A 72,089-nucleotide genomic window follows, 5' to 3' on the forward strand; every position below is an offset into this window, starting at 1 on the left:
GTGCCGTTGACTATTTTATTCCTAGGCATTTAGGTGTTCCCCTTCCACCTATTCTATAAAGAACATTGAAATACGTTACTTTCCGTCATTGGTCATAGTAAGTCGTATATGCCTGCCCTCATCGGATCGCAGCCGCCAAGCAGCTTAAGGCCTAGCAAGAACCAGCGTGGGAGACTGACTGGGAATCCCAGGTGCTGTTGACTATCTTGTTCCTGGGCATGTAGGCGTTCTCCTTTCACCTGTTCTATAAAAAGCATTGAAATGCATTATTTTCTGTCAGTGGTCATCCCAAGCTGAATATGCCTGTCCTCGTTAGAGCGCAACTAGAGATGAGCGAACAGTGAAATGTTCGAATTTCGATATTCAATTTGAGTAGCCCCTCAAAACTCGACTGTTCGAACGAATATCCTCGTTTAGGAGGAAACCAATATTTGACTCAGGACCGCATCTAACACGCCAAAGTCCCTGTATTACCTCTAACCAGCAAACAACAAACCAGCCGTTTGTTAAAATCAGGGTGGATTGAGCCTCTAACCAGCAGAGTTGGGGGAAATCAGGGTGGATTGAGTCTCTAACCAGCAGAGTTTGGGGAAATCAGGGTGCATTCAGCCTCTAACCAGCAGAGTTTGGGGAAATCAGGGTGGATTGAGCCTCTAACCAGCAGAGCTTGGGGAAATCAGGGTGGATTCAGACTCTAACCAGCAGAGTTTGGGGAAATTAGAGTTGATTCAGACTCTAACCAGCAGAATTTGGGAAAATCACGGTGGATTCATCCTCTAACCAGCAGAATTTGGGGAAATCAGGGTGGATTAAGCCTCTAACCAGCAGAGTTTGGGAAAATCAGGGTGGATTTTTATTTTTTATTTTTGGCGCCGCCCCCCTGAGGGGCTTGGCTGCCTTGATGCAGTGCTCCAAGCTGGGAGCAAACTTTTCTTTCCTTTTTCACTTTTTTCTCTGTATCTTCAAGAATCCGGTAACTAAGCAATCTAGCACTATGAATTAGCAACTATAAATCGAATGGAAGACCCTGTGGAGTATTTTGTTCCTTTTGTTTTCCATTGAAAAGCATGGACAATGACAAGACCTGGTTCAGCTGGTTTCCACATGTGCCTGTTACCATCCCCCCAGCTAGGACAGCATGGCTCACCATGCGGCATGGAGGAAAACCTACATGGAAGTGTGGACTTCTTCTTCAAGGAGATGATTTTTGGCGTCAATTGCTGATGTGTGAGGATGCCTACAGCTGACTGGTATTTCTTTCTTTTTATTACTGTGGACACATGGGACTCTGCTACAGCCTGGGAACCTACCATCACCCACCTACCCCAGGAGTTATGGAAGCTTGGCAAGAGAGCAGCACCATGTATACCTGGATGGTCTCTGACTTCCTTGGGGCAGTAGAACACTGTGGTAAGAAGGAAGGAGGAGGAGGAGGGCTTGTGATGAAGGACATTTGGGGCATTTTTTTTTGTGGTTAAAAGGACAATAGTGCTGATACAAGATACCGAACTATCAGCTGTGAGCAGGAGATCTCACTACCTACCAAGAACTACCACATGTTATCATAATAGCTGACTATGTCCCCCACCTCTGCAAAATTTTCTGCTTGTTATATCTACATGCTGTGACCCCCTCCTCGTGTCCTACAACCAAGTCGGCTGTATTATTATTATTATTATTATTATTATTATTATTAACATCAATCCGCACAGAGAACTAAATGATCCTGCAATGTGTCTGTGTTTCTTTCTTTTTTTAGTTGCTCTGATTCCTAGGATTTCTCTATCTGCCATGAGGTTGTATGTGTTTCTCTCCCGTTATATACTACTGTACCATCTATGAAACTGTATCACTGAAATTTCCCCATTGTGGGACTATTAAAGGAATATCTTATCTTATCTCATTCAGCCTCTAACCAGCAGAGTTTTGGGAAATCAGGGTAGATTCAGCCTCTAACCAGCAGAGTTTGGGGAAATCAGGTGGATTCAGCCTCTAACCAGCAAAGTTTTGGGAAATCACGGTAGATTCAGCCTCTAACCAGCAGAGTTTGGGGAAATCAGGGTTGATTCACCCTCTAACCAGCAGAGTTTGGGGAAATCAGGGTGGATTCAGCCTCTAACCAGCAGAGTTTCGGGAAATCACGGTAGATTCAGCCTCTAACCAGAAGAGTTTGGGAAAATCAGGGTTGATTCACCCTCTAACCAGCAGAGTTTGGGAAAATCATGGTGGATTCATCCTCTAACCAGCAGAATTTGGGGAAATCAGGGTGAATTCAGCCTCTAACCAGCAGAGTTTCGGGAAATCACGGTAGATTCAGCCTCTAACCAGCAGACTTTGGGGAAATCAGGGTGGATTGAGCCTCTAACCAGCAGAGTTTGGGGGAATCAGGGTGGATTCAGCCTCTAACCAGCAGATTTTGGGGAAATCAGGTGGATTCAGCCTCTAACCAGCAGAGTTTGGGGGATTCAGGGTGGATTGAGCCTCTAACCAGCAGAATTTGGGGAAATCAGGTAGATTCAGCCTCTAACCAGCAGAGTTTGGGAAAATCATGGTGGATTCATCCTCTAACCAGCAGAATTTGAGGAAATCAGGGAGGATTCAGCCTCTAACCAGCAAAGTTTGGGAAAATCACAGTGGATTCATCCTCTAACCAGCAGAGTTTGGGAAATCACGGTAGATTCAGCCTCTAACCAGCAGAGTTTGGGGAAATCAGGGTGGATTCAGCCTCTAACCAGCAGAGTTTGGGGAAATCAGGGTGGATTGAGCCTCTAACCAGCAGAGTTTGGGGAAATCAGGGTGGATTGAGCCTCTAACCAGCATAGTTTGGGGAAATCAGGTGGATTCAGCTTCTAACCAGCAGAGTTTGGGGAAATCAGGGTGGATTCAGCCTCTAACCAGCAGAATTTGAGGAAATCACGGAGGATTCAGCCTCTAACCAGCAAAGTTTGGGGAAATCAGAGTGGATTGAGCCTCTAACCAGCAGAGTTTGGGGAAATCAGAGTGGATTCAGCCTCTAACCAGCAGAGTTTAGGAAAATCAGGGTGGATTCATCCTCTAACCAGCAGAGTTTGGCAAATCAGAGTGGATTGATCCTCTAACCAGCAGAGTTTGGGAAAATCACGGTGGATTCAGCCTCTAACCAGCAGAATTTGAGGAAATCAGAGTGGATTGAGCCTCTGACCAGCGGAGTTTGGGGGAATCAGGGTGGATTCAGCCTCTAACCAGCAGAGTTTCGGGAAATCACGGTAGATTCAGCCTCTAACCAGCAGAGTTTGGGGAAATCAGGGTGGATTCAGCCTCTAACCAGCAGAGTTTCGGGAAATCACGGTAGATTCAGCCTCTAACCAGCAGAGTTTGGGGAAATCAGGGTGGATTGAGCCTCTAACCAGCAGAGTTTGGGGAAATCAGGTGAATTGAGCCTCTAACCAGCAGAGTTTGGGGAAATCAGGGTGGATTCAGCTTCTAAACAGCAGAGTTTGGGGAAATCAGAGTGGATTGAGCCTCTAACCAGCAGATTTTGGGGAAATCAGGTGGATTCAGCCTCTATCCAGCAGAGTTTGGGAAAATCAGAGTGCATTGAGCCTCTAACCAGCAGAGTTTGGGGGAATCAGGTGGATTCAGCCTCTAACCAGCAGAGTTTGGGAAAATCAGGTGGATTCAGCATCTAACCAGCAGAGTTTGGGAAAATCACGGTGGATTCAGCCTTTAACCAGCAGAGTTTGAGAAAATCACGGTGGATTGAGCCTCTAACCAGCAGAGTTTGGGGGAATCAGGGTGGATTCAGCTTCTAACCAGCAGAGTTTGGGAAAATCACGGTGGATTCAGCCTCTAACCAGCAGAGTTTCGGGAATCAGGGTGGATTAAGCCTCTAACCAGCAGAGTTGCGGGAAATCAGAGTGGATTGAGCCTCTAACCAGCAGAATTTAGGAAAATCACGGTGGATTCATCCTCTAACCATCAGAATTTGGGGAAATCAGGGTGGATTTAGCCTCTAACCGGCAGAGTTTGGGGAAATCAGGTAGATTCAGCCTCTAACCAGCAGAGTTTGGGGAAATCAGGTGGATTCAACTTCTAACCAGCAGAGTTTGGAAAAATCACGGTGGATTCAGCCTCTAACCAGCAGAATTTGAGGAAATCAGGGAGGATTCAGCCTCTAACCAGCAGAGTTTGGGGAAATCAGGTGAGTTGAGCCTCTAACCAGCACAGTTTGGGGAAATCAGGGTGGATTCAGCCTCTAAACAGCAGAGTTTGGGGAAATCAGAGTGGATTGAGCCTCTAACCAGCAGATTTTGGGGAAATCAGGTGGATTCAGCCTCTAACCAGCAGAGTTTGGGAAAATCACAGTGGATTCATCCTCTAACCAGCAGATTTGGGGAAATCAGGGTGGATTAAGCCTCTAACCAGCACAGTTTCGGGAAATCACGGTAGATTCAGCCTCTAACCAGCAGAGTTTGGGGAAATCAGGGTGGATTCAGCCTCTTACCAGCAGATTTTGGGGAAATCAGGTGGATTCAGCCTCTAACCAGCAGAGTTTGGGGGAATAAGGGTGGATTGAGCCTCTAACCAGCAGAGTTTGGGGAAATCAGGGTGGATTGAGCCTCTTACCAGCAGATTTTGGGGAAATCAGGTGGATTCAGCCTCTAACCAGCAGAGTTTGGGAAAATCAGAGTGGATTCAGCCTCTAACCAGCAGAGTTTGGGAAAATCAGGGTGGATTGAGCCTCTAACCAGCAGAGTTTGGGGGAATAAGGGTGGATTGAGCCTCTAACCAGCAGAGTTTGGGGAAATCAGGGTGGATTGAGCCTCTAACCAGCAGAGTTTGGGGAAATCAGGTGGATTCAGCCTCTAACCAGCAGAGTTTGGGGAAATCAGGTGGATTCAGCCTCTAACCAGTAGAGTTTCGGGAAATCAGGGTGGATTGAGCCTCTATCCAGCATAGTTTGGGAAAATCATGGTGGATTGAGCCTCTAACCAGCAGAATTTGGGGAAATAAGGGAGGATTCAGCCTCTAACCAGCAGAGTTTGGGGGAATCATGGTGGATTGAGCCTTTAACCAGCAGAGTTTTGAAAAATCAGGGTGGATTGAGCCTCTAACCAGCAGAATTTGGGGAAATAAGGGAGGATTCAGCCTCTAACCAGCAGAGTTTGGGGGAATCATGGTGGATTGAGCCTCTAACCAGCAGAGTTTGGGGAAATCAGGTGGATTCAGCTTCTAACCAGCAGAGTTTGGGAAAATCACGGTGGATTCAGCCTCTAACCAGCAGAGTTTGGGGGAATCAGGGTGAATTGAGCCTAGAAGAATGAGAATTGTGCAACGCAGATGGTGGAGGAGTATGAGTTGGAATTGTAGAGGTTGAGCGCAGACATGACAATTCATGTTGGGGTGCTTGACACTGGTGGGCACGAAAATGATGGGTCTATCCAGTGGCAGTTTATTTTGATGAACGTCAGCCGGTCGGCACTCTCAGCTGACAGCCGGCTGCGCTTATCCGTGATGATGCCACCGGCTGCGCTGAAGATCCTTTCAGATAGCACGTTGGCGGCAGGACAGGACAGCACCTCCAAGGCGTTTAGGGCAAGTTCAAGCCACAGGTCCAACTTCGACACCCAATACGTGTAGGGCGCAGAAGGATCGGAGAGGACAGGGCTGTGGTCGGACAGGTATTCCCGCAACATGCACCTATACTTTTCCCGCCTGGTGACACTAGGCCCCTTAGTGGCGGGAGTTTGGCGAGGGGGTGCCATTAACGTGTCCCAGAGCTTAGACAGTGTGCCCCTTGTGGGTGTGGACCGGGCGGCACTTGTTCGCCTCATGGAGGAACTGTCCTCTCTGCCGCCAACGACACTTGATGGAAACATCTCCATCATGTTCTGCACCAATTGCTTGTGGCAATCATTAATGCGATTGGCCCTCCCCTCTACCGGAATAAAAGACGCAATGTTATTTTTATACCGGGGGTAAAGGATTGCAAATATCCAGTATTGGTTGCTCTCCGTTATTTTGACTACGCGCTTGTCACTTGAAAAGCACCCCAACATGAAGTCAGCCAAAACGCCGTGAAACGGACAGGTGTGTGGACCTACTCTCGTGCTGTGACGGTTCTGCTGCTATCCCTGACTCCTTAGTGTGATCTGCGTTATCCCTGATGGCAATGGGGGATTCTCGCATCACACACAAGAGCGGGATTGTTACGCTCACTAGTGCGTCGTCACAGCTGACCCTCTTGGTGGACTCCTCAAACACCCGTAGGATTTCACATAGGTCTCCCATCCATGGCCACTCATGGTTGAGAAACTGAGGGAGCTGACTTTGTGGCACCCTAGGGTTTTGGAGATGGTACTCCATCAAAGGTCTCTGCTTCTCAACCACTCTGCTCAACATATGATATGTTGAGTTCCAGCGTGTGGGGACTTCGCACAACAGCCGTTGTTCGGGCAGATGTAGGCGTTGCTGGAGTGTTTTGAGGCTAGCAGCGTCTACTGTAGACTTGCGAAAGTGGGCGCACAAGCGGGCACCACTAGGTTAAAGATGTGGGCCAGGCATGGAACATGTTGGAGGCTGGCAAGCTCCAGAGCTGCTACCAGGTTCCTGCCGTTATCAAACACGACCATGCCTGGGCCCAGGTACAGCGGCTCAAACCATATTGCCGTCTCATCGAGGAGGGCATCCCTCACCTCGGAGGCAGTGTGCTGTCTGTCCCCCAAGCTGATGAGCTTCAGCACAGCCTGCTGACGTCTATCCACGCCACTGCTGCAACATTTCCAGCTCGTAGCTGGGGTCAATTTAACGGCGGCGGAGGAGGAGGGTGTTGTTTCAGAGTCCCTGCCAGGAATGATTGGCGGGGAGACGAGGTACACCGGCCCAGTTTGTGACCCAGTCCCAGCCTCAACTACATTCACGCAGTGTGCAGTCAGTGAAATGTAGCATCCCTGTCCGCATGCACTTGTCCACGTGTCGGTGGTCAAGTGGACCTTTGCGCAAAGCACGGAACTTAGGGCCCGCCTGATGTTGCGTGACGCGTTCTGATGCAAGGTGGGGACGGCACAACGGGAGAAGTAGTGACAGCTAGGGACGCACTTGCCATCAGGTCACGGAAGGCCAGAGTTTCCACAAGCCGGAACGGCAACATCTCCTGGGCCAGGAGTTTGGAGATGTGCGCGTTTAAAGCTTGTGCATGTGGGTGGGTAGCGCTGTACTTTTATCTGCAATCAAATGTCTGAGAGATGGTGGGTTGCTGGGAGGAGGCGCATGATGGTGCAGGAGAAGGAGCTGAGACAGGAACAGGGGAGGATGAGGGAGAAGTCCCCAAAGTGGTGGAGCCAGATGTTGTGGTGTCCTGGCTGGTGCTCTGGACTGCAGCGCCAGCACTGGCAACAGTGGGAGAGGCAGTGGCGGCAACGCCGGACGACGATTGTCCTGCGTTTGCTCTCTCCCATTGAGTTCAGTGCTTGCATTCCAAATGACGGCGCATGGAAGTGGTCGAAAGGTTGCTCTTTTCAGAGCCCCTACTCAGCTTCGAGTGGCAAATTGTGCAAATCGCATTATATTTGTCCTCCGCGCATTCCTTGAAAAATCTCCACACCATCGAGGAACGTGCCCTCGATGGGGGAGTTTTTTCTGGGCTGGCTATGATAGGGAACATCTTGGGCCATTCTGGGTGTGGCCTGGCTTCGGCGAAGCAGCTAACCTCTGCCGCTGGACATGCCTCTGCCTCTAGCTACCCTCTTTGGTGCTGCACCTCCCTCCACATCGACACTGCTTTCTCCTTGCTTGACATCCCCCCTGTCCAGGTCGGGTCAGTGTCCTCGTCGTCCATCACCTCCTCTTCCAATTTTTCTCTCGCCGCCTCCTCCTGCACACCGCACATGGCAACAGGCTGCTCTGATGGCAACTGTGTCTTGTCATTGTCACTGAGGGTGGGTTGCTGGTCAACCGCCACAAAATCAAAAGGAGATGGAGGAAGCTCCAGTGTTTGGGCATCTGGTGCACAAATCAAGAAAAAAGATTTTAGAGCTCACCCAATTTATCTATGTCTAGGCAGCGGTCTTGTTCATTCTTCAGGATGCACGGCACATCACGGACAAAGGATGTCTTGAATGCAGAAATGGAAAAAAAAAAAAAAAAAAAAGCCGGCAACTCATCCGAAGGGAAAGTACAATAAAATTTAACTTTTAATAACAAATCATAAAATTAACAAAAGAGGGAACAAAAAATAAACAAAAACAGAAAAAATCCCCCTAAGAAAACGCCTACACGTTTCAGAACATGACGTTCTTTTTTCAAGGCATGTGTAACAATCATTGACTTCACCCTTTATATAGTGTGGCTTCCCCAAGCCTAAGGTACCAGTTCCGGTTAATCAATACTAAATGAATACAGGTGAGGTTTCCCACTTTCGAATAACACCCTTTGTCCTACAGCACATTTGTTAATAAACTTTTCTTCATATATTCACATACAAGAATATGATCCAATTTGTATTGAAAAGCTACATAAAACATGTATTTGATGACATAGAAATATAATGTTAAATGTTATCACACATATATTCAACAAGATGACGCATGGTCAACGGTACAACAACAACCTCCAAGCTGCTCCATTCAAAATGGGACAGCATAGATGATATTAAAGAGTGATATATAACTCACTATATGTTACCATGTCAGATCGTTATAGATGAAGATTTATACATTTCTAGTTGAAAAAATAATAAGCGCTCTAATTTGCATGACTCGTTCTACCCAATCAGGGAATGACAAAACAAGTCATTCATGAAGTCCAGTAGTGGACCCCCATGTGACCTACATTCGACAAACCAGCACCTAACACTCAAACAGGAAAGGAATGGTGTCCCGGACATCCAAAAAATGGGTGCGATATGACCTCTATGTTGGCCACTTCATACTCTGTAATATGTCTTCCAATTTTATCTAGATGTTCCACATATTATTAGATAAAAAATAAAATATAATAAATAACAATTTGGAACACAGATAGGGCTTCATTAGTATATTATGACAGGTCACATGACTGGTTCTACCCAATCAAAAAGTCATGACTTAAGTTGTTCATAGAGTTCAACAGTAGAACTTCATTCAATTTGCTGTGGATTGCTGCTATTTTTCAGGACCCCCCCAAAATTCAAGGCTTTTTTCAGCTCTATATGAACTAGTCACTGCTGTGGATTCCGGCTATTCTGTGTGCGGACAGCCAAAAATGAAAGCTGTTTCTCCGCTATATATGAAGTTGTAACTGTTCTGTATCCCTGTTTTCCACCATCCGGGGAAAGCTGGACTGATGTCCCTACAGTGTATAGCTCTGAGAAGAGCTGTTGCTTTTCTTCTTTAGTTCTTACCTGCCTATCTGAAGCTAATCGCTATCTAGCCCTCAGCAGATGTCTATCTCTCCCTGTCTCTCACCGGCAAATGACGAATATTGGGCTGGACTATTCTTATAAATGGGAGGTCACCTGATTTCGGCAGCCAATGGGTTTTTTCAATTTTTTTTTCACTGCCTCCGTTGTCGTAGTTCCTGTCCCACCTCCCCTGCACAGTTATTGGTGCTAAAAACGCACCAGGGAAAGTGATACGAATTTTAATGCGTATGCAGCCTGGTATTCGATTGTGAACGAATACATCGAACGCCATGATATTCGATCGAATACCTATTCGATCGAACGGTGTTCGCTCATCTCTAGAGATGAGCGAACACTAAAATGTTCGGGGTTCGAAATCCGATTCGAACAGCCGCACACTGTTCGAACGGGTTTCGAACCCCATTATAATCTATGGGGGGAAATGCTCGTTTCAGGGGTACGCAACATTCGATCAAATTCTACTTACCAAGTCCATGAGTGAGGGTCGTGTAACACTCAGGAGGGCCAGGGCTGGCATCACGGGTAATATATCAGATGTGGCCGGCTTTTAGGGGGTCCCTGGGTCCCAAATGTGCACAAAATCTCCTTTTTGATGTCCCCGACTACCCACCCCCACTCTGATATCTGACAATGACAACAGACAACCAGGTCTCGGGGCTAGCCGTTGCTCTTTTACTAGCAGGACAAAGTAATACAAATGTACATATGGAGTAATCCTTCACATACAATACAGCGATCTTTGTAGGTAGTGCCCAATTGAGCAGGTGATGGAGCTTGGAGCAGGAATGCTTTGGATAGTTTAACTAGTAGTTGCTTGGGTAGTTAAACTTGTATATACTTGTAAAGATGGCCTGTATCCAGGGGGTTAGTCCTCAACAAACTGGGTACACGTATGTAGAAGAGGAACTAGAATGTGCCAGCAGCGGGAGACCCTCAATTTTTGCCAGACTAGCTATGGGCTTCTTAAATATAGATTTGTCCCAAAGACTTACTTGAATAGAGAGATACGTGTGAGGTCCCAGATGTATGGATAGGCAGGTCCGTAAGCTTTAATGCTTGTAAGCTTGGAGCTTCAGAGGAAAACACTCTCTGAGGAGAATCTTGAGTACAGAGGAAGAGACATCTCTGCTTGCAGTGCTCTGAGGGTTGGCTGCCATTTTCAGCTTTCCATGTGTCTGTGTCTACATGTCTTGTCTACCGCTAGCTCCACACAAAGAACTCAGACAAAAGGTCCCCAACCCCCCTAGAGGTGGCTGTAACTCCTCCTCCTCCAGGTCAGTCAAGGGAGCTTGATTGGTCCTGAAGGTCACCTGATTATACTGGACACCCCTTTACACTGGCAACTCAAATTACAATGGCAAAGTATAGGCAGGAGTAGTTCACAAAAACATCCACAAGATGGCGCATTAATAGACTCCCTGTGTGCTGGCTCTGGTAATATATAGAAGGAATGAAGGGGGAGGAAACGCTTTACCTTATATGCAAATGTCCATACTACAAGCGTGCAGGCGCAGGCGATGGCGGCAGGGAAGGCCATGTGGTATCCAGTCCCCCATCCAGGAGGGGAGGGGAGCACTGATGATGGCTGCCCTGTGTCCACGATGACCGGAGGCCTCCGGGGAGGAACGCAGGCTGGCCGGGTCCTTAGCAGGGGAGCCGGGAGATGAGCCGCGTGGAGGAGAAGCGGTGGCGGGCGCCATCTTGGATCCTGTGTGGATGCAGGCTGCTTCGAAACGCGGTCCCCGGAGAAACCGCTCGATGGAGAGGTCGTAGGATGCCCCAGGAGGGGTTGAAGAGGATCGCTGTGTCCCCCTGCGAGATTTGCCCATGTCGGAAGGGCTGTAGAGAAGCCGGTCGGTCGGAACAGCAGGCTATATCGGAGGCCGGGGAAGGAGCTCAGGCGACGTGCGTCTCTACTTCTCCATAGCCAGGCCACGCCCCCCGGAGAGGCACTTTTAGACCTAATTTTAATAAATGAACCTGACACACTGTCAAAAGTGGAGGTTGGTGGACATCTGGGTAATAGTAAGCATAACATAATAAGTTTTCTTGTACACATTAAGAAGATGTTCATTAGAGGGGGTACAAAAACACTAAACTTCAGGAAGGCCAATTTTAACCAGCTGAGAGAGGAGCTTAGCAGCATAAACTGGGACAATGTCCTCAACGTGACGGGAACACAAACTAAATGGGACATCTTCAAAAATATACTAAACTAGCAGGAGGACCCGGGTTCGCACGGGTATATTTCATTTTTTGTTTGTGTAGTGGCCCCATAAGAATTGTCCAGTTTTGCACTGGTGTATTTTGTATATCGAAAACCAAAAACTAGAACCCAGCAGAATAGAACAAACTGGCCTCAAAACAAATACAGAATATAATTCAAACTACTTGAGACACAAAACATAAAAAATATATAATTTTATTAATAAATATCACATAAGACAATACAATACATAAACAAACAGGGGAGACACATGGGAAAAAAGGGTAAATTTCCCCATTAAATCGCAGAGGAGTACCATAACCCTCCCACCGGCAATCACACAGAGTATACCCCCAACTATAGAAGATAATAGAAGGATACTAAGAAAAAAGTCATAAAAATCACAAAAAGGGAATATATTCCCTAATATAGACTAAATACCTAATATTACACACCAAACCTAGGTAAGAGGACTAGATATCACATGTCCACTAACCATATAGTACAATCAATAAAAATAGAAGGTGGTGAGTAGGTAAAAAAGTGTACCCCAATAAGGTCACCCTTAATACATACCCGTAGGTACCGACATGTTTCCTATGATCCAAAGTAACAAATGAAGGTAGCAATAGGGGGAGCTCGGTCTGAGGCCGGTGGGACTGTAAGAAACGCCTGACGCGCGTTTCGCCCGCACTCGGCTTCGTCAGGAGGCTACTAGCTATAACTCAAATAGCGGTATATATAACCAAAATCTTTGTAATAATGAATTTCACCTGTACATCAATAGTTCCATTGCGTCCCTCTCATGATCCGGCAGACTGTCCACTGCGCATGACCGCGAGTCACGCATGACGTCATCACGCACGCGTAACGTGACGGCGTCATTGTGCTCATAAAATGTATCAATAAAGTTTGGCCGGTCGCGCACGCGTACACGCGCCGGCCCCATATAACATAGTATAGGCGGCCACAGGGACGGACTGCCATATAGATGAACGAATAAGGTACAAATAGACACCAAAAAAAAAAAAACAAAAAAAAAACAAAAAAAAAAAAAACAAACAAGACTGAATATGGAGCTCATAAATTATTATAACCCTACTTAATACATAATAATAATGGCTAATGAAAATACATAATATATAAAGACAAAAATAAAAAACAACAGACGAAAATAAATACATAATACATAAGTATTTAATAAAGTGAAAATTTAATAAAGTGAACTGGTGTGAACGAATAAATGTCATAATTTCATAAAATATATATAAAGTGATAAATATACGATAGATCTATAAAGTACAATTATGATAGTGAATAAATAAGTGAAAAAAAAAAAAAAAAAAAAAAGTGAAAAAAGGTGAAATAAAGTACTCAAAAAGTACATAAAAAAGTGTGCAAAATACTGTGTAAAATAATTTATATAGTGAAAAAGACTAGATAGTGACTAATAGTAATAATAAATCAATAAATATATAGAGTCTATAAAAGACAAAAAATAGTGCAAAAAGTGCAATAAACATAAATATTAAATAAAAATAAAAAATAATCTATATAAAAAGTATATATATATAAATAGCAAATAAATAAATAATAAAGAAACAATAAATATAAAACATATAAATCAAATAAATATATATATATTAATCCATACATAAATATATACATATACACATATATATATATATATATATATATATATATATATATATATACACACATACATACACATATACATAAACACATATAAAAAACATACACAATTCATTTATACACAATGTAGAGCCCAATACAAGCGACGCCACCAGAATCCAAATCACCTGTGACAATAAAATTTATGTCGCCAGCCCTCAGACTAGAACAAGACGTAATAAGTAAAGTCTTTGATGTGCTTAAATAAGACAACTTTAATTTGTTCATTCTCAATACAGGGCCCAACTGGAACAGCGCCATCAACGTCCAAACCGCAGCACAACGAGAACAGCAGCGACAACCACCGGACCAGAACAGAAGGTAATCAATGGAACCCTTCATATACGTAAATCTGCAAAGACAATTACAATCAAAATACAATAGATAAACAGAACATACATACAGTGAAACATAGAAAATAAAAAATAAAAAATAAAACAACCGCAATAGAAATTACAAAAAGGACTTAAAACTAACCATTTCATTAAGGCCTGCTGGAGTGGATGTATTTAATTCAACTATCCAGCGTGTTTCCTTGCGCAAAAGCGCCTTCCGTAAATCCCCACCTCTACTCCCCAGATGAACTCTATCGATCCCTCGAACCTTAAATCCTCGAGGATCACTCTGATGGAAATCCCGAAAGTGTCTAGGTACGGGCTGCAATTTTTCAAATTCCCTTGCACGTGCTGAAGCCACAATTTTGCCAACATGTTCAAGTATCCTGATCTTAAGTGCTCTAGTTGTCATTCCAATATAAATAAGTCCACAAGGACATGTTGCATAATAAATAACTCCCTCAGTATTGCAAGAGACATGTTGTACAATTTTAAATTCCCTATCTCCCCTGGAATTCAGAAAGGTAGTAGTACGCAGCATGTACTTGCATGCGGCACAATCTCCGCAACAAAAAGAGCCCCATGAAGGACCCCGACTCCCAAAAATATACTTTGTTGTATTAGGGACATAGTGACTATTAGTCAAAATGTCCCTTAAATTTCTGGAGCGTTTCCACGTAATACAGGGGTAGGATGGCAAGATTTGTGATAATTGCTGGTCTGTATGTAGGATGTTCCAATATTTACCAACAATATCACGTACCACTTTCCACTGGCAATTAAACTTCGTAACCAAACGTACATCCTGGGAAAAAGCCCCAATGGTTTTTTTCGGTTTGCTTACCAATAATGAGTCTCTGGGAGTATTCTTTGCTCTCTGATATCCATCAACTACAGACTTATAATGGTATCCCCGATTGAGAAATCTCTTAGATAGGTCTTCAGCTTGATGTTCAAATGTTGCATCATCGGAACAGACACGTTTCATTCTCAAGAATTGGCCAATGGGTATAGCCTTTTTTACTTTGGGATAATGAGAAGAGGTGGCATGAAGTAAGGCATTGGTAGATGTACCTTTTCTAAAAACATCTGTAGCAATAGATCCATCCCCTTTACGTTTAATGGATATATCCAAAAAATCAACCTGATCATAACTAATAGTGGAAGTGAGATGAATATTGCGGTCATTACGGTTGAGTGCAGACAAAAAAGAATCTAGTTGCGACGTGGAGCCCTGCCAGATGAATAACACATCATCAATATATCTCGACCACAGCAGGACCCTCTCATACCCTTCAGTATGTTGAACCACCTCCCTCTCCCACAGCCCCAGGAACAAGTTGGCATATGAGGGGGCACAAACCGCCCCCATGGCTGTTCCCTGGAGCTGTAGGAAGAGGCGGTCCTTAAAAATGAAAAAATTATGTTTCAAAACAAAATCCAAAAGTTCCATAATAAATACTGTTAAATCAGGATCAAAATTCAAAGAACGTAAAAAATAATCGGATGCTCGAAGGCCCTGACTGTGGTCGATGGATGTATACAGGGACTCCACGTCGCATGTTACCAGACACATGTCACTGTCCAACTGCAATCCATTCAATCGACTGAGTATATCAGTCGAATCTCTTGTGAAAGATGGCAATAATTCCACACATTGTTGTAAATAGTAGTCCACAAATCTCCCAAGATTCTCACAGAGGCCCCCAATCCCCGAGACTATAGGACGTCCCGGAGGATTGGAGGCACTCTTGTGGACCTTAGGCAAAAGATAAAAGGTAGGTATCACAGGTGAATCAACCATAAGTCCCTCCTTAATTTTAGTAGTAATGATGTTATTTTCCACTGCCCGAGTTACAATAGTATCCAACTGTCTTTTAAATAAAGGCATTGGGTTATCCATCAATCTCCGATAGCAATTAGAATTATTCAACTGTCGGAAGGCTTCCCGCTCATACATTTCCGCCGGCCAAACCACAACATTCCCCCCCTTATCCGCCGGCTTTATAACCACATCCCTCAAAGTTCTCAATTCACGCAAAGCTACTCTTTGTTTAAAGGTTAAATTAGAGTTCTCAACTTTAGTAGAGAGAGATGCAAAATCTCTACTAACTAATCTGAAAAAAATATCAACAGGTGGACACAATGAAAAAGGGGGGAAATGTTGTGATCGGCGGCACAAGTGATGAGGTAAACCAGAAAATTCTGGCCGTTCCTGCTCCTCTAATAAATCCATTAGATCCTGTAGAGCTTGTTTCTCACTAGAATCACCCATAAAAGGATTCAAATCACCCTTAGAGAAATGTTTTTTAAACATCACCCTACGTAAAAAAAGGGCAAGATCTTTAACTGCCTCAAAATAATCAAACTTAGCTGTGGGAGAGAAAGACAGCCCTCTACTAAGAACCTCAATCTGATCACAAGTTAATTCATGTGAAGACAGATTAATTACCTTCAAATCCTTCTGGGACGTTTCTCTCTCAAAGCCATTCCCCTGGTCTTTCTTTTTGTTGATATAGGGGTGAATGGGGGATCTCTTCTTCCTGAGGCCCCAGGTCTGTCTAAAAAACCGGAACATGATTCGTCCAGAGATGTGGAAGATGCAAAAGAAGATGACCTAGAACGGGAATTACCCTTCTCCTGTTTATGATGCCACCGATAAACTCTTCCTGATTGAAAATCCTTGTGATCTCTTTGAAATTTCCGTGATTTTAAATCCTGAATATTTTTCTCCCACTTAGATAAGTCCTCATCCAATGCCTTATCAAACACCACCACCTCCTCTGATGACAGAACCGAATGTATTTTCTCCTTTACAGTATCAATCTCCTTTTCAAGAGTTTCAAGTTGTTTACGGTCTGCTCCAATGAGCAACTCAATTAATGTACGAGAGCACTTAGTAAGTGTATCCTCCCACTTACTAGAAAATGTCAAATCCTCTGTATCAAAGGTGGGAAAGATTTGTACACGCAAACCCCTAGGAATAATGTTTTTAGACAAATAATTCTCTAGGGCCGCCTTATTCCACCAGATCTTAATCCGTTTTCTCAGCAGGTCCCTAATTTTCAATTTAAGCTCCTTAATGTTACTGGGTTCGGTAACAACCCCTGCAGTTTCCCCAAAAACAGTACCAATACGGGTAATCCAATCCTTATCCCGTTTTCTATAATCCATGAATGTTGAGGGTAATTCTGAAAATACAGATACAACAAATATATAATGAAAACCAAAAACTAGAACCCAGCAGAATAGAACAAACTGGCCTCAAAACAAATACAGAATATAATTCAAACTACTTGAGACACAAAACATAAAAAATATATAATTTTATTAATAAATATCACATAAGACAATACAATACATAAACAAACAGGGGAGACACATGGGAAAAAAGGGTAAATTTCCCCATTAAATCGCAGAGGAGTACCATAACCCTCCCACCGGCACACAGTATTTTGCACACTTTTTTATGTACTTTTTGAGTACTTTATTTCACCTTTTTTCACTTTTTTTTTTTTTTTTTTTTTCACTTATTTATTCACTATCATAATTGTACTTTATAGATCTATCGTATATTTATCACTTTATATATATTTTATGAAATTATGACATTTATTCGTTCACACCAGTTCACTTTATTAAATTTTCACTTTATTAAATACTTATGTATTATGTATTTATTTTCGTCTGTTGTTTTTTATTTTTGTCTTTATATATTATGTATTTTCATTAGCCATTATTATTATGTATTGAGTAGGGTTATAATAATTTATGAGCTCCATATTCAGTCTTGTTTGGTTTTTTTTTTTTTTTTTTTTTTTTTTTTTTGGTGTCTATTTGTACCTTATTCGTTCATCTATATGGCAGTCCGTCCCTGTGGCCGCCTATACTATGTTATATGGGGCCGGCGCGTGTACGCGTGCGCGACCGGCCAAACTTTATTGATACATTTTATGAGCACAATGACGCCGTCACGTTACGCGTGCGTGATGACGTCATGCGTGACTCGCGGTCATGCGCAGTGGACAGTCTGCCGGATCATGAGAGGGACGCAATGGAACTATTGATGTACAGGTGAAATTCATTATTACAAAGATTTTGGTTATATATACCGCTATTTGAGTTATAGCTAGTAGCCTCCTGACGAAGCCGAGTGCGGGCGAAACGCGCGTCAGGCGTTTCTTACAGTCCCACCGGCCTCAGACCGAGCTCCCCCTATTGCTACCTTCATTTGTTACTTTGGATCATAGGAAACATGTCGGTACCTACGGGTATGTATTAAGGGTGACCTTATTGGGGTACACTTTTTTACCTACTCACCACCTTCTATTTTTATTGATTGTACTATATGGTTAGTGGACATGTGATATCTAGTCCTCTTACCTAGGTTTGGTGTGTAATATTAGGTATTTAGTCTATATTAGGGAATATATTCCCTTTTTGTGATTTTTATGACTTTTTTCTTAGTATCCTTCTATTATCTTCTATAGTTGGGGGTATACTCTGTGTGATTGCCGGTGGGAGGGTTATGGTACTCCTCTGCGATTTAATGGGGAAATTTACCCTTTTTTCCCATGTGTCTCCCCTGTTTGTTTATGTATTGTATTGTCTTATGTGATATTTATTAATAAAATTATATATTTTTTATGTTTTGTGTCTCAAGTAGTTTGAATTGTATTTTGTATATCGTTTGTGTGTGTCCATAAGCATCATGTGATCATGTGTATCTCATTTCGAATATCAGTGAAAAACCTGTGATCAGTTGTTATGGAGACCTTGAGTAAATATGTGTGTATATGACCTTGTGTAACAGTGTCATCCACAGCGCCCTGCCCCTTTAAGGCTGACATAACGTAGTGAAGGAAAATGGCTGGGTTGCTATGGAAACCTGGAGTAAAACTGTGGTACTCTGTGCAGAGCCGTGTATCTAATCCTCCGTACTGTATGCTGACGCATGTATCTATTCCACTGGCATGTGGTATTGTGTGCAGATGCACGTATGTAATCCTCCGCTGTGTGGTATTGTGTAAAGAGGCGCATATCTTATCCTACAGCGTGTGGAACTGTGTGTAAACGCGTGTATCTCAGTTTGGATATCTGTGTAGGATTGTGCATGTGGAGTGACCATGTGTATTGCAGTTGGAATATGAGTGAAAAACTTGCAGGTTTGTATTGGCTAAGGCAGGGAGGGGAGGGAGGGAGCATTGTGTTGGGAATGCTGTATCTCAGCAATGGTACTTCCGAGCGAGTTGGAGTCTCGTCTTAAACCTTCCCGGATACCTGAAGTATCTCTGTACCGAATTTGGTGAAGATCGGTCCATTCGTTTGGTCGCGCATAAAGAACAGACAGACAAGAATTCATTTTTATAAGATAGAGAGAAGAGATGAGTATAACGCACTATATAAACTGGCCCTATCTGACCCTGAGGTAATTGTACGGTACCGGATTTATACAGTCTCTTAGCTCTCTGTGGTGCTCCCTCGGTGCAGGCCTGGGTCCAGGAACTCAGCAAACTCTGTCTTGGGTGAAGGTCTGACCACAGTGATGGCAGTCTAATGATGGCACCTCCAGAAAACAGTCTATGAATATTTGGTTGAGCTTCAGCCATCCATAGCAAGTCTCTCAACCGGCCTTTAGTCTCTACTAAGACTCTCAACAACACTGCTGCTTTTTCCTGTAAGCCTCTGCAGTGCTTCGGGCCTTGCACTATGCTCTTAGAGGCTATGGCTGACTAACAGGTCCTCACAGCACAGAATCTGGGCCCAAACTGGCTGCTCTCAGCTTCCTGCTCCACGTCACTTCCTTTGGACTGCACCATTAAGCAGGCAGAACCAGGGAGATTATTGTCTCTTACATTAGTACAGTCCTAGGCAATAAAAGGTAATGTCACAGAAAAGTTTGAAAGGGGCAACTAACTCCTACAATTCTCAGGTGCCTTTGACTATTTTATTCGTGGGCATTCTCCTTTCACCTGTTCTATAAAAAAGCAGCAAAATAAACCCGTTACAGTCAGCCTAGTTTTTATTCACACACTTCATTTCTATGGGTCCATAAACAAGGCTGTAGATTTTGTGTCCATGCCCTATACCAGGAACAGAAATTATGAAGCATATCCTACTGTAGGAGATCCAACAAGTCTTTATACAGATCCAGAGCTGCGGATAACACACGAAAATGTGTTTATTTTTGTTAAGGATTAGTATTCACGGACAGTAAAAACTACTACACTCGTGTGCAGTAGGCCTTAGCCAAAGCTTACACTTAGGCTAAGGCCACACGTACCATAATGCAGCGCAGTCGATTCATCTTTTTTCATTATTGTTTTGCAGAATTTACCTCGGTGGCCTTTCTTCGCTTATTATACTTATATTGGAAACATCAGCATTTCCCCAGGTATAATGGACATGTTCAGACTTTCCAAAATTTGTCACACACTCAGTCACTATAAAAGATACTGTAAAACTAAAGCGTTTCTATAACAAGGAGCTTCCGCCCTCTAGAAAAAAAAAAAAAAATTCAGCGTACTGTCTGCTTTCTCGATCTGTGCTGGTCCCGTAGCTCTTCACCGCCAGAAGGCGGAATTCTAGCGGTATACAAAACCGCATGAGCCCCAGGCGGTGAAAGGTCCTCTGTAAAGGGAAATGTATCACAAAGCTCTCGAGGGGGGAGTGAAAGCCGAACACCTGCTCCAGACCGCAAATGGTGCCTTTTAGGTCCGGTTCACATCTGTGGCAGACGGAGCCCATTGAAAATGGCAGAGGAAAGAAAAAAAAAAAAAAAAATCGCAGCGCGGACAATTATATCTACGGAAACGCTGGCGAATTCCCTGTAGATATAATTTCTGTTACAGAAAGTAGTTAGCGGAGGAAAACTCCATGAACTTTCTGTTCAAAGAGCTGCAGGAAGAACAGCGATGCGTTCACGCCACAGTTGTTCCCGCAGCGCTTTAGCGCTGTGCTTCCGGCCCGTGCTTAAAAGTCGTAGCAAATGCGAGATGGATTGGGAACCGCAGACGCTTAAAATTGAAAGGCATGTCGCTTGGTAGCAACACCTGACACTGAAGAGATGAATGACCTGGCTTTGAATAGTAAATACAGAGCAGCCCTCCCACAGTATTAGGGTCCGTTCACACGGAGGAAAATGACGCTGTATTTGGCACTGAATTTTCAGAGCTGGGGAAAAAAAAAAAAAAAAAAGCACCTCCCATTGATTTCAATGGGCTCTGCTAGCTTTTTATTTATTTTTTCTCACTCACGTAATTTTCCGCTAGCTGAAAATACAGCGCCATTTTCCTCTGTGTGAATGGACCCATACTATGACCTGAACTGACATCTCGGTAATGAAAACCGCCTCACCGGCAGACTGGTGAAGTTGCCGATAGCAGCCAGAGCTCAGCTTTCACTTTACCTCAGCAGCTCCAGTGATGAAAGCTCCTGCATAGTAAGCAATAATGACACTATGAGGCAGTTTTCACCTGACCAATATTGCTGCTCAGTAAGGCTGCTTGCACACTAAAGGATTTTTCATGGCTCCCTGGGCTATGGATACTACATCTCCATAAACTTCTATAGAGCTGCAAAAGTCACAGCTTTGTGCACAAAGTCGTCTATGGAACCACCGAATCCATGGCACGGAGGCCCGTAAAAAAATACTGTAGCGTGCAAACAGCCACTAAGGATACCAGACATGTTTTGTCAGTGCATTCATGTATGTGTGCACGTGTGTGATCCACGAGTATGTATCCGTGCGCGCATGCACATGTCATCCATATATGTGTAATCCATGAGTTTGTGCGTGTGCAATGCAAGTGTCCATGTGTGCAGTAGTTGTGTGTGCACTCTGTTCGTCCACGTATATAGTGTGCATCCATCCGAGTGTGTTCCCCGTGCGTGTGTATGGTGTGCATGTGGTATTTATGGGGGTAGTGTTTGTGTTGTATGTATCTAGAGAGGTCTGGTTTTTGTGTTGTGCTTGTGGGTTGGTGTATGTGTGATGTTTATATGGTTTGGGTGAAATACGTGTTGTGGCCCCTTTAGTGGTGACCCTTTTGTGCAGTCGCTATAATCCGTCCCTGTCAGTCACAACCGTTTTCCCTTCAGCGCTTTCACATTTCCCAATTCTATGAATAGGGCCTAACTTCAGGGACCCAAATCTCATGACGAGGGGGGGGCGCTAGCAAGATGTAACGTGCGCAGTACTCTGCTCCTGTGGGTGGAGAGGGGTGTGTGCTAAATTTCACTCAAATCAGGCAAGAACTGTGGATTTGTATAGAGCAGACTACTACAGATTTGGAGATATATAAAATATATAGATATGAAAATGCAGGAAATTTCAGCTATTTGCAGTTTTGCTGATAGCCAGCTCTGTTATCTCTATGTAAACACACAGATAGTACTCAGTGGCTTCAGTACAAGCAGCTGCATATTATCTGATCTGCAGAAGCTGCTGCCACAGATGAGAAAACCCCCTTTAATCCAAATTGGCAGATGTAGAAGAGCTTGGTAGGTGGTGCATATATGAAAATGTAGCAGAGCCTTACTTGCGGTAACAACTGATGGCAGGTTTTTCAATGATATCCATACTGATACATGATGCTTGTGGACCAATAGAAACTCACAGGGTCTTTAGTGTTCACATACACACAGCTTTCCATAGCAGCTACTCTATTCGTATGGGGCCACTACACAAACAAAAGATTAAATATACCTGTGCAAAGCCAGGTCTTCCTGCTAGAAAATATATATACACTATATATATACACACACACACACACACTACATATTGTTACTTTACACACAGCTCTGTTTCCAGTTTATTCTCTCCCACAGCTCTACTACAGCAGCCTCCCCCTGTCCCCCTTTAGCGCAGTCCTGTACAGCTTCTACCTTGCATAAGGCTACTGTGACCGGTCACACTTGTGTGGAGCCTTTACATAACTGACAAGGTTTTTTTGCAGGACCTACAAAAAAAAAAAAATCCTGGCACAGAGGCCAAGTTCAGTTTTTTGGTCAGGATTTTGAGGCCATAGCCAGATACAGTCTCAAAATCCTGACCAAAAAGATGGCTCTCATTGAAGTCAATGAGATCCACTCCGGTCTTTTTTCCAGGAGCAGTTTCTTCTGGAAGAGAGGAGAGCTGCTCATTCAGGCTGTTTTGCCTCAGTGCGCAGCTGGATGCCGGGGTAGTGCACCAGCTTTCAGTCGCAGTTACCTGGCTTTAGGTCCTGAACCTGAGGCAGCCTCCGCCTCAGGTTTCGGACCAAAAAACGCCATCTGAACTTACCCTTATTATTGCTGGCAGTTTGTGGACCTGCAGCAAAGAAGAAATTCCACCTTTGTTTGTAAACCACACAGTAGAATAAAGATATCATGTGAAGACAACCATTACAATGGGAAATTTCACTTTATTATTCTGGAGACATTTCAGAAACAAATATACAATACAATAAGAATTGTGACTTTTTGGAGTCTAGACCATAATTGCAAGAACTTTCTAAGATCTGTCAGAATTGCTAGCTGGTTAAGAAAAACATTTTTTGTACTGCATTAGCCAGTGGATATGAAATCAATAAAAAACAAAAACGAGTCTTTAATAAAGGATCCACTACCAATGACAGATTAAGAGTTTTCGAAATATACCTGAGGAAGAAGCAGAGAGCATCAAAAGCTTGTAATCTGTCATTAGTAAGGGGGCGTTCACACAATCGTCGGTGTCCGCTGCTAATGTCCGCACAAGATTTTGAATGGACATTAGCAGCGGACACAGATTGTAGTGTGAACGCCCCCTTAGACATTAAAATAAATGTATCCACTTCTGAAGATTCAAGTTTTTTTTTTTATATATATAGCTAGTTATGTTCATAGGAAACTTTACAGCAAAAAGACAAATTGAAACATTTCATAGAACTAATAGTTGATACTCGAGATGAAGGTCCAGCCAGGTGTCCATGTCACATGTTCTCCACTCCTGAAGCAAGCACAAGTCTAGAAGAGAAAGTAAGTTCATGTCATTTTACAGAAAAATTGGAAACCGGATATGACAAAATAAATTTGGAATGCTATAAGATACGACAACCGACCGACAAAAACGCTCCACTACATACTTTTGGAATGAACATTTTACCGCCATTGCAAACAAAGAAAAACTCTTAGCACACCGTCATCCGTCCACACAACACTGACAACCTGCTGCAAAACCAAGACTGCAGGATGCAGCAAACAAAGCCTGAGCAGCCACCTTTAGACCAGAGGGTTTTCTGGCGACTGGTGTCAGATGCTGGTCAATGCAGCTACACTCCCGCCACGATGCTGTATAAGCTAAGCAGCGCAGCTACTAAAGTGAAGTCCTCAATTGGAAATCTGATATGGATAAGGCCTAAAATACCAACTCTTGAAGCTCCCTGTAAAAGAAAGCAGGGATTCCTGTAACTTGCAGGCCCAAATAGCACATGATCTCCAGCCCCTGCTAAGCCCCATACCACTCGCGGTGATGTTACCAAAATATAGACAAGCATAGGAATACGCTCCGGCCGAAAGCGTGGCCACCATGCGCTATAGTACAAGCAACACCACCACTTGTAGCACAGTGCCCAACAAGCACCAAAAACCCATGTGCTGCCTGTGCCTACATATCACAGAAGTCACCGCCACCTTCCACAGGGAGCTCCCTGAGTTGAGACTCCAGGCCTCATCCAGCCAGACGCCCGCTTAAGGGCTTCACTGAAGCAGCTACTCCACTCAGACCACACAGCACCGCAGAAAGAACACAGCTACACTGGCCAGCGTTTGATACCAGTTGCCAGAAAGCCCATCTGGACTTTAGGCGCCTACCCATGACTCTGTTCACCACAACCCTTAGCGTTAACCCCACAGCAAACTGCCTGTACTGTATGAAAAGAGTTTTGAGTACCAAGAGAGGTTTTGCCTTCATCCCATTAAATAGACCCCATGCTAAAAGTTGATACTACAAGTAGACGTACTAAATATAGCAGTCTACCCACATCCTCCACCACCCTCTCCATCACCACATGAAGGCTCAGATTCATAAGGAGGGGTTTATGAACCCTTACCTCAGACGCAACAATGGTAAAGGCAGTTTTGGGAACTACAGACTATAAGGATAATGTGCCACTGAGCTTTGAAGAGACTCACAAATGCAAACCACATATGGACAACCATCAATAACCTGCCCCATCTTACAAGAACACTGACACACTGCAACATCGCACAACCTAAACATAGCATGCACCGACAGGACCCCTCAGAGATCTGGCACAGAACAGGAATGCCAACTCCTGAGAACGAAAGCAGCCATTTCCGTAATGAGCAGGAGCAAACAGCACATGATCTCCGGCACATGTGCTGCCCGTTCCTACAGGTCACAGAAGTCACCACCATCGTCTTCAGGGAGCTCCTGAGTTGGACTCCAACTGTTACCCACAATCTCCACTTGGTGGGGTTTAGTTCAGCACCTACACTGCTCAGATCATACAGCATCACAGTGCGGGAATCACAAATCCCACGCAGCTTGTGACATGTCCCCTCAGTGCTAGCCGGATGCAGGATTTGACAAGTCATGACAGCCATCCACACCTAGTCTACATCTACTTGCCCCTTCATGACTCTACAACGCATTATCTTTCTAACAACTAACCACACAGTAGGATACAAGCTTTATAAACCTAGATTAGAGGTCAGTTCTCAAGGACACAGGCAAACCCTAAAGAGCACATAGTAATCTACCGCTAGTGCCCTCCACCACCCCTGCCATCACCACACGAAGGCTTGAATTCATAATGAGGGACTTATGATCCATAGACCTCCGACATAACAATGAAGAGGATAGCTTTAGGCACCAGTTTTATATTGATCCTTGCTCACAGCAGCTGCAAAATACCCAAAAAAAAGGCCAAATGGAACTTACCTACAATCTTGCAGATGGCAAGGTGATGTTCTTCTAGTAGTAGATCCAGCTTTCACAGCTACAAAAGAGGAAAACACGACACTTAAAAAACGTTTTAGTGTCGATTCAGAAACTGCAGGAGATTGATGTCGAATTTAAGAAATCCAACAATATTCAGACAAAGGGTAGAACTTATGCATCATAGAGTTATATAGTGAGCAGAACATTCAATACAGTAACACTTACCGTACTTACCCTGATCTTCTCAGCAGAACAAACATAAATCACATTATCACAATAGCATTGTTCGGTGAACAGACATACTAAACTATGGTGCTAAAGTAAGAAGGGGATGGAGGGGTGGGAAGTGGGGGGGGGCGGAGTCATTCTGATCAAAGTATTAAAGTGATAACCCCTCCATTATCACAATGATACAGTGACAATAATGACCAAGATTTTTTAGTGACCAGTTACCCAAGAGTTGCCAGAGACAGTAATAAGGGTAGTGTGTCTAATATTATATACACAGAGGAAGGTGGAGGAAGACAAGGCCAGCAAATACAACCTATAACCCCGACAGAGTTGATCCAGAGGAAGGTGAAAACTGGCAGTCAGTACAAGACCCAGGATCAACTATTCTAACAAGTGTAAAACCCTCATACAGTAGGGAATATTGAAATATAATATCCACAGTGTGTCATTTTATAACATTCATATACACATTAGATAAGGTTGCATAAAGAGAAACATACATAAAGTACAGCCCTACAGAGTTGATCCAGAGGAAGGCAAAAAACCCCATGAGGCCGATGCCAATAACCCCATGTTATGGGAAAAAATTCCTTCCCGACTCCAGTACGGCAGTCAGTATAAGACCCTGGAAAAAACTCGTCTAGATTTACCATTAGGACTGGGGACAGCCAAAAAAAAGTAGTAATACATGCATTCTCTATAGTAGGTTGAGCTAGGGCTGGGCCAACAGTCTCCATACAGTAGTATGGTGAGCTGCCATTTCCCTACAGCTTATATTAGTCTAGGCATACTAATGCCATTAGGATTAGACTCATTTCTATCATGGTATTAGAGGGAAAAACCTACTACAACTCAGGGGGCCTAGGGCAGAGACTAGCCAAAGCAGAAAGTTACTCTGATGGCATGGTGAAGCAAGAAATGCAGAGCATCAATTGCAAAGTTTTTTTTCTTTTCTTAATTTAATTACTAGCCTTCACACGGTGTTACATCAATATCCCCTCCAATATCAATGCAACGGGTCATGCTCCGGCACCCTATCTAGCTAGGAGTAGGGATGGGCCTATGGCCTCACCATGCAGTTGTATGGTGAGCTGCCAGGTTGTTTTATTAGTCTAGGCATACTAATGCCACTAGGCGGCGGCGTTCTCATCAGAGCATTAAAGCAATAACTCGCCCAACTATCACAGTAACACAATGACAAAAGCAGCCAAAACCGCCAGACTAGGGCTACACCTATTAATGCCATTAGGAATAAGGGAGGCCAGTTCCATCAAATGCATTAATGCAATAACCGGCCGAAATATCACAGAAATACAATGACAGACGGCTAAACCCGTCAGGATCTGCTCTCAAGTAGAACTGGCAGGCATAGCTCTCTATAAGACCCGCCAAGGCATAGATCTGTTAAGAACCACCGGGCGCTGTCTCTATAAGAACTGCCAAGCACAGCTCGCTCTATAAGAACGGTCACCTTCAGAGCTCCCACAGAGTTCCACAGGCAAAGCTAAGAGCAAATAAAATGGGGAAACCCTACCGTGTCAAACCAGCCAGTCTCCACGTCTCTGCAGCACACCAGTCCACGCCGTCCTCCTTCTGCACAACTAGTCTCCGTGTACTACAACAGCTGTATTTAAGGCATCACATGCTTGCCACGCCCCCTCACGTGTTTCTGAGGGGGCGTGGCCAACTAATTGGGAAGGTTTCTACACAGCTGTTGTAGCACGTGCCAAACAAGTGAAAGTGGGTGTGGCTGGAATAAATTCACATAGCAGGCAAACAGCAGACTGTCTAAAGCAATATGTTTCTAAAGCTTTCTAAAGTTTATATGACTGTGCTGACAGTACCAGTATTAAAGATGGTAGACGCGAAAACCTAGTGGGCTAAAGGACTTCCGGTGACGACGAGATCATGTGATCAGACTGGCGTGGGCGGAGCTATTCAGGACAGTGCCGAGTTACACAGGAAAAGGAAGTTGCAGTGAATGGAGACTGGAAGGAGGTAAGAGACAGCATGTGTAAGCAAGAGGGGTGGAAAGGGCTGGGGGAGGGGGGTCAGGCTGTGTGTGAGCATGATAGAGGAGTTTGGCTGGGTAAAGGCTAAATACTAGACTCCGTAAGGACCGTCTGCCGTTACAAGGTCACATGACCGGATAGGCGTGTCTTTACTTGTAAGCAGGACCTTCCACAGTATCCTGTGTAGTGGAGCAACATGGAGAGCTGCGAGGTGCACGATTTAGTGAAGGGGGGGAAGATACAGTAGGTGGACTGCAGGGAGTAGTGTAGAGGGGGAGAGATGTGCAGGGTCGGACTGGCCCGCCGGGAGACCGGGGAATCCCCCGTAGGCCCCAGCCTGGACTATTAAGACCCTCATTATGGGTTCCTACCGGACCTCCACTGCCTTTTGTTTTTAGTAGACAGTGGAGGTTCGGTAAGGCGTCTGCCCAGGGCGGGTGTCAGCACCCGGGCAAGTCACTGTGAAGTATGAAGGGAGAGAGACTCCGTGCTGAAGAGACAGCATGTGTGAGTAATAGGGGAGACATGGGGGGGCAGACTGTGTGAGCAAGAGCGGAGACATGGGGGCCAGGCTGTGTGAGCAAGAGGGGAGACATGGAGGTGTAGGCTGTGTGAGCAAGAGGGGAGACATGGAGGTGTAGGCTGTGTGAGCAAGAGGGGAGACATGGAGGTGTAGGCTGTGTGAGCAAGAGGGGAGACATGGGGGGCAGGCTGTGTGAGCAAGAGGGGAGACATGGAGGTGTAGGCTGTGTGAGCAAGAGGGGAGACATGGAGGTGTAGGCTGTGTGAGCAAGAGGGGAGACATGGAGGTGTAGGCTGTGTGAGCAAGAGGGGAGACATGGAGGTGTAGGCTGTGTGAGCAAGAGGGGAGACATGGAGGTGCAGGCTGTGTGAGCAAGAGGGGAGACATGGAGGTGCAGGCTGTGTGAGCAAGAGGGGAGACATGGAGGTGCAGGCTGTGTGAGCAAGAGGGGAGACATGGAGGTGCAGGCTGTGTGAGCAAGAGGGGAGACATGGAGGTGCAGGCTGTGTGAGCAAGAGGGGAGACATGGAGGTGCAGGCTGTGTGAGCAAGAGGGGAGACATGGAGGTGCAGGCTGTGTGAGCAAGAGGGGAGACATGGAGGTGCAGGCTGTGTGAGCAAGAGGGGAGACATGGAGGTGCAGGCTGTGTGAGCAAGAGGGGAGACATGGAGGTGTAGGCTGTGTGAGCAAGAGGGGAGACATGGGGGGCAGGCTGTGTGAGCAAGAGGGGAGACATGGAGGTGTAGGCTGTGTGAGCAAGAGGGGAGACATGGAGGTGTAGGCTGTGTGAGCAAGAGGGGAGACATGGAGGTGTAGGCTGTGTGAGCAAGAGGGGAGACATGGAGGTGTAGGCTGTGTGAGCAAGAGGGGAGACATGGAGGTGTAGGCTGTGTGAGCAAGAGGGGAGACATGGAGGTGTAGGCTGTGTGAGCAAGAGGGGAGACATGGAGGTGTAGGCTGTGTGAGCAAGAGGGGAGACATGGAGGTGTAGGCTGTGTGAGCAAGAGGGGAGACATGGAGGTGTAGGCTGTGTGAGCAAGAGGGGAGACATGGGGGGCAGGCTGTGTGAGCAAGAGGGGAGACATGGAGGTGTAGGCTGTGTGAGCAAGAGGGGAGACATGGAGGTGTAGGCTGTGTGAGCAAGAGGGGAGACATGGAGGTGTAGGCTGTGTGAGCAAGAGGGGAGACATGGAGGTGCAGGCTGTGTGAGCAAGAGGGGAGACATGGAGGTGCAGGCTGTGTGAGCAAGAGGGGAGACATGGAGGTGCAGGCTGTGTGAGCAAGAGGGGAGACATGGAGGTGCAGGCTGTGTGAGCAAGAGGGGAGACATGGAGGTGCAGGCTGTGTGAGCAAGAGGGGAGACATGGAGGTGCAGGCTGTGTGAGCAAGAGGGGAGACATGGAGGTGCAGGCTGTGTGAGCAAGAGGGGAGACATGGAGGTGCAGGCTGTGTGAGCAAGAGGGGAGACATGGAGGTGCAGGCTGTGTGAGCAAGAGGGGAGACATGGAGGTGCAGGCTGTGTGAGCAAGAGGGGAGACATGGAGGTGCAGGCTGTGTGAGCAAGAGGGGAGACATGGAGGTGCAGGCTGTGTGAGCAAGAGGGGAGACATGGAGGTGCAGGCTGTGTGAGCAAGAGGGGAGACATGGAGGTGCAGGCTGTGTGAGCAAGAGGGGAGACATGGAGGTGCAGGCTGTGTGAGCAAGAGGGGAGACATGGAGGTGCAGGCTGTGTGAGCAAGAGGGGAGACATGGAGGTGCAGGCTGTGTGAGCAAGAGGGGAGACATGGAGGTGCAGGCTGTGTGAGCAAGAAGGGGGGAATGGGGGGTTCAGGCTGTGTGAGCAAGAGGGGAGACATGGAGGTGCAGGCTGTGTGAGCAAGAAGGGGGGAATGGGGGGTTCAGGCTGTGTGAGCAAGAGGGGAGACATGGAGGTGCAGGCTGTGTGAGCAAGAGGGGAGACATGGAGGTGCAGGCTGTGTGAGCAAGAAGGGGGGAATGGGGGGTTCAGGCTGTGTGAGCAAGAGGGGAGACATGGAGGTGCAGGCTGTGTGAGCAAGAGGGGAGACATGGAGGTGCAGGCTGTGTGAGCAAGAAGGGGGGAATGGGGGGTTCAGGCTGTGTGAGCAAGAGGGGAGACATGGAGGTGCAGGCTGTGTGAGCAAGAGGGGAGACATGGAGGTGCAGGCTGTGTGAGCAAGAGGGGAGACATGGAGGTGCAGGCTGTGTGAGCAAGAAGGGGGGAATGGGGGGTTCAGGCTCTGGGGGGATGGGCACTGTGAGCATGGTTGCGTCTAGATTGGAGTTGCTCCTGGTAGGTCCTCCCTCCAGCAACTCCAATCTAGTCACCTCACTAGTGAACGGTCTAGATTGGAGTTGCTGGAGGAAGGACCTGCTAGAATCAACTCCAATGTAGACTGTTCAGTACTGAGGTGACTAGAATGGAGTTGCTTCGAGGAGCTACCGCCAGAAACTCCAATCTAGTCACTTCGCTACAGGAGCAGCTAGAGTGGAGTGTCTATAGGGAGGATCCGTAACTGGCCAAGAGAGACATTGTATATGTATATAATATCAATAAAAATATAGGAAAAACACATTCCTGGACATGTATACATTTGGCACTGATATAATTACATAAAATATACCTATATAAATATATATTTGCCATATGCTGTGTACAGGGCGGTGACGCCGCAGCCTTACGTGTTTATTATAACTTGCGCCACTTATTGTAAGTGATAATGGAAATATATGGCAATTTAATAACTGATATAGAGCTAAATTCTGACGTATCGCTGTGCGCCTGATTTATCAGTATATAGTTACTGCAGGTAGGCTCATGATGGTCTCGGCATATTCTGTAGTTACAATAGGTAAGTCCTCCTTGCAGCAACTCCATTCTAGCTGTCTCACTACGGAACTGACTAGAATGGAGTTGCTGCAGGTAGGTTCATGGTATCGGTATATTCTCCATAGGTTATTCAGTATAGGACCTATATCTTATAAGCTCCGCTTACAGTAATATTAATAAAACACACATTTTAAAAATTTATATTTTATTGAAATAAAACCATCCGCACAATCCTCATTATCCATATTTAAAAAAAACCCAAAACTAAACAAAAAACCACCTCCACTAGTTACCAACGTAGTCCATCAACCCCCTCCCTTCTACCAACTTACCTGTCCTGGTCTAGTATTACCTGCTTTCATGGAATAAACCAGCCGTTGTCGTCTCATGTGGTGGGGTTACTAGAGTAAAGACAGGATCACATGTGCGCCAGGTTCTATGTTGTTTAAAGAGGACCTTTCACTTCCTGGGGCACATGCGGTGTAATACACCACTAGAAAACCAACAGTGTGCTGAATTCAGCGCACTATCGGCTTTCCCTTTCTGTGCCGGTACCGTAGTTCTTCACTGTCAGAAGGGAGTTTCTAACAGACAGTCAGGAACGCCTTTCTTCACAGTAGCATCTATTGCGCTGTATTGTGAGACTGAGGGGCATTGCTTATTTCCAACGATTACTTCTATGGACGAGTACTATCAGGAGGGGAGGAAGCGTTCCTCACCACTCTCACAGTACGACTTTCGGCTTTCTAGCGGTGTATTACACTGCATGTGCCCCAGGAGGTGAAAGGTCCTCTTTAAATCTGTCATGTGACCTGAATGATGAAAAGCCAGATCGCTAAAACATCGGTTACTCATGGACACCAGTGGACTCCATTGACTTAATGGGGTCAGCCGTTTCTATAGTGAAACGGGCAGAGAGAACAATCCTCCGTGCAGGACTTTTCTCTCTGTCGATTTCTGCGGCCGATGTGAATCTAACCACAAATTTAGTCCAGTGACCTTCTTTTTTAATTAATGGAGAACCAGAATGTGAGGCCGCCTCCTACTGAAAGGATAGTACCTCAGGATAGGCCATCAGTATTAGATGTGTGGGGGCCCCTGCAGATCTCTGGTGTTGTACAAACTGTAGTGGTGAGTGTAGGTACTGCAGCGATGCGCCATTACAATCTCTGTACCGGAGATATGCAGGGGTTTTACGTGTTGGGGTTCCCCTGCAGGTCTAATATTGATGGCCTACCCTGAGAAAGTGGATAACTCCATGAGGCTGGCTCCCCACACCACTTAAACACCGTGGAAGAAACGTGGCAGAAAAAAAAAACCCAATCCCATCCCCATTTTACGGTAAAATAGATGCAGCGGATACGCTGCACTGTCATGGTTTTGGAAATTGGAGCATGCCAGTTATACCCCAGGACACACCGGCGGCGGCTTCCCTATTGGTATAGTTAAAGCAGAAAGTCCACAGAGGAAACCTGTACAAAGCGCTACAGGAAGAACCCTGATGTGTTGCTGTTTTTCCAACAGTGTTTTTTTTTTTGCTACAGGTGCTACGTGGGGCCTTAACCACAGTCATGTCAAGCTTGTGATGAACCCCTTCTTGGGTAATCAGCAATTCAATCACTTAGATGGAATCACTGACTGCAGGAGGTTGGGGGAGTCAGTGGTGAATACAGCTCACCAGGCACACTTGGTGGTCTTCGGGGGGCACGTTGTATTAATGAATATATGGGGGGGAGAACACAGGCAGCCTGCTATACAAATAAAGCAGGGGTCGGCAACCTTCAGCACACCAGCTGTTGTAAAACTACAACTCCCAGCATGTATACTTGCTCTGCTGTTCTTGGAACTCCCATGGAAGTGAATGGAGCATGTTGGGAGTTGTAGTTTCACAGCAGCTGGAGAGCCGAAGGTTGCTGACCCCTGAAATAAAGTATAGCTGCCCTAATCTTCCTTAGGGTTGCACCTGCTGTACAGGGAGAGTAAAGTGACCATGACATTTGTTAGAATTGCTAACTCATGCACTAGAAAGAGTTAATTGCAGTCATAACCTGACCACGACTAACCCCAAGTGCAAGAGTCACAGTCAAGGGTTTACACTCAGTTATGACACACAGAAAAGTAATGTCTTAAGATTTGCCCCCATCTAGTGAAGGGACTCTTTCTGCTCTAAAGGAGTTCCTGCATTGTGAGTAACCTCTTTATACAGCAATGACCATCAGTTTGGTGCTAGTGATCACTGCAGGGTTGGAGAGTGAGCAGTGCAGAATATTTATACCTACAGCTCACACAGGAGGCAGCCCCCAGGTCCTGGATCTCCCCTATCATACAGATGGCAGCCCCCCTTGCCCCTCTCAGGCTACAGATGGCAGTCCCCCTCAGTATACAGCAGGAGCACCCTAACACATAGGTGGCAACATCCAAGGTGCCGGACCCCTCCAACACACAGGCAGCATCCCCAAACACACACAGGTGGTAACATCTCAGGGCCCAAGAACAACCCCCACCCACATACAAACAGCACTGCAGGAATCCCCCATTTACATGAAGGCAGCACCCAAATGACCTAAACACAACAAAGCAGTACCCTGGAACCTCCGCCACATGCCCACAGGTGGAAGTACCCAAGGGGCCATCACCAAAACCACCTCACACACACACAGGTAGCATCCCAGGGGCCTCCAAACAAGGACACAGGTCGCAGCACCCTGGGACAGAACTCCCTCTCACATACAAGCAGTACCCCAGGACCCCAACACACAAATTCAATACCCCTGGGAACCCACACAAACGCATGCAGCAGGCCCCCCTGGGGACCCTCCCCACCATTACATGCAAGCAGCACCCCAGGGATGTTTGCTCATCCATTAGATGTCAGCAGCACCCCAAGGACATCGCCCCCCTGTAGATGCCCAAGCACACCAAGGATGCATGCCAACATAATTAGATGTCGATGGCACCCCAGGGTCTCTGCCCCTTTTAGTTGCCAGAAGTACGCCAGGGACACCTTGCCCCTATCCATGCCAACAGCATACACCATAGATGCTAATAGCACCCCAAGGACCTCCCCCTTTATGTCAGAAGCACCTCGAGGACCTCTACCTTTCTTCAGATGCCAGCATCCCAAAGACCCCTGCCCACTTAGATGCTAGCAGCATCCAAGGGACTCATGCACTCCTTCAGATGCCAACTGCACCCCCCCCCCCCTTCGAAGCACACCAAAGATCCCTGTCCTTCTCTTTTAGTTGCCAGCAGCACCCCATAGGCCCCTGCCCCTTCTTAGATGCCAGTAGTACCCCAAAGACCCCCTCCCCCCCCCCCCCAGATGCCAGCAGTATCCCAAAGACCCAGTGCCCCCCATTAGATACCAGCAGTACTTCAAAGACCCACTGCCAGGGGTGTAACGATCGTGACCTGGCCCGGTGAGACACGGGGCCAGTAGCCAGCTAGAGATAGTCGGGGTCCAGTACCACTATGTGACAGCAGCAGGGGAAAGCCTGGTCCCCCGACCACTATATATATTGTAAATGAAAAGGGGCACCGGCATATTGCCAGGCCCTTTTTCAATAGACACTGGCCCAGGAGAGGTGACTTAAAATAAATAGATATACTCACCTCTCTGCGTCCTCTCCGGCGTCTTCCATCATGTGATTGAGGCCTGAGATTAGGCCCCAGCAGTCAGATGGAGCGCAGCGGCGTAATGATGTCAGTGACCCCTCATGTGACTGCTGAGGACCAATCACAGGACTCAACAGAGACGTCAGGAAGATGCTGAAGACAGCCGGAGCCAGGATACCCAGGAAAGGCGAGGCGAGTATTAGGGTTTGTTATTTTTATTCACCTACCCTGGGCCTCCGATTATTATACTCTGGGGTCTGAGGAGACCACAGTGTAGAATAATATCACTGGAGGGGGCTGTTGGGAGCATATAATACTGGGGGGGGGGGGAGGCATTGCTGGAGATATAATGTGTGTGTTGGGGGGGGGGGCACTGCTTGACATGTAATATTGTATATGGGGGGGGGGGGGCTGCTGGGTATGTAATACTGAATGGGGGACACTGCTGGGCATGTAATACTGTGCACGCCACTGCCTCCCCTCTTAGATGCAGCAGTACCCCCAAAGATCTCCTGTGCCCCCTTAAATGCCAGAAACACCTAAAGGACCCCGTCTCCCTCTATGCCAACGACTCCTATACCACCCTAAACATCAATCCAATCCACCAGACCCTCCGGGATACAGTCCCATAAAAAACTCGCTCCCCTCAGCCTAATCCAACGTGCAGTCCCAAGTAACTACATCACTCTCTCTCCTCAGCCTCATCCAATGTGCAGTCCAATGTAACTACATCAATCTCTTCCCTCAGCCTCATGGAACATGCTGTCCCATGTAACTACATCACTCTCTCTCCTCAGCCTCATCCAACATGCAGTCCCATGTAACTACATCACTCTCTCTCCTCAGCCTCATCCAACATGCAGTCCCATGTAACTACATCACTCTCTCTCCTCAGCCTCATCTAATGTGCAGTCCCATGTAACTACATCACTCTCTCTCCTCAGCCTCATCCAACATGCAGTCCCATGTAACTACATCACTCTCTCTCCTCAGCCTCATCCAACATGCAGTCCCATGTAACTACATCACTCTCTCTCCTCAGCCTCATCTAATGTGCAGTCCCATGTAACTACATCACTCTCTCCCCTCAGCCTCATCCAACATGTCGTCTCATGTAAAACAAACCTGTCTCTTCTCTTCCATCCTCCATTACCACAAGACAATCCTCTCTGCTTTCTGTTCTCCAGCTTCATGAGCTCGGCTCCGGCTTCCTCTATACAACACAGAGCAGTGATGGCCGAAACTCTGCCCTCCTCTGAGAGGCCACGCCCCTTCCTGTGACATCATACCTACCAGGAGCAACTCCACTCTAGTCACGACCCTGTGAGCATATAATACTGTGGGGGGTGTCACTGGTGAGCACATAATTCTGTTTTGGGGGCCACTGTGGTGCACATAATAATGTTTGGGGGTCACTATGGAGTACCTAATTCTGTTTAGGGGCCTCTGTGGTGCACATAATACTGTTTGGGGGCCTCTGTGGTGCACATCATACTGTATGGGGGTCACTATGGAGCACGTAATACTGTTTAGGGGCCACTGTGGTGCACATCATACTGTTTGGGGGCCCCTGTGGAGCACGTTATGCTGTCCCAGTATTGCTTACATGTGGGGCGTTGCGCTGCTTTCTCACAGTATTCTTGATAGCTGCAGTTGTGGGTACTAAAGCTGTATCTCTTTCAGGTATCTGAGATATTGCTTTAGCGCCCATAACCGCCACTATCAAGAATTCACTCTAGTTAAGGGGATAGGGGACCACGGACAAAAGTTTGTACCCAGGCCCACAAAACATTAGTTACACCAATGGCGCTGCTCTGGGTCCAGGCACCGCCATTAATATACCTTATTTTTAACTAGATCGACTGTGCTGATACACAGACGTCCTGCACTTGGATGTAAAGTGGCCACCTCCGTTCATCAGGATCGCAGGTAGGTGAGTATTATTATTTTTTTTTTTTTTTAAAGCTTAGTTTTGGGTATTTTAATAGTACAAGGGGTTGTTTGGAGTGGGAAATTATAATTATAAGGAGGGGGCATTATGAACATAAGGGGGGTCATTTTTATAGGGGTTATTAGGGGACATTACGAATACAAGGGGAGGCTATATTAGGAGGCATTATGAACATAAGGGGGTAGTCATTGATATTAGGGGTGCAGTATTTATGTCAGGGGGAATTAGGGGCATACTATGAGGGGGCAATTAATTTAATGAAAGTGGCACTTGGGCTTTATTAAGACTAAGGCCTCACGTTGCAAACTGCAACAAAATAGCGCTGCAGAAAAAACCGCAGCAGCAACGCATTGTGTTTTTTTTCCCGCAGCGCTTTTCATTTTCTGCTTCCATTACACCTATAGGGAAACCATCAGTGTTTTCGTAGGTATAAGTGATATTCCAGCGATTTCCAAAACCCCAACGGTTTTGGAAATCGCAGCATGTTCACTGCCCATAATTTTCCACAACGTGTGGATGGGATTTGCTAGAATCCCATTCACATTGCAGGAACTGTCGGCTTTTCCCGTGGTGTTTTCGCCATATGAAGCCCCATCCACACTTTGCGGTAAAATAAGATACATGCTGTAATTTCCAAAGCAGTCTTGGTTTTAGAGTTAGACATTGCAGCATGCCTATGGAAATTCTGGCGGTTTCAATATAATTGAAGCAGAAAATAGAGAGGAAAGCTCTGCAAACTTTCTGTGCAAAGGGCTGCGGCAAGAAACGTGATGCGTCATGGACGCGGTTTTTCCCGCAGCGCTTTTTTGCTGCAGGACACCACGTGGGGCCTTGTACTGGAAAACTCCTTAAGCCTATTTATATTGATGATCTATCCTCAGAATAAATCATCAATAAGAGATAAGTGACCCCCTGATCAGTTGTATGAAGGGGCCATGGTGCCTGTTTATATCACACGCTGTCTGTTTATAGTGACCGTGTGGTGCAATTACAGCCTTGTCACATAGACGCTTATAGGACGAGGCTGTAGTTACATGACATGGCCACTGTGATATGTACGATACTGTGTAAACAGAGAAGGGGTCACGGCGCTTGCACAGATGTCACGATTCACTCAAACAGCTGATTCATCCCTCATTATTACACCTCAGCCACGGAGGTGTAAAAAAAAACAAAAATAAAAACACACACTCGCCTGTCCCCAGCACCCTGTTGTCCTCCGCCTCTGTCTGTTCGGTCTGATGGCAACACCTCATTTCTGGAAATTCTGTACCCAATTCCTCTTAGCGGTCACATGATGTGCAGGACTCCAAGCAAGAAGGTGCCAGCACGAGACTGAATGGACACTGGCCGAGGACAACGGGTTGCTGAGGACAGGTGAGTATGCTCTTTTATTTTAAACCTCCAGCCCGGCACATGAGTTGCTCCAATTCCTGGACAATATCTTTAAAGGATTTATCCATGTTTCTAATATTTATGGCCTGTCCTCAGGATAAGCCATCAATATTACATCTGTGGGAATCTGACAGCCAGGACCTCTGCAGATGAGCTTTTTCATTACAGTGCGGCTACAGGTAATGGTGACAATTCTAGGAGCCACGCTGCTCTCTTGCCATACAGGATGTAGCAGTGGGTTTAGGTAGTGCAGTGGTACACATCGTATGGCAGGCGAGCAGCCGGCTCCTGATATTACCTTTAGCCATCCTGTCTCTGTACAACTCATCTACAGGGGTCCTGGCGGTGGGCCCCTAAAAACAATTCCACTGGTGGGCCCTAAACACCCCAGTCCGACCCTGTGCAGGGTGGATGTGGGGTACACAATTCACTGTGGCGGAGAGATGGGTGCATGGCAAACTGTGGGGTGCCTGGTGAATTGGGGGGGGGATTTAGAGCTGTGTTACTTTAATGGATGGCAAGCTATGGTTGATGCTTGGTGGATTTAGGGTAAGTTCACACAGGTTTTTTTTTTTTGCTCAGTTTTTTTCTGGGAGCCGTTTGTTCCAGCTCCTAGAAAAAAGAACGGACATGTTCATTCTTCAGACACCTCACGACATCCGCCTGAAGACACTCCCTCCTCCCAACTAGGCCCATTCATTTGGACCTAATCCGGAGCGGAGTGCGCAACTGGATGCTGGTGCAGTGCACTGGTATCCAGTCACAGCCACCTGTATTTTGGGACCGGAACCTGAGGCAGCCTCAGGTTCCGATCCAAAATACCCCGTGTGAACCCGGCCTAAGGATTGCATAAGAGGCACAAAGAAACTCCTCCATTGGCGGTGCAGAGGTGATTGACAATGTGCTTTAGGTTAAAGCCCCACATAGGGGGCCACAGCCAAAAAGCTCTGCAGGAAAAACCTCTGTGGAAACACATTGCGATTTTCCTACAAGGCCTTTCACGTAAAATGTGCAGTTTTCCTCTGCGGACTTTCTACTTTAGATATACATATAGTTTCCATGTGCTGCAATGTACAAAAAGTAATGGGGGGGATAGTGCAGTGCTTGTTAGTAATGTGGGGGTACACCGGAGGGACATGGGGGATAGTGGGATATACCTGGATGTAGTTATAGCTGCACTCGTTAGTATCGGGTCTCCAATACTGTGAAGACCCAGTGGCTATGATGGCCGCCATCTTTAAAGGTCCGGCATGTACTATTACAGATGTCGGGAAGGGATACAATTATTTAAAGGGATCCTATCATTTAAACAATTTTTTTTTTTTTTTTCCTAGCTGACACGTCGGAATAGCTGACACGTGCAGGCTATTCGTCTTTATCCGTCGTCTCCGGTCCGCCGTTCGGTAGAAAGACCGGTTTTTACTGGTATGCAAATGAGTTCTTCTGCAGCACTGGTGGGGTGGGGGGAAGCGCTCAGACAGCACTTGCGGCATCCCCGATGCTGCCAGAGAACTTTCTCCAGCGACGCCTCCATCTTCAACAGCAACCGCCTCTTCTGCGTCTTCTCTGGGGTCACACTCCGGCGCTTGCGCAGTCGGTTCTGCCTTCGGGATGCAGGCAAGAGCCGAGTGGACAGGCCGGCGGCCATTTTTTTGGAGGCCGTTACGCGTGCATGTGCAGTACGCTCCTGTTCTCCATACAACTACAGGAGCTTACTGTGCATGCGAGCGTAGCGGCCTCCAAAAAAATGGCCGCCAGCCTGTGCACTTGGCTTTTGTCTGCGTCCCAATGGCAGAGCAGACTGTGCAGGTGCCGGAGTGTGACCCCAGAGAAGACGCAGAAGAGGTGGTTGCTGTTGAAGATGGAGGCATTGCTGGAGAGACTTCTCTGGCAGCATTGGGGAAGCCCCCAGTGCTGTGAAAACTCATTTGCATACCGGTAAAAACCCGGTATTTCTACCGAACGGCGGGCCGGAGACGACTGATAAAGGTAGGAGACAAATAGCCTTTCTTAAGGCTATTCTGCCGTGTTAGTCATAAAACAATGCGTTTGAATGATAGCGGTCACTTTTTAAAGGGATTCTGAGTTTGTTCATGTTTTGCTATTATTTTGTTGTTTTGACTTTTTTTTATTTTTAACAAATTTTATTTTTTGGGCAAAAAAATTAAAAAAATAGATGTGTAAATAGTGTTTTCTGAATGTCATAACTTTAATAGTAAGAAATCCACCAATTCGCTATAACTTACCCCATCCCCACCTCTTGTGTCACCAAAGCGACTCTGACTCATCAAGGCACAACAGGATCTCTGCATACAGTAGTGGAAGACCTAGAACATGATGGAGTAAGGTTACGTTCACACTACTGTTATGCACGTCCGTTACTGTTACCTGTCATAGGATGAGAGCAACAGACATAGATGGAGTCTCCTCATCCTCCTGCGTCTGTTCCCATTGACTAGAATATTAAGAAAAAAAAAACCATTAAGGACGCCGTCTTCTGTCTCCTTTTTTCTGTCTCTTGTGTTTTTTCCGTAATTTTTGTTTATTTTTGTAAAGGAAGGAAAATGTCCGGTGCGCACAACTTATTCTTCAGTCACAAAACTAAACTTAAATGATGGGAGACTGAGGACAGATGGGAGACTGAGGACAGACAGGAGACAGCAGCCATCGTGTTGTCTACATTAGTGTTAACTTGAATGGACACTGACTGTCTCTGTCCATTTCTCTGCTGCAGTTAATGTCCGTTGCGGTCATCCATCAACGGACATTAAAGGGGCTCTTTCAGCAAAATTTTGTTGTATGAGCCCCACATATGCGTGAATAGCCTTTAAAAAAAAGGCTATTCAGGCACCGCTAATCTCATTTTAATCCCCCGTCCTGTTTTAAAATAAAACTATAAAAACATATATGTAAATCATACTTGAACTTGCACACTGGGCGGTGATGCACGATCCGACGTCATCTTCTGCCACGCCTACCTCTTCTTTCGGCGACGCCCACCGGTCCTGTCTCTTCCCCGGCTTCATCTTCTTCCATCGGTTCAAATCCAATTGGTTGAAATCCGGCGTGTGTGCAGTAGAGCTCCCTCCGGAGCTACTGCGCACACTCCGGCGGCACTGCCATTGAGAAAAATGGTGCCAGAGTATGTGCAGTAGCTCCAGAGGGAGCATTACTGCGCATGCGCCGGACTTCAACCAATTGGATTTGAACCGCTGGAAGTAGATAAAGATGAAGCCGGGAAGACCCAGGACCGGAGGGCGTCGCCGAAAGAAGAGGTAGGTGTGCTAGAAGATGTCGTATCGTGCGCGACCGCCCCCCGTGGATGTTCAAGTATGATTTACCTATATGTTTTTATAGTTTTATTTTAAAACGGGACGGGGGTTTAAAATAAGGTTAGCGGTGCCTGAATAGCCTTTTTAAAGGCTATTCACGCATATGTGGGGCTCATACAGCAAAATTTTGCTGATAGAGCCCCTTTAACAAGGGTAGCCTGAACCCGCCCTAGGGCTGCTATTACACAGGTGTGTTTTTGATCAGAGTAGAAACAACAGCACATGCGCTAATGTGAATAAAGATCACATGTGTAATGGCACCCTAAGGCCGGCTTCACATGGACACATTTGGTTGTCAGCTGTGGTTCCCAGACCAGGACCTGGACTCCCAGCAGTATAGTTGTTTATGATGCTAGGAGTTCCGGCTTCCTCGCAGCTTCAGCGTTCCATACTGTAATGTCCGTGTGAAGCCGGCCTAAGGGTTACTAATATGTGAGGCCCCACGTTGCGGAAACGCTGCTTATTTTGTTGCAGTTTTTGGAGGCAAAGCCAAGAATAGCTACAAGAGGAATGGGAAATGTAGAAGTATAAGAACTTCCTATATCTTTTGCACAATCCACTTCTGGCTTTGAGTCAAAAAACTGCAACAAGTAAAGCTGTGTTTCCGCAACGTGGGGCCCCGGCCTAAAGGAGTATTCTAGGAATATGCTGTTGAGCTCCACTTCTACTCAGTTAGAATCTGTACGTCACACGGCCATGCTGCAGTTCAATCTAATTGAAATGAATGGGGATGAGCTGTAATACTAAGCACGGCCTCTATACAGTGTATGCCACTGTGCTTGGTAAGTAGAGAAGAGACCACAGCAATCAATATCATAGTCCCAATAATCCCTTTAATTTATACCTTCATGTAACTCTAGGCTGAGACCTCACAAAATAGGACTGATCTAAGGGCGGGTCCACACTTGCGCCCGGTCTCTGCTTTGTGAGTTTCCATCTTGTGCCCGAGAAACCCTGATGGAAACCCGGCAGCCAGTGTCCGCTTGTGAGTGGCCGTGAGCGTCTTCAAATCTCTGCGGCGAAACTGTTTTGTTTTTTTTTAACTGGACACAAAGTTGGACATGCAGGACTTTGTGTCTGGGGAAAAAAAAAAAAAAAGGTTTCGCCGCGGATGCCAGAAGACGCTCACGGGCGGACACTTTGCAAACCCATTCAAATGAAAAGTGACTGCCAGTTTTTGTCTCCTGTCCAGTTTCTCGCAAACAAAGAAGACGGAAACCTGCAAAGCGGAGACTGGGCGCAGGTGTAAACCCGCCCTAAGATACATTCAGCACACTTTACTATACAATTGTATAGTGAATGCTGGATATTACTAGAGATGAGCGAACAGTAAAATATTCTATGTTCGTTATTCGTTACGAATAGCATCTCAATATTCGACTATCGAACCCCATTATAGTCTATGGGAGAAAATGCTTTGTTTCAGAGGATCCTACCATTCGACTCAGGAGAGTCACCAAGTCCACTATTACACCTCAGCAAATGATGCCAACACCTCTGCAATGCAACTGGGACAGCAGGGGAAGCATGTCTGGGGGGCATCTAACAAGCCCAAGTCACTGTATTACCCCACTATCACAGCCTAACAACTACACACTTTCACATTCCAAAAAACCTCTATCAAAGTGGGAAAATACCTGGAAACCTTCTTTACTCCCCAAATGGATGGACACAAACCCCAATTCAAGCTCAACAAACAATAAAAAGCACCCCTTTTAAACCACGTTCTCCATGACAACCACAGATGGAATAGGCAATGGGAAATCCTTTAGTCCCCACCCCGAACTGTCGTTGTGGATGTGTGTGATGTGGTAAGACCTTCCAAAATTCACTTTTAAGGCCCTTAACATGAGCGCTTCCAAATTAAGTTACACACCCTTAAGCTGCGCTACCAGCAGAAATTGAGGCCCTTCAGGTTACTTCAGCCTTTTACCTGCAGAGTTTTAGGCCCTTGAACTTAGTTCAGCCTTGCAGCAGCAGAGATTTGTTGGTCCTTTGGGTGAGTTGAGCCTTTAAAAAGCAGTGCTTTGGGCCCTTTGGCTGACTAGAGCCTTTTAGCAGCAGGGTTTTATTTTTTGGCCCTTGGGGGAACCCTAAAACATTAATTTGCAGGCGCCTGTGGGGGGAGCCCTAAAACATTAATTTGCAGGCCCCTGTGGGGGGTATGCATGAGAAAAATTATTTCAATTAAAAAAAATAAATTTTTTTCAAACATTCAGTAGTAGGGGCTGGGGTTGTAGGAGGATGAGAAGGATGAGGAAGAGTAAATTGGTTCCTGACTGAATCTCTCCAGTACCTGGGCTATGGAGTGGATACCCAGCTGGATATCTACATCCTCACCCACGTCTCCTGCTGCTGCTGGCAGCCTCTCTCCAGTACCTAGACTCTGGAGCTGATACCCAGCTGGGTATCCACCTCCTCTCCCACGTACCCTGGTGCTGGCGAGGGGCACTGCTGGTAGCCCCTCTCTAGTACGTATAATGTGGAGCTGATACCCAGCTGGGTATACAGTTCCACGTGCTCACCAACGTAACCCGGTGCTGGCGAGGGGCACTGCTGCCAGCCCCTCTCCAGTACCTGGACTCTGGAGCTGATACCCAGCTGGGTATCCACCTCCTCTCCCACGTACCCTGGTGCTGGCGAGGGGCACTGCTGGTAGCCCCTTTCTAGTACGTATAATGTGGAGCTGATACCCAGCTGGGTATCTAGTTCCACGTCCCCTGCTGCTATGCTGCATGATTTGCTAGCTAGCTATTAATTGAGCTCTGAAAAGAGCTGTTATTATTCTCAATTCCTGCCTAAGGGCTCATTGACATGGAGTAACGCCGGGCGTGTATCACAGCCGTACACGCCGGCATTACGGCAGACTGCCAAACACTTCCCGTTCACTTCAATGGGAGCGCTCCCATTGAAGTGAATGGGAAGTTTTCGGCAGTCTGCCGTAACGCCGGTGTGTACGGCTGTGATACACGCCCGGCGTTACTCCGTGTCAATGAGCCCTAACAAAGCACTGTATCGCACTGACAGTCTGACGCCACACTCTATCACTCCAACACGAGAATGAGACGAAGATGGCCGACACTGTTCTTATGAATTGGGAGATCACCTGTTTTCGGCAGCCAATGGGTTTTTTTTACATTTTTTTCACTGCCTCCGTTGTCGTAGTTCCTGTCCCACCTGCCCTGCACAGTTATTGGTGCAAAAAACACACCAGGGAAGGTGGGAGGGGATACGAATTTTTACTGCGTATGCGGCCTTGTATTTGATTGGGAACGAATACATCGAACGCCAAGATATTCGATCGAATACCTATTCGATCGAACGGCGTCCGCTCATCTCTAGATATTACCAGAAAAGAGTGGCTTCACTCACAAAACTGCTGCCGATGTTACAAGCCGTGCGGCTTCTGGGTAATACAGCGGTTATCTACTATATATAAACAGTATACAGGACTCATATTATAAGCCTACATTCACACTACACTGAATAATGGTCATGTCATCACATGGCAGCCTTACATTCAATGAGGCTATTCACATAGCCGGGTCACGGACCGTCAAACAATGCAACGTTCTCTTTCTCCACAGATCTCTTCATACACTGACTCTATCTTATACCATCTGAAACCTTCTAAGTACAGTATATGATACATGGATACAGTGTGAGACGGCTAAATACTATCACTGGAAGGACCTCACCGGTATGAAACCTTGTAAGCATAGGAAAGATGGAAAAGGTCCTTACGGAGTATAGTAAATTGCCAGGTCAGTGTGAGACGGCTAAATACTATCACTGGAAGGACCTCACCGGTATGAAACCTTGTATGTATAGGAAACATGGAAAAGGAAAACTCCCTCACACTTTTTGCTGAAAAATATTTTTACCGCTTTTATTGTTGATTTCCAAACAATTGTTGGAATAATAATAATAAGACACATATTATCTTTATCTTATAATTCTTATGATCTAATCTTGTCCCTTTATTGTGAGATTTACAAACATTACTGAAGCCGGAGCCCAGCTATTATAAAGGTCCTTACAGAGAGCGGGGTTTAGCCAATTCACTGTGAGGGTGCGTTCACACGATGTAACGTGGAGTGCAATCTGGCACGTATACACGTGTGAGCAGATTGCGCTCTGAAAAAGATCCCATTCATTTCAATGGGAGTTAGGAACGTATACGCCGTGTTATAGGGGGCAAAAATGGTCCCTACAAATGATGGGAAATAGACGGCTCACATAGAGTTGGCTAAATACTATCACTGGTGAGGACCTGGTCCCTCTGGAGTACGGGATTTAGCCAATTCACTGTGAGCTGGCTAAATACTATCTCGGTTAAGGACCCGACCACCAGGCGGGAAAAAGGTCCTTACCAGTAAGGGGAAATAGACAACTCACACTGAGCCGGCTAAATACTAGACCTGGTAAGGACCAGGTCCCTACAGCGTCTACAGGGGCGTAACTACCATAGAGGCAGCTGCCACAGGGCCTGGGCCATTAGGGGGCCCGGTGACAGCCGCTACCGCTGCATTTTTTTTTTTTTTCTTTATAGGCTGTTAGGGACCCTATTCACTTGCCGATTCTGGCTGGGCTGGGATCGGTAAGTGACACTGCGGGCCCCACAAATACCATCATTATACTCGGGGGTCTTTGCAGACCCCCGAGTATAATGATCAACGGACCGGGAGAGGTAATAAACATAAAAAACACTGTTACTTACCTCTCCACGATCCTGCCAGGCCTCCTTTCTGACGTCTCTGACGTCACATGAACCCGGCCTGCGTCCCGGGTCATGTGATGTCTGACGTCATTTCAGAAGAACGGCAGCGGAGAAGACAGCGTAGGAGCCGGGGACAGGTAAGAAACAGTAATTTTTTATGTTTTTATTCTCCTGGGTCTCCGATTATTATACTCTGGGGTCTTTTCAGACCCCAGAGTATAATAATTGTTTATGGGTGTCCACTACTGTGTGCAGGGGCCACTAAGGGACATAATTCTGTGTGCAGGGGGCAGTAAGGGACATAATAGAGTGCGGAGGAGGGGGCCGGTCGAGGTCTTCGACGTCGGTGTCGTTCGGGGGGGGGCGGGCATGTCAAAAGTTTGCCACGGAGCCCCGCCATTCCTAGTTACGCCACTGGGCATCTAGTATTTAGTCACAACCGTTCAGGCTGTGTGTGAGCATGATAGAGGGGTTCAGGTTGTGTGAGGTGGGAGAGGTGCAGGATGTGTGACAAATGGGTCAGTCTCATGAAGGGAACACTTAAATAACATATGGGGGGGGGATTTATTGTTTTACATGGGGCTTATGTCTCTGCTGTCACATCAAATTCCGGAATGTCCTTTTTTTTTTTTTTTTTTTTATACATTTGACTAAAAATAAACCTCAAAACAATGTTTAACTAGGTTTTTGTTTGTTTCTAGGTTTATGTGAGATCTCAATGGTGTGAAGACTCCACTACAAGATCATTAGGTGCCAGTGCTCTAGACCAAGCGATGTGCCCCCTAGTGATCAAATGTCTCAACCGGACTCCTCCAAATAGGCAACACTTATTTTATAAACCTTTATAAGGCTTTGTTTGGAGCCTTCAGTAAAAGTTATTTGATGGTCCCCTCAGTGCCCCCACACTCAGGAGAATGTCCCCTTCACTGCCCACATGTAATATAATGGCCCCACAGCGAGCAGCATGTTATATAATGGCCCTTACTCTGCCTCTACATGTATGCAGCCTGCAGTAGAAGTGCCAATATTTTGTAATGCATTACATTAGGGATAAGGCCCCCTGGGGGGTATACCTGGGTCTGCAAAAAAAAAAATGCCCTATGCACCCCCATACACGGAATTAGAAAAAAAGTTATGGGTGTCATAATATTGGCACAGTTTTGGGTTTTTGTTACGGGGTTAAAATGTAAATAAAACCATATAAATTTGTTTTCCCTGGAATTGTACCAAAACATAGAATACAGGTGACATGTCATTTTTGGCTACAGAGTAAATGCCATTAAAACAACAATAGCCTCCCATGCCTGCGTTGTAGAGGTGGCTTTCCGACTGCAGAGCAAAGAGCAACGGCTGGACTATTGCGTACTGCGGCAGAGTCAGAAAAGAGGGAGGAGCTGTCTTACTGGAGGAAGTCTGGAAGTAAGAGAGAGGCAAGTATGATGGGGCGGGGGCGGTGGGCTTATTATGCTTGGTTCACACATCAGTATGCCATCCGTCCGTTTGAATTCAGTTTGAGACTTAAAACGGATTGATGCACATACTGATTGCATACTGATGTGTGAACCAAGCCTTAGTTGAGAAGGTCTAGTAGTGGTCAGGATAGCTAGAGAGACGGAGGGGGAGGTAGTGCAAGTCAGCGTACACGTACCATGATGCATTAGCTAAGGCTGCTTCACATCTGTGTTCGGTATTCCATTTGGAGAGTCCGCTTGGAGATGCCCTCTGAACGGAATATTGAACGCATTAAAAAGCGATGAGCAATGAAACCACACGGACCCACAGGCTATAATGGGGTCTGTGTATTTTCCGCACGAATCATGCAGAGAGAAAAGTGCTGCTTTCCCCCAATGGAAATATTGCAGGTGTTAATCCACCTATTGCTAGTAACAACGAATCCCAGTGCAGTGTAGGCACGACCCCTCAGGATCTGACACTAGCTGTTACCCCGGCCCCATCAGATGTCCATTATTAAGTATATACTATATAATCTTTTAACATGATGTGGTCTAGAATTCCGTTCCCCCGCCTCTCCCCTTCCTATTCCCATTCCTTGCTTATTTGGGTCTTCCCCTCCTCCTTGGTCTTTCTTTTGTAAGGTTTTACATTTTTTTACCTTAAATTATTATTATCTTTTTGATACTAAATATGAAATTAAAAATCAATTTTTAACTAAAAATATTCATTGTCCTGTTTTCATTTTCGTTTTCTCTGTGGTCTATAAAAAACTTTCATCAAACAGGTTTTCTAGGCTGATGGCCCCCCCTCCCCCTTAGGATAGGGTCACCAATATTGGATCAGTGGGACTCAGCACTTCCAGCCAGTCTCCAGTGCTAGAACCTAGAAGGCTCTGTAGACTGTATGTTGGCGGTGGTTAATACTACAGCTCTGTTCACTGTATATAAGCAGGGTAGAATACTACAGCTCTGTTCACTGTATATAGGTGGTGGTTAATACTACAGCTCTGTTCACTGTATATAGGCGGTGGTTAATACTGCAGCTCTGTTCACTGTATATAGGTGGGAGTGAATACTGCAGCTCTGTTCACTGTATATAGGCGGGGGTGAATACTGCAGCTGTGTTCCTAGTTATTGGGGGCAGGGCTGTAGTGCTCCGGCACCACCGCTATACCAGGGACACAGATGTCGGCTTCCAGCACCAGAGACAACAAGCTATTCCCTCTAGGAATAAAAAGTAGATCACTGGGGATCTGTCCTTTGGGACCCCCACTGATCACATGTCCTGTTTCTGCCCTATATGATCCACAATGTGCGCTGCTGATTCGTTCATTTCTTTGAGACAGCCAGAGATAATTCTGATCTCTATTTCTTTTCAGCAGTCCCATAGGGATGAATGGCGCAGTAGTACAAATGTAGGACCCTTGTTTTGATGATGGTGGGGGGTCCTAGTGGTCAGGATAGATTAGTGTCAGAGCTGTGGGGAATGGCCGCTGTAATAGGTACTAAGCTTAAAATAAAACCCTGTAAATAGGATTATGCCATGAAAAGTATTTATCTGTTCACAGGATAGGCGACAAATATCTGATCGGTGTGGGTCTGACAGCTGCGTCCCCCACCGGTCCCAAGGGGACATGGGCGTGGAAGTGGATACCCAGCGGGATGTCCACTCCAAAGTCCAGGTACTGGAGAGGGGCTGCCAGCAGTGCCCCTCGCCAGCACCATGGTACGTGGGCGAGCACGTGGACGTGGATATCAAGCTGGGTATCCACTCCAGAATCCATGTACTGGAAAGAGGCTGTCAGCAGTGCCCCTCGCCAGCACCAGGGGACGTGGATACCCAGCTGTATATCCAGTCCAGAGTCCAGGTACTGGAGAGAGGCTGCCAGCAACCAATTTACTCTTCCACATCCTTCTCATCCTCCTCCTACAACCACAGCCCCTACTACTGAATATAGTAATATTTTCTGTTTTTTTTTTTAATTAAAAAAACATTTTTCATGCATACCCCCACAGGAGCGTGCAAAATCTTTTAGGGCTCCCCTCCAAGGGCCTGCAAAACAATTTTTTAGGGCTCCCCCAAAGAGCCTGCAAATTAATGTTTTAGGGCTCACCCCAAGGGCCTGAAATCTAATTTTTTAGAGGTCGCCCCAAGGGTCAAAAAATGAAAAACTGCTGCTGCATGGCTCTAGTCACCCCAAGGGCCAAAAAATGAAATGCTGCTGCTGCATGGCTCTAGTCACCCCAAGGGCCAAAAAATTAAAAACGAGAGCCATGCAGCAGCAGTCACCCCAAGGACCAAAAGCACTGTATTTTAAAGGCTCTACTCATTCCAAGGGCCAAAAGCACTGTATTTTAAAGGCTCCACTCACTCCAACAGCCAAAAGCACTGTATTTTAAAGGCTCTACTCATTCCAAGGGCCAAAAGCACTGTATTTTAAAGGCTCCGCTCACTCCAACAGCCAAAAGCACTGAATTTTAATGTCTCCACTCACTCCAACAGCCAAAAGCACTGAATTTTAATGGCTCCACTCACTCCAAGGGCCAAAAGCACTGCTTTGTAAAGGCTCTACTCACGACAAGGGCCAAAAGCATTGTATTATAAAGGCTCCACTCATTCCAACAGCCAAAAGCACTGTATTTTAAAAGCTCTACTCACTCAAACAGCAAAAAGCACTGTATTTTTAAGGATCTACCGACTCCAACAGCCAAAAACACTGCTTTTGCAAGGCTCTACTCACTCTCAGTGCCAAAAACACTGCTTTTTAAAGGCTCACTCACTCCAACAGCCAAAAGCACTGCATTTTAAAGGCTCCACTCACTCCAACAGCCAAAAGCACTGAAGTTTAATGGCTCCACTCAATCCAACAGCCGAAAACACTGTATTTTAAAGGCTCTACTCACTCAAACAGCAAAAAGCACTGCATTTGAAAGGGTATACTCACTCCAACAGCCAAAACACTAAATTTTAATGGCTCTACTCACTCCAACAGCCAAAAGCACTGAATTTTAAAGGCTCTGCACACGCCAATGGCCAAAAGCACTGTATTATAAAGGCTCTACTCTCTCCAACAACCAAAAGCACTGTATTTTAAAGGTTCCACTCACTCCAAGGGCCAAAAGCACTGCATTTTAATGGCTCCACTCGCTCCAACAGCCAAAAGCACTGCATTTTAAAGGCTCCACTCACTCCAACAGCCAAAAGCACTGTATTTTAAAGGCTCTACTCACTCAAACAGCCAAAAGCACTGTATTTTAAAGGCTCTGCACACGCCAATGGCCAAAAGCACTGTATTATAAAGGCTCTACTCTCTCCAACAACCAAAAGCACTGTATTTTAAAGGTTCCACTCACTCCAAGGGCCAAAAGCACTGCATTTTAATGGCTCCACTCGCTCCAACAGCCAAAAGCACTGCATTTTAAAGGCTCCACTCACTCCAACAGCCAAAAGCACTGTATTTTAAAGGCTCTACTCACTCCAACAGCCAAAAGCACTGTATTTTAAAGGCTCTGCACACGCCAATGGCCAAAAGCACTGTATTATAAAGGCTCTACTCTCTCCAACAACCAAAAGCACTGTATTTTAAAGGTTCCACTCACTCCAAGGGCCAAAAGCACTGCATTTTAATGGCTCCACTCGCTCCAACAGCCAAAAGCACTGCATTTTAAAGGCTCCACTCACTCCAACAGCCAAAAGCACTGTATTTTAAAGGCTCTACTCACTCAAACAGCACTGTATTTTTAAGGATCTACCAACTCCAACAGCCAAAATCACTGCTTTTGCAAGGCTCTACTCACTCTCAGTGCCAAAAACACTGCTTTTTAAAGGCTCACTCACTCCAACACCCAGAAGCACTGCATTCTAAAGGCTCTACTCACTCCAACAGCCAAAACCACTGTACTTTAAAGGCTCCACTCACTCCAACAACCAAAAGCACTGTATTTTAAAGGCTCCACTCACTCCAACAGCCGAAAGCACTGTATTTTAAAGGCTCTACTCACTACAACAGCCAAAAGCACTGAAGTTTAAAGGCTCTACTCACTCCAACAGCCAAAAGCACTGTATTTTAAAGGCTCTACTCACTCCAACAGCCAAAAGCACTGAATTTAAATGGCTCCACTCACTCCAACAGCCGAAAGCACTGTATTTTAAAGGCTCTACTCACTCCAACACCCAGAAGCACTGCATTCTAAAGGCTCTACTCACTCCAACAGCCAAAAGCACTGAAGTTTAAAGGCTCTACTCACTCCAAGGGCCAAAAGCACTGTATTTTAAAGGCTCTACTCACTCCAACAGCCAAAAGCACTGTATTTTAAAGGCTCTACTCACTCCAACAGCCAAAAGCACTGCATTTTAAAGGCTCTACTAACTCCAACAACCAAAAGCAATGTGTTTTAAAGGCTCCACTCAGTCCAAGGGCCAAACGCACTGAATTTTAATGGCTCCACTCACTCCAAGGGCCAAAAGCACTGCTTTGTAAAGGCTCTACTCATGACAAGGGCCAAAAGCATTGTATTATAAAGGCTCCACTCATTCCAACAGCCAAACGCACTGAATTTTAATGGCTCCACTCACTCCAAGGGCCAAAAGCACTGCTTTGTAAAGGCTCTACTCACGACAAGGGCCAAAAGCATTGTATTATAAAGGCTCCACTCATTCCAACAGCCAAAAGCACTGTATTTTAAAGGCTCTACTCACTCAAACAGCAAAAAGCATTGTATTTTTAAGGATCTACCTACTTCAACAGCCAAAAACACTGCTTTTGCAAGGCTCTACTCACTCTAAGTGCCAAAAACACTGCTTTTTAAAGGCTCATTCACTCAAACAGCAAAAAGCACTGCATTTGAAAGGCTCTACTCACTCCAACAGCACTGCATTTTAAAGGCTCTACTCACTCCAACAGCCAAATGCACTGTATTTTAAAGGCTCTAGTCACTCAAACAGCAAAAAGCACTGTATTTTTAAGGATCTACCGACTCCAACAGCCAAAAACACTGCTTTTGCAAGGCTCTACTCACTCTCAGTGCCAAAAACACTGCTTTTTAAAGGCTCAATCACTCCAACAGCCAAAAGCACTGCATTTTAAAGGCTCCACTCACTCCAACAGCCAAAAGCACTGAAGTTTAATGGCTCCACTCAATCCAACAGCCTAAAGCACTCTATTTTAAAGGCTCTACTCACTCAAACAGCAAAAAGCACTGCATATGAAAGGCTCCACTCACTCCAACAACCCAAAGCACTGTATTTTAAAGGCTCCACTCACTCCAAGGGCCAAAATCACTGCTTTTTAAAATCTCTACTCAAGCCAAGGGCCAAAAGCACTGTATTTTAAAGGGTCTACTCACTCCAACAGCCAAAAGCACAGTATTATAAAGGCTCTACTCACTCCAACAGCCAAAAACACTGCATTTTTAAGGCTCTGCTCACGCCAATGGCCAAAAGCACTGTATTATAAAGGCTCTACTCACTCCAACAGCCAAAACCACTGTACTTAAAAGGCTCTACTCACTCCAACAACCAAAAGCACTGTATTTTAAAGGCTCCACTCACTCCAAGGGCCAAAAGCACTGCATTTTAATGGCTCCACTCACTCCAACAGCCAAAAGCACTGCATTTTAAAGGCTCCACTCACTCCAACAGCCAAAAGCACTGTATTTTAAAGGCTCTACTCACTCAAACAGCACTGTATTTTTAAGGATCTACCTACTCCAATAGCCAAAATCACTGCTTTTGCAAGGCTCTACTCACTCTAAGTGCCAAAAACACTGCTTTTTAAAGGCTCACTCACTCCAACACCCAGAAGCACTGCATTCTAAAGGCTCTACTCACTCAAACAGCCAAAAGCACTGAAGTTTAAAGGCTCTACTCACTCCAACAGCCAAAACCACTGTACTTTAAAGGCTCCACTCACTCCAACAACCAAAAGCACTGTATTTTAAAGGCTCCACTCACTCCAACAGCCGAAAGCACTGTATTTTAAAGGCTCCACTCACTCCAACAACCAAAAGCACTGTATTTTAAAGGCTCCACTCACTCCAACAACCAAAAGCACTGTATTTTAAAGGCTCCACTCACTCCAACAGCCGAAAGCACTGTATTTTAAAGGCTCTACTCACTCAAACAGCAAAAAGCACTGCTTTTTAAAGGCTCACTCACTCCAACACCCTGAAGCACTGCATTCTAAAGGCTCTACTCACTCCAACAGCCAAAAGCACTGAAGTTTAAAGGCTCTACTCACTCCAAGGGCCAAAAGCACTGTATTTTAAAGGCTCTACTCACTCCAACAGCCAAAAGCACTGAATTTTAATGGCTCTTCTCACTCCAACAGCCAAAAGCACTGCATTTTAAAGGCTCTTCTCACTCCAACAGCCAAAAGCACTGTATTTTAAAGGCTCCACTCACTCCAAGGGCCAAAATCACTGCTTTTTAAAAGCTCTACTCAAGCCAAGGGCCAAAAGCACTGTATTTTAAAGGCTCTACTCACTCCAACAGCCAAAAGCACTGAATTTTAATGGCTCCACTCACTCCAACAGCCAAAAGCACTGCATTTTAAAGGCTCTTCTCACTCCAACAGCCAAAAGCACTGCATTTTAAAGGCTCTTCTCACTCCAACAGCCAAAAGCACTGTATTTTAAAGGCTCCACTCACTCCAAGGGCCAAAAGCACTGCTTTTTAAAGGCTCCACTCATTCCAACAGCCAAAAGCACTGTATTTTAAAGGCTCTACTCACTCCAACAGCCAAAACCACTGTACTTTAAAGGCTCTACTCATGCCAACAACCAAAATCACTGTATTTTAAAGGCTCTACTCACTCCAACAGCCAAAAGCACTGTACTTTAAAGGCTCCACTCATTCCAACAGCCAAAAGCACTGTATTTTAAAGGCTCTACTCACTCCAAGGGCCAAAAACATTGTACTTTAAAGGCTCTACTCACTCCAACAACCAAAAGCACTGTATTTTAAAGGCTCTACTCACTCCAACAGCCAAAAGCACTGAAGTTTAAAGGCTCTACTCACTCCAACAGCCAAAAGCACTGTATTTTAAAGGCTCTACTCACTCCAACAGCCAAAAGCACTGAATTTTAATGGCTCCACTCACTCCAACAGCCAAAAGCACTGCATTCTAAAGGCTCTACTCACTCCAACAGCAAAAAGCACTGCTTTTTAAAGGCTCACTCACTCCAACACCCAGAAGCACTGCATTCTAAAGGCTCTACTCACTCCAACAGCCAAAAGCACTGAAGTTTAAAGGCTCTACTCACTCCAAGGGCCAAAATCACTGTATTTTAAAGGATCTACCTACTCCAACAGCCAAAAGAACTGCATTTTTAAGGCTCTACTCACTCCAACAGCCAAAAGCACTGCATTTTAAAGGCTCTTCTCACTCCAACAGCCAAAAGCACTGTATTTTAAAGGCTCCACTCACTCCAAGGGCCAAAAGCACTGCTTTTTAAAGGCTCCACTCATTCCAACATCCAAAAGCACTGTATTTTAAAGGCTCTACTCACACCAACAACCAAAATCACTGTATTTTAAAGGCTACACTCACTCCAAGGGCCAAAACCACTGTACTTTAAAGGCTCTACTCACTCCAACAACCCAAAGCACTGTATTTTAAAGGCTCCACTCACTCCAAGGGCCAAAAGCACTGCTTTTTAAAAGCTCTACTCAAGCCAAGGGCCAAAAGCACTGTATTTTAAAGGGTCTACTCACTCCAACAGCCAAAAGCACTGAATTTTAAAGGCTCTACTCACTCCAACGGCCAAAAACACTGCATTTTTAAGTCTCTGCTCACGCCATTGGCCAAAAGCACTGTATTTTAAAGGCTCTACTCACTCCAACAGCCAAAAGCACTGAATTTTAAAGGGTCTAGTCACTCCAACAGCCAAAAGCACTGTATTTTAAAGGCTCTACTCACTCCAACAGCCAAAAACACAGCTTTTTATAGGCTTTGCTCATGCCAAGGGCCAAAAGCACTGTATTTTAAAGGCTCTACTCACTCCAACAGCCAAAAGCACTGAATTTTAAAGGGTCTACTCACTCCAACAGCCCAAAGCACTTCTATTTTAAAGGCTCCACTCACTCCAAGGGCCAAAAGCACTGCTTTTTAAAAGCTCTACTCAAGCCAAGGGCCAAAAGCACTGTATTTTAAAGGGTCTACTCACTCCAACAGCCAAAAGCACAGTATTATAAAGGCTCTACTCACTCCAACGGCCAAAAACACTGCATTTTTAAGGCTCTGCTCACGCCAATGGCCAAAAGCACTGTATTTTAAAGGCTCTACTCACTCCAACAGCCACAACCACTGTACTTAAAAGGCTCTACTCACTCCAACAACCAAAAGCACTGTAGGCTCCACTCACTCCAACAGCCGAAAGCACTGTATTTTAAAGGCTCTACTCACTCAAACAGCAAAAAGCACTGCTTTTTAAAGGCTCACGCACTCCAACACTCAGAAGCACTGCATTCTAAAGGCTCTACTCACTCCAAGGGCCAAAAGCACTGTATTTTAAAGGCTCTACTCACTCCAACAGCCAAAAGCACTGAATTTTAATGGCTCCACTCACTCCAACAGCCAAAAGCACTGCATTTTACAGGCTCTTCTCACTCCAACAGCCAAAAGCACTGTATTTTAAAGGCTCCACTCACTCCAAGGGCCAAAAGCACTGCTTTTTAAAGGCTCCACTCATTCCAACAGCCAAAAGCACTGTATTTTAAAGGCTCTACTCACTCCAACAGCCAAAACCACAGTACTTTAAAGGCTCTACTCACGCCAACAACCAAAATCACTGTATTTTAAAGGCTCCACTCACTCCGAGGGCCAAAACCACTGTACTTTAAAGGCTCTACTCACTCCAACAACCAAAAGCACTGTATTTTAAAGGCTTCACTCACTCCAAGGGCCAAAATCACTGCTTTTTAAAAGCTCTACTCAAGCCAAGGGCCAAAAGCACTGTATTTTAAAGGCTCTACTCACTCCAACAGCCAAAAGCACTGCATTTTAAAGGCTCTTCTCACTCCAACAGCCAAAAGCACTGCATTTTAAAGGCTCTTCTCACTCCAACAGCCAAAAGCACTGTATTTTAAAGGCTCTACTCACTCCAAGGGCCAAAATCACTGTATTTTAAAGGATCTACCTACTCCAACAGCCAAAAGAACTGCATTTTTAAGGCTCTACTCACTCCAACAGCCAAAAGCACTGCATTTTAAAGGCTCTTCTCACTCCAACAGCCAAAAGCACTGTATTTTAAAGGCTCCACTCACTCCAAGGGCCAAAAGCACTGCTTTTTAAAGGCTCCACTCATTCCAACATCCAAAAGCACTGTATTTTAAAGGCTCTACTCACACCAACAACCAAAATCACTGTATTTTAAAGGCTACACTCACTCCAAGGGCCAAAACCACTGTACTTTAAAGGCTCTACTCACTCCAACAACCCAAAGCACTGTATTTTAAAGGCTCCACTCACTCCAAGGGCCAAAAGCACTGCTTTTTAAAAGCTCTACTCAAGCCAAGGGCCAAAAGCACTGTATTTTAAAGGGTCTACTCACTCCAACAGCCAAAAGCACTGAATTTTAAAGGCTCTACTCACTCCAACGGCCAAAAACACTGCATTTTTAAGTCTCTGCTCACGCCATTGGCCAAAAGCACTGTATTTTAAAGGCTCTACTCACTCCAACAGCCAAAAGCACTGAATTTTAAAGGGTCTAGTCACTCCAACAGCCAAAAGCACTGTATTTTAAAGGCTCTACTCACTCCAACAGCCAAAAACACAGCTTTTTATAGGCTTTGCTCATGCCAAGGGCCAAAAGCACTGTATTTTAAAGGCTCTACTCACTCCAACAGCCAAAAGCACTGAATTTTAAAGGGTCTACTCACTCCAACAGCCCAAAGCACTTCTATTTTAAAGGCTCCACTCACTCCAAGGGCCAAAAGCACTGCTTTTTAAAAGCTCTACTCAAGCCAAGGGCCAAAAGCACTGTATTTTAAAGGGTCTACTCACTCCAACAGCCAAAAGCACAGTATTATAAAGGCTCTACTCACTCCAACGGCCAAAAACACTGCATTTTTAAGGCTCTGCTCACGCCAATGGCCAAAAGCACTGTATTTTAAAGGCTCTACTCACTCCAACAGCCACAACCACTGTACTTAAAAGGCTCTACTCACTCCAACAACCAAAAGCACTGTAGGCTCCACTCACTCCAACAGCCGAAAGCACTGTATTTTAAAGGCTCTACTCACTCAAACAGCAAAAAGCACTGCTTTTTAAAGGCTCACGCACTCCAACACTCAGAAGCACTGCATTCTAAAGGCTCTACTCACTCCAAGGGCCAAAAGCACTGTATTTTAAAGGCTCTACTCACTCCAACAGCCAAAAGCACTGAATTTTAATGGCTCCACTCACTCCAACAGCCAAAAGCACTGCATTTTACAGGCTCTTCTCACTCCAACAGCCAAAAGCACTGTATTTTAAAGGCTCCACTCACTCCAAGGGCCAAAAGCACTGCTTTTTAAAGGCTCCACTCATTCCAACAGCCAAAAGCACTGTATTTTAAAGGCTCTACTCACTCCAACAGCCAAAACCACAGTACTTTAAAGGCTCTACTCACGCCAACAACCAAAATCACTGTATTTTAAAGGCTCCACTCACTCCGAGGGCCAAAACCACTGTACTTTAAAGGCTCTACTCACTCCAACAACCAAAAGCACTGTATTTTAAAGGCTTCACTCACTCCAAGGGCCAAAATCACTGCTTTTTAAAAGCTCTACTCAAGCCAAGGGCCAAAAGCACTGTATTTTAAAGGCTCTACTCACTCCAACAGCCAAAAGCACTGCATTTTAAAGGCTCTTCTCACTCCAACAGCCAAAAGCACTGCATTTTAAAGGCTCTTCTCACTCCAACAGCCAAAAGCACTGTATTTTAAAGGCTCTACTCACTCCAACACCCAGAAGCACTGCATTCTAAAGGCTCTACTCAATCAAACAGCCAAAAGCACTGCATTTGAAAGGGTATACTCACTCCAACAGCCAAAACACTGAATTTTAATGGCTCTACTCACTCCAACAGCCAAAAGCACTGTATTTTAAAGGCTCTGCACACGCCAATGGCCAAAAGCACTGTATTATAAAGGCTCTACTCACTCCAACAGCCAAAACCACTGTACTTAAAAGGCTCTACTCACTCCAACAACTAAAAGCACTGTATTTTAAAGGTTCCACTCACTCCAAGGGCCAAAAGCACTATATTTTAAAGGCTCTACTCACTCAAACAGCAAAAAGCACTGCTTTTTAAAGGCTCACTCACTCCAACACCCAGAAGCACTGCATTCTAAAGGCTCTACTCACTCCAACAGCCAAAAGCACTGTATTTTAAAGGCTCTACTCACTCCAACAGCCAAAAGCACTGAATTTTAATGGCTCCACTCACTCCAACAACCAAAAGCACTGTATTTTAAAGGCTCCACTCACTCCAACAGCCGAAAGCACTGTATTTTAAAGGCTCTACTCACTCAAACAGCAAAAAGCACTGCTTTTTAAAGGCTCACTCACTCCAACACCCAGAAGCACTGCATTCTAAAGGCTCTACTCACTCCAACAGCCAAAAGCACGGAAGTTTAAAGGCTCTACTCACTCCAAGGGCCAAAAGCACTGTATTTTAAAGGCTCTACTCACTCCAACAGCCAAAAGCACTGTATTTTAAAGGCTCTACTCACTCCAACAGCCAAAAGCACTGCATTTTAAAGGCTCTACTCACTCCAACAACCAAAAGCAATGTGTTTTAAAGGCTCCACTCAGTCCAAGGGCCAAACGCACTGAATTTTAATGGCTCCACTCACTCCAAGGGCCAAAAGCACTGCTTTGTAAAGGCTCTACTCATGACAAGGGCCAAAAGCATTGTATTATAAAGGCTCCACTCATTCCAACAGCCAAAAGCACTGTATTTTAAAGGCTCTACTCACTCAAACAGCAAAAAGCATTGTATTTTTAAGGATCTACCTACTTCAACAGCCAAAAACACTGCTTTTGCAAGGCTCTACTCACTCTAAGTGCCAAAAACACTGCTTTTTAAAGGCTCATTCACTCAAACAACAAAAAGCACTGCATTTGAAAGGCTCTACTCACTCCAACAGCACTTCATTTTAAAGGCTCTACTCACTCCAACAGCCAAATGCACTGTATTTTAAAGGCTCTAGTCACTCAAACAGCAAAAAGCACTGTATTTTTAAGGATCTACCGACTCCAACAGCCAAAAACACTGCTTTTGCAAGGCTCTACTCACTCTCAGTGCCAAAAACACTGCTTTTTAAAGGCTCAATCACTCCAACAGCCAAAAGCACTGCATTTTAAAGGCTCCACTCACTCCAACAGCCAAAAGCACTGAAGTTTAATGGCTCCACTCAATCCAACAGCCTAAAGCACTCTATTTTAAAGGCTCTACTCACTCAAACAGCAAAAAGCACTGCATATGAAAGGCTCCACTCACTCCAACAACCCAAAGCACTGTATTTTAAAGGCTCCACTCACTCCAAGGGCCAAAATCACTGCTTTTTAAAATCTCTACTCAAGCCAAGGACCAAAAGCACTGTATTTTAAAGGGTCTACTCACTCCAACAGCCAAAAGCACAGTATTATAAAGGCTCTACTCACTCCAACAGCCAAAAACACTGCATTTTTAAGGCTCTGCTCACGCCAATGGCCAAAAGCACTGTATTATAAAGGCTCTACTCACTCCAACAGCCAAAAACCACTGTACTTAAAAGGCTCTACTCACTCCAACAACCAAAAGCACTGTATTTTAAAGGCTCCACTCACTCCAAGGGCCAAAAGCACTGCATTTTAATGGCTCCACTCACTCCAACAGCCAAAAGCACTGCATTTTAAAGGCTCCACTCACTCCAACAGCCAAAAGCACTGTATTTTAAAGGCTCTACTCACTCAAACAGCACTGTATTTTTAAGGATCTACCTACTCCAATAGCCAAAATCACTGCTTTTGCAAGGCTCTACTCACTCTAAGTGCCAAAAACACTGCTTTTTAAAGGCTCACTCACTCCAACACCCAGAAGCACTGCATTCTAAAGGCTCTACTCACTCAAACAGCCAAAAGCACTGAAGTTTAAAGGCTCTACTCACTCCAACAGCCAAAACCACTGTACTTTAAAGGCTCCACTCACTCCAACAACCAAAAGCACTGTATTTTAAAGGCTCCACTCACTCCAACAGCCGAAAGCACTGTATTTTAAAGGCTCCACTCACTCCAACAACCAAAAGCACTGTATTTTAAAGGCTCCACTCACTCCAACAACCAAAAGCACTGTATTTTAAAGGCTCCACTCACTCCAACAGCCGAAAGCACTGTATTTTAAAGGCTCTACTCACTCAAACAGCAAAAAGCACTGCTTTTTAAAGGCTCACTCACTCCAACACCCTGAAGCACTGCATTCTAAAGGCTCTACTCACTCCAACAGCCAAAAGCACTGAAGTTTAAAGGCTCTACTCACTCCAAGGGCCAAAAGCACTGTATTTTAAAGGCTTTACTCACTCCAACAGCCAAAAGCACTGAATTTTAATGGCTCTTCTCACTCCAACAGCCAAAAGCACTGCATTTTAAAGGCTCTTCTCACTCCAACAGCCAAAAGCACTGTATTTTAAAGGCTCCACTCACTCCAAGGGCCAAAACCACTGTACTTTAAAGGCTCTACTCACTCCAACAACCAAAAGCACTGTATTTTAAAGGCTCCACTCACTCCAAGGGCCAAAATCACTGCTTTTTAAAAGCTCTACTCAAGCCAAGGGCCAAAAGCACTGTATTTTAAAGGCTCTACTCACTCCAACAGCCAAAAGCACTGAATTTTAATGGCTCCACTCACTCCAACAGCCAAAAGCACTGCATTTTAAAGGCTCTTCTCACTCCAACAGCCAAAAGCACTGCATTTTAAAGGCTCTTCTCACTCCAACAGCCAAAAGCACTGTATTTTAAAGGCTCCACTCACTCCAAGGGCCAAAAGCACTGCTTTTTAAAGGCTCCACTCATTCCAACAGCCAAAAGCACTGTATTTTAAAGGCTCTACTCACTCCAACAGCCAAAACCACTGTACTTTAAAGGCTCTACTCATGCCAACAACCAAAATCACTGTATTTTAAAGGCTCCACTCACTCCAAGGGCCAAAAACATTGCACTTTAAAGGCTCTACTCACTCCGACAGCCAAAAACACGGCTGTTTCAAGGCTCTACTAACTCCAAGGGCCCAAAATACTGCTTTTTATAGGCTTCGCTCACGCCAAGGGCCAAAAGCACTGTATTTTAAAGGCTCTACTCACTCCAACACCCAACTGCACTGTATTTTAAAAGCTCTACTCACTCCAACACCCAAAAGCACTGTATTTTAAAGGCTCCACTCACTCAAAGGGCCAAAATCACTGCTTTTTAAAGGGTCTGCTCACCCCAAGGGCGAAAAGCACTGTTGGTGCAAGGCTGTACTAACTCCAATGGCCAAAAACACTGCTTTTTAAAGGCTTTGCTCACGCCAAGGGCCAAAAGCACTGTATTTTAAAGGCTCTACTCACTCCAACAGCCAAAAGCACTGTATTTTAAAGGCTCTACTCACTCCAACAGCCAAAAGCACTGTATTTTAAAGGCTCTACTCACTCCAACAGCCAAAAGCACTGTATTTTAAAGGCTCTACTTACTGTAACAGCCAAAAACACTGCTGGTGCAAGGCTCTACGCACTCCAAGGGCCAAAAACACTGCTTTTTAAAGGCTAAGCTCAGGCCAAGGGCCGAAAGCACTGTATTTGAAAGGCTCTACTCACTCCAACAGCCAAAAGCACTGTATTTTAAAGGCTCCACTCACTCAAAGGGCCAAAAGCACTGTATTTTAAAGGCTCTACTCACTCCAACAGCCAAAAGCACTGCTTTTTAAAGGCTCTACTCACGCCAAGGGCCAAAAGCACTGTATTTTAAAGGCTCTACTCACTCCAACAGCCAAAAGCACTGTATTTTAAAGGCTCCACTCACTCAAAGGGCCAAAAGCACTGTATTTGAAAGGCTCTACTCACTCCTACAGCCAAAAACACTGCTGGTGCAAGGCTCTACTCACTCCAAGGGCCAAAAACACTGCTTTTTAAAGGCTAAGCTCAGGCCAAGGGCCGAAAGTACTGTATTTGAAAGGCTCTACTCACTCCAACAGCCAAAAGCACTGTATTTTAAAGGCTCCACTCACTCAAAGGGCCAAAAGCACTGTATTTGAAAGGCTCTACTCACTCCTACAGCCAAAAACACTGCTGGTGCAAGGCTCTACTCACTCCAAGGGCCAAAAACACTGGTTTTTAAAGGCTCTGCTCACGCCAAGGGCCAAAAGCACTGTATTTGAAAGGCTCTACTCAGTCCAACAGCCAAAAGCACTTGCATTTGCTGAGGTGTAATAGTGGACTTGGTGACCCTCCTGAGTCGAATGGTAGGATCCCCTGAAACTAAGAATTTTCTCCCATAGACTATAATGGGGTTCGATATTCGTTCGAATAGTCGAATATTGAGATGCCATTCGTAACGAATAATGAACATCGAATATTTTACTGTTCGCTCATCTCTAATACCCACTTATCTCTCCTCATGGGAAAAGGAATTAAACACAAAATTCACAAGTGCAGAGACTGACCTAATTCTGAAAAATTCTCATGGCTTCTCTAGGTGTGTAAGATTGCAAGAGACTCACTTTAAGGTCCTAGCAAGGTGGTACAAAACCCCTGAATGGTTGCATGCCCATGGACTAGCAGAGTCCAAATTGCGTTGGAGGTGTAGGACACAGACGGGTAGCATGTTACACATCTGGTGGTCATGTGACTTGCTCCGACCCTTTTGGACAGGTGTAGAAACTCAAATTTCTAGAGTGATGAAAAAGCAAATTTGATTGACACCCGAAATGGTCTTATTGTCCAAGCCCTCACCCCAATACACACCTTCAAAAATGAATCTCATTACTAGAGATGAGCGAACACCCAAATGTTCGAAGTTCGAAATCTGATTCGAACAGCCGCTCACTGTTCGAACAGGTTTCGAACCCCATTATAGTCTATGGGGAACATATACTCGTTAAGGGGGAAACCCAAATCTGTCTCAGGAGGGTCACCAAGTCCACTATGACACCCCAGGAAATGATACCAACACCCTGGAATGACACTGGGACAGCAGGGGAAGCATGCCTGGGGGCATAAAAGTCACTTTATTACATGGAAATCCCTGTCAGCTTGCGATTTTTGCAAGCTTTTTCCCATAGGAATGCATTGGCCAGTCTTCAGAATTCGGCCAATCAGCGCTGGCTCTGCCGGAGGAGGCGGAGTCTAAGATCGCTCCACACCAGTCTTCATTCAGGTCCGACCTTAGACTCCGCCTCCTCCGGCAGAGCCAGCGCTGATTGGCTGGAGACTGGCCAATGCATTCCTATGGGTATGCGGTGATGCAGACAAGCTGAGCGAGTGCACACACTCACCTCTACTGTGTTGAGCCAGTTCTGCTCAACTACACCATGTGCCGGTCGGCTCTGCTGTGCGAGCTCAGCACACACTCAGCTCTGCTGATTCTGTATACTGATTCTGTATACTGGCCAATCAACGCTGGCCAATGCCAGCGGTGATGCAGAGCTGAGTGTGTGCCGAGCTCGCACAGCAGTGCTGACCGGCACACGGTGTAGTTGAGCAGAACTGGCTCAACACTGCTGAGTCTCTGCACGTCTTCTATATCTCATTCGGCCAATCAACGCTGCTCAATGCATTCCTATGGGAAAAAGTTTATCTCACAAAAAACACAATTACACACCCGATAGAGCCCCAAAAAGTTATTTTTAATAACACTCCCACATAAATAAAGGTTATCCCTAGCTATCTCTGCCTGTACAGCTATCCCTGTCTCATAGTCACAAAGTTCATATTCTCATATGACCCGGATTTGAAATCCACTATTCGTCTAAAATGGAGGTCACCTGATTTCGGCAGCCAATGACTTTTTCCGATTTTTTTCAATGCCCCCGTTGTCGTAGTTCCTGTCCCACCTCCCCTGCGCTGTTATTGGTGCAAAAAAAGCGCCAGGGAAGGTGGGAGGGGAATCGAATTTTTTTTGGAGTTTGCCACGTGGTGTCCGTATGGAATCGAACATCTCGAACAGCCTGATATCCGATCGAACATGTGTTCGATAGAACACTTTTCGCTCATCTCTACTCATTACTAGAGATGAGCGAACAGTGTTCTATCGAACTCATGTTCGATCGGATATTAGGCTGTTCGGCATGTTCGATTCAAATCGAACACCGCGTGGTAAAGTGCGCCATTACTCAATTCCCCTCTCACCTTCCCTAGCGCCATTTTTGCTCCAATAACAGCGCAGGGTAGGTGGGACAGGAACTACGACACCGGTGACGTTGAAAAAAGTAGGAAAAACCCATTGGCTGCCGAAAACATGTGACCTCTAATTTAAAAGAACAGCGCTGCCCAGGTTCGCGTCATTCTGAGCTTGCAATTCACCGAGAACGGAGGCTTCAGTCCACTTAGCTAGGGATCAGATTCTGGGTAGGAAGGGACAGGCTAGGATAGGAAGGAGAAGACAACCAACAGCTCTTGTAAGAGCTAAATTCCAGGGAGAAGCTTATCAGTGTAATGTGGCACTGACGGGCTCAATCGCCGCAACCCAGCTTTCCCCGGATCCTGAATGGAATACACTGACAGTGTATTCCTGTATACCCTATATATACACCCCCGATCCCCGTTCCAACGGTGTGCCCCCCCACCTTCACCCCAGAAAAACCCTGCAAGTCCCCTAGCAATAGTTCTGCCACTGACATATAGTGCCAGTTTCTGACTGGAAATTCAAAGAATATATTGGGGTTACAAATACCCTCATTTCTTGCTACTGCCATATAGTGCCAGTTTCTGACTGGGAATTCCAAGAATATATTGGGGTTACAAATACCCTCATTTCTTGCTCCTGCCATATAGTGCCATTGTCTGACTGGGAATTCCAATAATATATTGGGGTTACAAATACCTTCAAGTCCTGCCACTGACATATAGTGCCATTGTCTGACTGGGAATTCCAAGAATATATTGGGGTTACAAATACCTTCAAGTCCTGCCACTGCCATATAGTGCCATTGTCTGACTGGGAATTCCAACATTATATTGGGGTTACAAATACCTTCAAGTTCTGCCACTGACATATAGTGCCAGTTTCTGACTGGGAATTCAAAGAATATATTGGGGTTACAAATACCCTCATTTCTTGCTACTGCCATATAGTGCCATTGTCTGACTGGGAATTCCAAGAATATATTGGGGTTACAAATACCTTCAAGTCCTGCCACTGCCATATAGTGCCATTGTCTGACTGGGAATTCCAAGAATATATTGGGGTTACAAATACCCTCATTTCTTGCTACTGCCATATAGTGCCATTGTCTGACTGGGAATTCCAAGAATATATTGGGGTTACAAATACCTTCAAGTCCTGCCACTGCCATATAGTGCCATTGTCTGACTGGGAATTCCAAGAATATATTGGGGTTACAAATACCTTCAAGTCCTGCCACTGCCATATAGTGCCATTGTCTGACTGGGAATTCCAAGAATATATTGGGGTTACAAATACCCTCATTTCTTGCTACTGCCATATAGTGCCATTGTCTGACTGGGAATTCCAATAATATATTGGGGTTACAAATACCTTCAAGTCCTGCCACTGACATATAGTGCCATTGTCTGACTGGGAATTCCAAGAATATATTGGGGTTACAAATACCTTCAAGTCCTGCCACTGCCATATAGTGCCATTGTCTGACTGGGAATTCCAAGAATATATTGGGGTTACAAATACCTTCAAGTCCTGCCACTGACATATAGTGCCAGTTTCTGACTGGGAATTCCAAGAATATATTGGGGTTACAAATACCTTCAAGTCCTGCCACTGCCATATAGTGCCATTGTCTGACTAGGAATTCCAAGAATATATTGGGGTTACAAATACCCTCATTTCTTGATACTGCCATACAGTGCCATTGTCTGACTGGGAATTCCAATAATATATTGGGGTTACAAATACCTTCAAGTCCTGCCACTGCCATATAGTGCCATTGTCTGACTGGGAATTCCAAGAATATATTGGGGTTACAAATACCTTCAAGTCCTGCCACTGCCATATAGTGCCATTGTCTGACTGGGAATTCCAAGAATATATTGGGGTTACAAATACCTTCAAGTCCTGCCACTGCCATATAGTGCCATTGTCTGACTGGGAATTCCAAGAATATATTGGGGTTACAAATACCCTCATTTCTTGCTACTGCCATATAGTGCCATTGTCTGACTGGGAATTCCAATAATATATTGGGGTTACAAATACCTTCAAGTCCTGCCACTGCCATATAGTGCCATTGTCTGACTGGGAATTCCAAGAATATATTGGGGTTACAAATACCTTCAAGTCCTGCCACTGCCATATAGTGCCATTGTCTGACTGGGAATTCCAAGAATATATTGGGGTTACAAATACCTTCAAGTCCTGCCACTGACATATAGTATATTATCCCTACGTAAGCTTGTTATAGAGGGTATTAGATTGGGTATTTTTTGTGAAAAAGATGAAAAATTTTTGATCCCTACACATCCGGTGACTCCAATAATGCACGGTTTGCCCAAGGTGCACAAAGATGTGTTCCCCCCTCCACTCAGGCCCATTGTTTCTGGGATAGGGTCCCTGAATGAAAATCTTTGCGATTGGATTGACCAAATATTACAACCGTTGGTCACCCGTATACCGGGATATGTCAGGGACTCGAAAGAAATTCTTAGGATTTTCAGTGGGTTTGAGTGGAGGGGGGATTATGCATGGGTCACTTGTGATGTTTCCTCTTTATACCCCTCAATACCACATGACATAGCACTCTTAGCGTTAATGGACCATTTGAAAAGATTTTCGGATTTTACTAATGAAAGGTGTGACTTTATAGTTGAGACTGTGAATTATCTACTGCAACATAATTATTTTATGTTCAACAACAGGTACTATCTCCAAGTCTGCGGAGTGCCAATGGGGGCGAGGTTCTCACCCTCACTGGCTAATCTTGTCATGGCATGGTGGGAAAGCAAATGTATCTTCCATGCCAGCAATCCCTTTCGGGACAATATTAGCTGGTATGGAAGATACATTGATGATTTATTGCTTGTTTGGAAGGGGGAGGATAGAGAAATTATTGATTTCGTGGATTATATAAATGTGAACCAATTTAACCTCAAATTCACATATAGATTTGACAGAATCACTATTGATTTTCTAGATGTTACCCTTTCGGGAAATGCTGAAGAGGGTGTAGTTCACACTAGCCTTTTTCGCAAAAGTCAATCAGGTAACACATTGTTGCATGCAGATAGTTCTCACCCAGCCCATACTATTCGAGCATTACCAGTGGGGGAGATGATGAGACTCAAAAGAGCTTGCAGCAGGGATGATATATACAAGTCACAGTCTGAGCAGATTTTTAAACGTTTGAAGGAAAGAGGATATTCCAGCTGGTCATTAAACAGAGCGAGGAAAATAGTAGAGGGGACTGATAGGGCAATGCTGCTATCCTCTAATAAGAACAAAAACAAACCGAAAACTACCACACAAAAAGGTTTTAACCTTTATTTCTCTACTAGATTCAGCACAGACTACAAGGAAGTAATGAATATAATACGCAGAAATATGGGTATATTATATCAGGATGAGACGTTGTGTACCATACTTACTGATGGAGTGAAATTTGTCTCCAGAAGAGGGAAAACATTGGCAAATTATTTATCCCCTAGTCTTTTTTTGGAGGAAAATAGAATCAAATCAGAGACCTGGTTACATATTAAGGGTTTCTACAAATGTGGTCACAGCAGATGCCAAACATGTAAATATGTAGAGAAAACATCTGTATTTCAAAATTCTACTTATACTTCAACCTATAACATCAATGGATTCATGAATTGTACCACGGATCACGTGGTCTATATGGTTACGTGTAAAACATGCAATTTACAATACATAGGAAGTACCATCAGGTCTCTCAAACTTAGTGTTTCGGAACATGTACAGAGTATTGTTAACAAAAATTCTTTGAAAATTACAGGAGTAACTAGACACTTCCGGGAAAAACATGGAGGGGATATATCATCCCTAAGTTTCAAGGCTATCGAACGGATTGCCAAACCAGTTAGGGGAGGTAACTGGGAGCATATGGTCAGAATTAGAGAAGCATTTTGGGTGCTCAAATTGGACACAAGAGTGCCGAAAGGAATGAATTATAAAAATGATCTTTCTTACATATATAAATACTGAGAACCACATAACCATAGTTGACATTTTTGTAGTCAATTACATTTATTTAGGCTTATGTTTATGATTCATATAGGTCACGAGTATATATTATCAGGTTACAGCACGACACATCAATAACGTTATATAATAGTGGTTGGGATACTGAAGGATATAGATATACACAGCGGCATTCATGGGATTGTCAACAACTGTTATATTCATAGTCATTTGTATTCCAGAGAGTAATATAAGTTAGGGTGGTTTTGCAGTCTTTATACTTGCTAAATTACAATAGTTTTCACAATACATTTATTTCAGGAACAATGTATCAGTGTAGTAACGGAGTTCACAACGTCTTACCCCATACATTGGCGTAGCGGCATATACTTACCTTGATTGGTCTATCCACCCATGTGACTGGGAGGATTGAACACGCATGCGCATAGGTTAGAAGTCGGACATCTTCATTATGGGCAGAACGGGAGCCCATGTTACGCGGTAGATGGTTCATCTCGTTTCTATCTCTTTTTACAAGTTAATTTGTAAGTTTTTAATTATTTTTTATCCCTGTTTGTTTTGTATTATGTAACAAGTGACAGTGTTTGTATTAATCCATTGTATAGGTGTATTAGTTTACTTTGTTTATTTTGTGTGTTTGTTATGTTTTTCATTGTGACCTTTGGTTATTACGTAGAGTCTCTGACCTTAGCACCTCAGGTGCAGTAATGACATTTAGAGCTATATAAGATGGTCAGTCTTTCTATGGCGTCAGACTATGAGGAAGGGGCGAATATAGGTGCCCCGAAACGCGTCAGTCGGACGTTTTGCTCATTCAACTCTGCCATTATGGATATTTGTTGAGATATACAATTTTATTTGAACATTCCATGTTCATGAATAACTTTCACAATAAAGGTTAAGTTTTAATCGAGAGGAATTCGGATGCTGGAGTATTCTATTCGGAGGTTTTGCATTTGTGCCTCGGGCTGGGAGGCTGAATCTCCGTGCACCTTCCTTCTTTATCAGGATTTCCCACGGATATTGCATGTCATGGCACCCGCAGATTTTTTCATCAGAGAACACGTGAGTGAGCTGACACATTTGTGTTTATTTTTCTAAGACTGACATATAGTGCCAGTTTCTGACTGGGAATTCCAAGAATATATTGGGGTTACAAAAACCTTCAAGTCCTGCCACTGCCATATAGTGCCATTGTCTGACTAGGAATTCCAAGAATATATTGGGGTTACAAATACCCTCATTTCTTGCTACTGCCATATAGTGCCATTGTCTGACTGGGAATTCCAATAATATATTGGCGTTACAAATACCTTCAAGTTCTGCCACTGACATATAGTGCCAGTTTCTGACTGGGAATTCAAAGAATATATTGCGGTTACAAATACCCTCATTTCTTGCTACTGCCATATAGTGCCAGTTTCTGACTGGGAATTCCAAGAATATATTGGGGTTACAAATACCCTCATTTCTTGCTACTGCCATATAGTGCCATTGTCTGAATGGGAATTCCAATAATATATTGGGGTTACAAATACCTTCAAGTCCTGCCACTGCCATATAGTGCCATTGTCTGACTGGGAATTCCAAGAATATATTGGGGTTACAAATACCTTCAAGTCCTGCCTCTGCCATATAGTGCCATTGTCTGACTAGGAATTCCAAGAATATATTGGGGTTACAAATACCCTCATTTCTTGCTACTGCCATATAGTGCCATTGTCTGACTGGGAATTCCAAGAATATATTGGGGTTACAAATACCTTCAAGTCCTGCCACTGACATATAGTGCCAGTTTCTGACTGGGAATTCCAAGAATATATTGGGGTTACAAATACCTTCAAGTCCTGCCACTGCCATAGAGTGCCATTGTCTGACTGGGAATTCCAAGAATATATTGGGGTTACAAATACCTTCAAGTCCTGCCACTGACATATAGTGCCAGTTTCTGACTGGGAATTCCAAGAATATATTGGGGTTACAAATACCTTCAAGTCCTGCCTCTGCCATATAGTGCCATTGTCTGACTGGGAATTCCAAGAATATATTGGGGTTACAAATACCTTCAAGTCCTGCCACTGACATATAGTGCCAGTTTCTGACTGGGAATTCCAATAATATATTGGGGTTACAAATACCTTCAAGTCCTGCCACTGCCATATAGTGCCATTGTCTGACTGGGAATTCCAAGAATATATTGGGGTTACAAATACCTTCAAGTCCTGCCACTGCCATATAGTGCCATTGTCTGACTGGGAATTCCAAGAATATATTGGGGTTACAAATACCTTCAAGTCCTGCCACTGACATATAGTGCCAGTTTCTGACTGGGAATTCCAAGAATATATTGGGGTTACAAATACCTTCAAGTCCTGCCACTGCCATATAGTGCCATTGTCTGACTGGGAATTCCAAGAATATATTGGGGTTACAAATACCCTCATTTCTTGCTACTGCCATATAGTGCCATTATCTGACTGGGAATTCCAATAATATATTGGGGTTACAAATACCTTCAAGTCCTGCCACTGACATATAGTGCCATTATCTGACTGGGAATTCCAAGAATATATTGGGGTTACAAATACCTTCAAGTCCTGCCACTGCCATATAGTGCCATTGTCTGACTGGGAATTCCAAGAATATATTGGGGTTACAAATACCTTCAAGTCCTGCCGCTGCCATATAGTGCCATTGTCTGACTGGGAATTCCAAGAATATATTGGGGTTACAAATACCCTCATTTCTTGCTACTGCCATATAGTGCCATTGTCTGACTGGGAATTCCAATAATATATTGGGGTTACAAATACCTTCAAGTCCTGCCACTGACATATAGTGCCATTGTCTGACTGGGAATTCCAAGAATATATTGGGGTTACAAATACCTTCAAGTCCTGCCACTGCCATATAGTGCCATTGTCTGACTGGGAATTCCAAGAATATATTGGGGTTACAAATACCTTCAAATCCTGCCACTGCCATATAGTGCCATTGTCTGACTGGGAATTCCAAGAAAATATTGGGGTTACAAATACCCTCATTTCTTGCTACTGCCATATAGTGCCATTGTCTGACTGGGAATTCCAATAATATATTAGGGTTACAAATACCTTCAAGTCCTGCC

General features: G+C 45.1%; 1 long non-coding RNA gene across 1 annotated transcript; it reads left to right on the top strand.

Annotated features, from left to right (window-relative positions):
* Positions 1-32,691: 32,691 nt before the first annotated feature.
* LOC142201392 (uncharacterized) lies at positions 32,692-47,606 on the top strand. The gene is made up of 3 exons (XR_012715512.1): positions 32,692-32,750; positions 35,952-36,087; positions 46,864-47,606. It is a non-coding gene; the product is annotated as an uncharacterized LOC142201392 (long non-coding RNA).
* The last annotated feature ends 24,483 nt before the right edge of the window (positions 47,607-72,089 follow it).

This window comes from Leptodactylus fuscus, chromosome 4 (assembly GCF_031893055.1).
Source record: "Leptodactylus fuscus isolate aLepFus1 chromosome 4, aLepFus1.hap2, whole genome shotgun sequence".
Taxonomy (NCBI): Eukaryota; Metazoa; Chordata; class Amphibia; order Anura; family Leptodactylidae; genus Leptodactylus; species Leptodactylus fuscus.